The sequence below is a fragment of the Panthera leo genome, chromosome C2, assembly GCF_018350215.1.
Source record: "Panthera leo isolate Ple1 chromosome C2, P.leo_Ple1_pat1.1, whole genome shotgun sequence".
Taxonomy (NCBI): Eukaryota; Metazoa; Chordata; class Mammalia; order Carnivora; family Felidae; genus Panthera; species Panthera leo.
Genome location: NC_056687.1, coordinates 32307688 through 32379776, shown reverse-complemented (window position 1 = coordinate 32379776; position 72089 = coordinate 32307688).

The window sequence follows — 72089 nt, the reverse complement described above, 5'->3', positions numbered from 1 at the left end:
ATAGGAGAAAAGAGATAAAAAGAGAAGTTGAGGTCATAGAAACAGGATGAGTATAATGAAGAAAGGAAAGAATTTGTGAAGAAGGCAAGGGGTTATAGTACATTCATTGTGAACTAAAACTCTGTTTAAGAACTACTTCCCACACTATTGAGTGCCCCCAGAATTTTTGTAATCCTCCCTCCATTTTACAAACAAGATGTTTTTAACATAAAAGAACTGAACTTAATGTATAAAATTCTATATATTTGAACATGCGTGAGGACATTTTCTGCCCTGTGTCCTAAACTAAGATATCTTCTTATTTCCACAAAAGTATTAGTAAATTAACACCATTAGAATAATGGTAAGATCTATTCATGTTTGTTTGAATTTTTAATGAGTCCTTTTAGTTTTTCATTCCAGCTTGGGAAAGTTGCTTTAAAAATTATTAAGTAGCAATTTATTTTTCCTCCCTTCTCAAGCTCTTCTCTTTTGCTTTAGATGTAAAGTGGTATGGTGGCAAATTATTTGTTATTATTTGGAACTGAAAAAGCTATTCTTTAGTTTAATTATACTTTTTAAAAATTAAGTGAATTCATCCAGACACTAAGCTTTGAACTAGGATCGATAAAACTATGGTAATTTTTTTAAAAAGTGACTAATTTAGAATAGTTAAGCAAACTATTTGAGTATGTTAAACAGATGCATTAAATGTGACAGTATGTCCCCTTTGGATGGGCTTATTCTGAGTTAAAACTCAAAAAATTAACTGGGTCTGCTTCTCATCAGTGTCAAAATGTCATATAATTTTCTATAAAAGTGTGTTTTCTTCAATTAGTGACCCAAGTTCTCCCTTTTCCCCCATCCCAGGGGTACCCACATTCTGGGAATGATTTAAAATGGTGATGTATATAACGTTCTTGGAGCTGTGTATTACTTTTTTTTCTCTCTCTCTTTTTACTGATTATCTGGAGGACATTACTATTTGCTCTCCCTGGAAGAGAAAACATGCCTTCTCTTCCATAATTGTATGTGTTTGGGTGTGTGTTAAGAATGGGGGAGGCTGGCCTAAGTTTCTCATTTCAGAATATTAATCTGGAGTTATGGTTCTCAACTCAGGGTGATTTTGCCCCTACCTCCCCAAGGGACATTTAGTAATGTCTGGAGGCATTTTTGGGTTGTCACAACTAACAGGGTTACTACGGACATCCAGTGAGTAGAAGCCAGGAATTGAGGTACACACCCTGGAATTGGCAGGGATGGCAACAAAGAATCATCCAGCACGTAAGGTCAATAGTGCTGAGATGAAGAAATCCTGATCTACAGTGAAGGAAACCTGAGGAAGCCATTTGAAAATATTAGTCAATTATTTAGTTTTACCTAAATTTTTTCCCATAAGGAGGCAAAAGAAAACCTACATTTTATCATGATTTATTTAGCAAATAATTCAGTCTCTTTTTCTTATAAAGATAAATCATAGCCAGTCGTACTCCACAACACAAAGCTGAGCCCTTATCAATCAACTTCTCAGGGAGAACATACACACACACGCACACACACACGCACGCGCGCGCGCATGCACACACGCACACGTGCACACCATTGCAACAAGAAGTAGATCTTGTGGCCATTGGCTTAAGGACTGCTCCCACACATGGTGTCTTTGATTTCATCTCTTTATACCATCAGAAAATTCAGGTGATAAATAATTGGCTATCACAATGATTATAAGTAGAAATGAATATTTCAACTAACTCATTGGGTTTTTTTTTGTTTGTTTGTTTACTGTACTTTCGAATCTGATTTCATTCTTGAAAAAACCACAGAAACTCAAGCTGGCAAACAGACACAAGCACTAAGAAAATGAGTAAGATAGAGAGAGAGACAGGGAGAGAGATAGGAAAAATGGGAGGGAAAGAGGAAGGTGGAGGGAGAGGGAGGAAAAAAAAGACAGAAAGGAGAATTCAGTAGACAAATTCTGGGACCAAATATTTTGGGGATTATTTTTCTTCTTCATTTCCCCAGCTATTGTTCCTTTGCTTGTTCATAAAATAAATCCCTAATTGAGCATGTAGAATGAATATATATAATAGTAGATGACAATTTTTACATCAGAATAATGTCATTGCAAGATTTATGTTCTATTTATTTCTGAAACAGAAAGGCATCCACTCCCTTTTCCTTCTCTCACTTAGCACCCACATGAAATTGAAACCTTTCACTGCATTCTAGCTGAATAAATGAATATATTTGTTTCATCGTTTCTATTCTGTCTACATTAGTCTTCACTATACCATGGATATGACTAGCTTTTAAATTGCCAAATACTGTTACAGTTTTAAAGATACGGCTTACATTTGTACCTCATAAATAAGTGGGGAAGGAAATGTTTTTGTATTAGGACTTTAGGTGATCAAAAAATATTTATCACTGCTATAAGGAAATAGCTGCTGTTAACACTGTCTTTTGGATGCTTTTATGGGACTCCTATAAAAGAATCATTCGTGTCAAGATTGAAAGTAGTGTTTGATGGGAAAGTGGAAAGTGGCCATCAGACCAGTTAATGTGCAATTCTGGTCATTCCCCTAAGAATCAGCAAGGGCATATCATCATGCGATTACTAGAAAAATGAACAGCACTGTTCACAAGAGCTTGGCAATTAATTAAATGATATGCTTGTTCATCTTGCAGGTCAAGCAGATAATTGTGCTGAGAATTGCTTTGAAATCATGCATGGTTCAACTTAGCCCTTTTGAATCCCAGGAGAGATTTGCAGGTCACACTCTGTATCACACTTCTTGTGGATGGGGGACTAATACTAGCTAATCCTGTTAGCATACACAATGGAATAAGAGATAGCTAAAGATTCACATTTACATGGTACAAGTTAACATGCCTATTAAAGAGCCTTTGCATGCTTTCATTTACTTTTTTGGTATGCAACTATAATATAGTAATTATGTTAGACTTCACTTGGCATATTTTTCTATGAATGTCTGTGATGGCAACAACTTTATTTGATCTTTATATAACTTTGTATACACATCACATGGGTAAAACTTAGCACCCTTTCCCCTCCCCAAAGACTAGCAATGGAAAAACAACAGCAGATGTAGATTTGTTCCTTCATGCTGAAATACCTAGGCCTCTTTACATACAGTCTATTAAGTCAACACTGAAATATTTTCTTCAACTACTTTAAGAGAAATGTAATACCTAGATTAGTCAGAAGCTACCTAATGATTTAATGGTATACTTTTTGTCGATAATATATATTGTATCTTCTTTATTACTTTGGAGCAGAATTTTTATTTATTAAATGTTTTTTAAAGCAACTACAAACAAAAACCCAAATCTTCCTGTCTTAATCGTTTTGTATATAATGTAGAAAATTGTTAACCTTAGATAAGTTCAATTTTAGAACTGAATGATCAGAAAGTTGAAGATAAAAGAAACCTATATAGGATTATCTAATCCAGAAATCTTTGTTTTCAAATTAGGAAATAGAGGTCCAGGGAGGTTAAGCAACTTGCATAGGATCACACAGTTATTCAACAGTAGCTTTAAGAGTGAGCTTCAGGTCTTTTGACCCCTAAGGCATTTTTTATTAAGCTACAATTAGGTGCTGATACAAGTTACTTAATAACCATTTCTGAACTGAATCCAAGCCTACTTGTTCAGCTACACAGAAATCAATCCTTAACACCACCAATAAACCAATTGGAAAAAATGTAGAGTCTACTGGATGAGAGAAAAAGAAATGGCAGGGGAGAACCAACCAACACTTCTGTCAAAAAGTATTCTCAGAAAACCTGCTAAATAATTATAGTTTATGGATTATAGCTTGGGCTACTTTGTATTTGGAAAACTTACACATTATTCTATATGAATACCCTGTACAATTAGACAATTCTTGGTCTATAATGAAGAAGGGACATTTACTTATCTTGTTCCTGATAACTATAGCATCAAATGGAATGGATTTGGGCCTTTACACTGACAAATAAACAGAAGTATCTAGGTAAATCTGTACTAGTCAATAATATTCATTCATTCATTCATTCATTATTTTTTAATTTTTTTTATTTATTTTTGTTTCTTTAAGTAGACTCCATGGCCAACATGGGGTTTGAACTCACCACCTTGAGATTAAGAGTCACATGCTCTACCAACTGAACCAGCCAGGTGGCCCTCAATAGTATTCTTTTACAATCAGGGTAATACCACTTCAAGATGAAGGAGGTCCCCTTGTCTGTTACATTCTGAAAAGAAAAAGATTATTATTTAGAAAACCCATTCACTATAACACTTAAAAACTAATATAGTGTAATTAGTTTTATCCTGATCTTCTGGACTGCTCTCGTGAACAATTTATTTGCAATCATGTTAGAACATGAATATTTCATCATGTACTATAAATTTATCATATCTCTCTTTGTAATAAAAATTGCATTCAGTATAAGAAAGATACATTTTGGGGGGAAAAAAGAAAGATACATTTTGGACTCTATCCAAGAGAATTTATTTGTTATGGTTGGTACAGAGTAAAGACTTTCAAACCAACACCTACGGATCCAGGCAGGTACTATACATGCATGAAGTCTTCTGGTTATAAGAACATAAGAAGGAGTGGGGCGGTTTGGGGAGTACATGCTTCCTAAAGCAATCTTCTCCATATGGGAATACCAGCCCATTGTTGACAGAACTTCAGGTTTCTCAAAGGACAATAGTAAATAAGATTTATATTTAAAATTTCCCCATTTGTAAATACTGGATTGTATCACTCATCATGCAGAACAAATAAACATATTTGGGGACCATATGCAAGATGCAGAATGCCAGTTTACAGTCATTTGGGAAAGTTTCACAGAAGGAAATTTAAATTGTAGAAGATTTCGGTATGTAATGAGCATTTTTGTTTCTATTTGTACTATTTTGTTTATATAATCTTTACAAATAAGGAGGTTTCCTACCATTTCCCATCTCCGGTGTTTATAACTCTATTTTGTATAAAAATTTTTTTCTAGTTCAGAGTTTAAATGAGTTTTAATTGCTACCAAGGCCTACCTTGCTACCAATACAACCATAAATGGCTTACCATTAATTAGAGCTAATTTTATTTGATACCCCATAATATATGATTACTTAATAAACTGTGCAAAATAACTTTTCTTGAAATATAGAACTACAAACAACCTAAAACAGTACATTTATTTATCTGTTTGTTTATTTATTTATTTATTTATTTATTTATTTATTTAAGAAACATTTATTTTAAAGTCTAAATTTCTCAGCACAAATGAAAATAAGATCTCCTATCCCTCACCCCTCCCCGAAACCCCTCTTTTTAAGTGGACTTTATATACTTATGTTTTATCCATGTGGCTACTCCTATAATGATGATCCATGGCTCAAGCAAGAATGTACAAATGCAGAAGCATTTTAAGGGAAAAGCAATGTAATCTACCACCCAAGACGCCAGCCCAAAGGAAGTTGATGAAAATAGTGCCTGTGTTGGGCTAAACAAAGAATAATGAGGAACTCTTTAAGAACCATGAGTTAGGCAAAGCTAATCTAAGAATGTGTCAGAGGATAAATTCCTTAGAAGGAATTTGTTAAAATGGCAGGTTTGAGGTCTGACGGTCAAAGACTTGGCTGATTTTTTTTTTTTCTGAAATTGTAGGTCCTCTTACAATACAGGCATATCTGAAACCAAAGGCTAATCCTATAGTTAATTTTAGTTAATAGAAAGTTTTTTAAAAAATCAAGTGGAATCTTTAAAAAATATATTTTACCTTATATCAGCTTAGGGGATCTTGCAGCTGTTCATATTTTCACTTCAGAGCACGTGTCACTGTGACAAATGAAAAATATTTTCATCTGCCAGGATTACTGGATTGCTAAAAAGCAATAAACAAACTGTAACAAGAATTATGTATGTGACTGACAGTTAATCAGACTATTCAGAGTGGTAATGAAGAAAATGAGAAGATTGGATAAAATGTTTTCTGCTGACAAATGGTCTACATTACATTAATAATTTATTAGCTAAAATTTGTGATTATTACTAGTTAATGTGGTTAGCATTGACTTAGTTTAATGATTTCTCAAAAAATACTGGGTAAGACTATTAGATACATCTCCCTTTGAAATTCACTGTTACCTTTTTCATCTCTAAGGTGGGTTTCATGATTGCTTAAAACTCTAAAATGTCCCCATATTTTTCACCTGATTCTAGCTGAACTTAATAGGGGATTGCTTTTCATTTTTTTTCTTTCTAAAGTTAATATTAAAATGATGAACAATTATTTTGAATGCAGTTACTTCTTGAAAAGAGAGCCTTAGTGTGGTTAAAAAAAAAAAAAATCAAAGTATCATCACTCAATAGAATGAATTCAGAGTTCCAATTTATGATGTGTGTATATTAACAAATTCTAAAAAAATCTTACTCTTTGGAGATACTTGGGGGGGTTCAAATTCCTTGGTCAAATAAGTTTGGAAAATAATATGTAACCTTCCACACCATGAGAACAAATTGTTCTTGTAAAATAATGTGTTTAAATTCACCTTAGACTTCAACATCACTTCTTTAAACAAAACACATAAAAAGTCACCTAATATTTTTATGGAAATCCAAGAATAAATTATATATGCACAATTCATATTACTATAATTGAATATTAAGAATTAGAAATTTTTTAAAAACTTAAAAGATGTCCCCTTTCTGTCCTTAAAGCATATCTGTGACCTGAATTGCCTCCAAACAGATATGAATCATTCCCGTTCTGGTAATTAGCTTTCTAATTAGCTTTCTAGAATAAGTTGTCTAAGGCTTTAAAATACAAGTGGTCTTAAAACTCTATTTGATGAAAATCTTAAAAAAGAGTTCATATTATGGTCTTTCATGATCAATGCTTATTTCATTAATAATAAAAAAAAACCCATAAAATTAACAAACACCTAACACAAGATTTGTGATGCTCTAGGCCGGATAAGGTATAGGGAAAGAGAAAAAAATCAGGAAAAAAATTACTGTTTATATTCTATGGATATGTACTGGCACAAAATACTTTTTCCTGCATTTCTAGTGATATGTAGTATGGGTTTTATTTTTCCTTTGACATCCAAATTTAGTAGTTTTTCTCTTAAAAAGCATGAGGATTTCATTTCTTCACCATAATGTTCTTATACGTGGGTATATGGCATGAATAAAGATATAAGAATTATTAATGTCTGCCATTTATGGCAGTTAAGTTATGGAATTAATGCAAATCGAGCTGTCCAAGGGGGAAGATATTTTAATAAGTGTTGCCAAAACAGGAAGAAAGAATAAAGGTCTTCTGTACATACAGCAATCGTGCACACATGCTCTCCAATCAGACTTTAATTTCTCTGTATGTAAATGGCTGAACTGAGACTGTATGTCTATTATGCAAACAGTCCTTTGTCCTGTCAGGCCGTTGAGGGAAAAGACCATAATCTTTGGTGTCCCGGAGAATGTTTGCTGGTCCTCTGGGACTGACTGTCATTTAATTTAGGCAAGTTAGTGTCTGCCTTAGCTCTGTGTATTTACATATAAATTGTGTGTTGGGGGTGGGGCAGAGAGGAAAGATATATTACAAAGTGCTCTCCCCAATTATTTTATGAGTCTGCTTTCATATGGGGTCTGTCCTCAGCAAATTAGCAGTTTGGTGGGAGAAAAGGATGTTACAGATCTGTATCATCCTACGTGTAGGAAATAAGTATCAGAAAAAAGGAAACTGTTTGCATGTGATCTATTTCTACACATAACGAAAGAGAATTGATTAATATAGACACTTATTGTTGTTTTGGCATAAGAGCACAGGACCTGCAGAGCTAATATATCCTTTTGCCAAGTAGGACTCACAGATTGGTCATGGATTGTTCTGTGGTTTTGTCCTGATTCGTTAGCATCAAGTGATCCACCTATTGGTTGTCACCTGCCCAGGAAGATGCACATGCATTTTAGGAGAAGGAGTGTGTATTTATTTGGCAAGGCTTCTTACAGATACTATCATCGTTTGCTAAAATATGGGGTTTGAGGCATAGGAGTTTAAAGATTGCTGTGTTGGAGAAACAGGAAATTTTTACAGGATACGTAAACCACATGCCTTTTGTTGTAGAGGCAGGGGTTCAGGGTGATTAGGTGAGGAAAAAGACGGTTAATCTCCAAGTAAATGCTATTCTAAAAAACTGCAAAAGTCATTATATAGCCATTACTAACAGAAACTGTAGTCAAAATAAAGGCACTAGGATTGGACCTTAGTGCATCCTAGCATATATAAACCACCTCCTATATATATTTTCTTCTTTTCTCAAAGGTAACACTTAGTAAGCACTTACTGTATGTTGGGCAGTGTACTGAATACTTTATCTATGTTAGCACATTGAATTCAACTTCCAGTTTTGTAGTGTCAGTAATTTCATTTTTCCATTGTCCAGATTGGTATACAGAGGTGAAGTAACTTTTCCAAAGTCACACAGTGAAGGGGGAGAACCCAACCCAAATATGTCCACATTCCACATTTTTACTATTGTAATATAGAGCCTAACATTGCTATTGAGAAGGGAAAAACAGGAAGGTTTTCCCAAATTGGGAATTTTTACTCCTATACTTGCCTTTTATTTATTTATTTATTTTCTTCATTACTGTTATTGTACCCATGTGGGTAAATTGCAAATACTTGAACCAACAATGACTTCCAGCCGCAGCAAGGACCATTGGTGTTACCTGGAACACGCTCACCACATAATCAATGGAGCGTTGCTATTTTTTTTTCTCTTACTAAGATTTACGGGGTACGAAGGTTGAGAAACATTTCACACTCAGGAAAGCAGTTGCAATGGAGGAATGCCGAGATAGTGGTTGCTACAGAAATTGCCATCTAGAAAGATCTAAAGAGAGAGAGAGAGAGAGGTTGATTTCTTACAGAAAAAAATAAATTCCCTTAGTTTCTTGAGGGATCAGAAAAAAAATAAAACTTTCTTTGATGCCATGTCAGATCTTTGCAGCTAATTTATTGACCTAATTTTGTATCATTTGACTTATTTAGGGCTTATTTATATCATTTCTACCTTCAAAGTAGTTGGAGATAACATACAAAATTGAACATAAACAACAAAAAGTGTCATTAAAGATAAGACAATAGACGCGGAAATTATTAATTATGACAACTGAATCATGAATTTGACACTAAACCTGGTGAAAGTTGGCCTAAAAATAGAAGATGTGCTAAATATTTATACTTCACAACTCAGATACAATTTTAAATTCAAATAAAATAATTCATGAATTTGTACACTGATCTCCCATGATATCATTTGGTTTGATGCTGCCTGTAGCTTTAACACACATCTTTAAGTAATCAATTTTTTAGGGTTTAGCAAGACAGGAAATATTGGTAGCAGACCTCAAGTAAGAAAAGCACCTCCAAGTCTGTAGTCAAAATAAGCCTATTAAGAGCTGGGTCCACGTTCTCACATATGTATGACCTTGGGGAAGTTGTGAAACCATTCTGAACTTTAGGCTATTCATCCTTTGGGGCACCTGGGTGGCTCAGTCGGTTAGGCTATTCATCCAAAGTGAATTTACTATCAACTTTAGTTTTTAGTATTGTTGACCATATAACATGTGAAAGAACTATGTAGCAGTGTCCCTAACACATAATAAACCCTGAATAAGTAGTGTAGCACTTACTGTTATCAGTTGGAAAAGTTGAGAGGGGAAACGTCCATAAGAAACCACAGAAAAAAGTTGTAGAACTGATGAATACACACTAATATAACATATAATATAATATATACACATAGATATTTATATTTCTTTCCAATGTACTGTAGATGTAAAATACAGTGCAATAAGAGAACAACAATAATACTCTACAAGGCAGATGCAGGTGAGATCATTGGCTCTGGTTCAGTTACACAGAGCACAGGTAGGAAAACAGCCAAACTTTACTTTTGTGTTTTTATGTGTTGCAAGTTTAAAACTTTATTTTGTAATATAAAAGTGACTTCAGGGGCACCTGGGTGGCTCAGTTAGTTTAGTGACCGACTCTTGATTTCAGCTCAGGTCATGATCTCACGGGTCACATGCGTCCAACCCCCGCATCAGGCTCTGTGCTGATGTGCAGAGCCTGCTTGGGATTCTCTCTTTCCCTCCCTCCCTCTCTCTGCCCCTTTCCCCAGCTCGTGTCTCTATCTCTCTCACAATATAAATAAATAAACTTTAAAAAGTGAGTTCAAATTTGTTATGTCTTATCTGGCACACATATGATGGGTTAGTTGTGAATTTCAGGATAGGCTTAGATTTATTAGGAAAAGTTGAATTTAATAGCCATGTTTAAACTAGGCCTAGTTAGTTTTACTTTAATAAAACCTACTGGCAGTAGTACTTGCCCAACCTGCTTTTTCAAACTGAGTTTGGCAATACACATGCACAATATTGTAAAGGCTTCTAGAAGCACTGAATTATACTTGAACCTGGGTTTTGAAATGCTACAAAAGGCATTGTGAAATTTCTATTTGTTTAGAATGGTTTACTTATTTTTTATTATTTTTATTTATTTTTACCTTCTTCCCAAGTGAATTTGAAGCACATCACAATAAAAAGGCATATACAACAGGGATGTTAACACACACACACACACACACACACACACACACACACACACACACGAGCTCTGAGGTAGGCATAAGATACTTAAAGAAAGGAGGATGTGGAATGTGGAGAAATCCAGCTATGAGAACCAAAAATGAAGACTAAGGTGCTTGTGGCTTAGTACATAACTTGGTGAGTTTCAGGGTCATCCTTACCAGATAAAGACAAATTTCTCCCTAAACTCCATAAGGAATAAACCCATCACCATGATCCCTCTGTAAATGACTTTGAACACCTATGGACAATGTCTTCTTCAATAATGACCTTCTAAAGATGATGGATGTTTTAAGTATTATTTTTTATATATAATTGAAATCTAATTCGAAAACATCTGAAATCCCCTGTGTAATATTTACTAGCTCTCATAACATTCAGCTTTTATCAATTTGCTAGTCCTATCTTATGAATTAGTATTCCTGGGTTTTTCTTTTTCTGCATCTTCTGATATACACGTTCTTTCTGAAAACCTCCTGTACCTGCCATCATTCTCTGTACCACATTTTAGGATATTTTTCATATTCAACAGCTAAAATATTCATAAGTCTCAGAAACAGTAAATCAGTTCATTTCAGATTTGCAGAAAAGCATTTTTCCCATGACTCCTAACTCTAATCTGTACTGTCAGACTTCTGCTCAAATAGACATAGAACCCTGCTTTTGCATAAGGGAAAACACAAATGAGGCATACAGGAGGGAGGTGGGAAGCATTTTGTGCATTTGATCAGTCAAGCAAGAAAAGGAAGCAGCTGATATTGATCCAGAACCAAACTGAATAGCTCTGGAGCTTTCTGAAGCAATTCAAAAGGCCTTTGGGAAAGTGAGTTTTCAAAAGTGTCTTCCCATCTTATTTCCTCGGCTGGCACCTTGGCCCCACAGGCATCCCTCGGTCAGAGAGCTGCCGATGCCCAGATTGTGTCTACAAAGAAACAGTGTTTGCCTTCTTAACAGAATCCCAGGGAAAATGTCTCAAGTTACCCATTTGGCTGTTCAAACTCTTAGTCACCTTTCCATGCACTGAGGGAGAGCTGGGTCATGCCAATAGCTCATCTCATAACTATGAGCAGACAAAAAGGAAAGGACACGTTTTGATTTGTGGTCCCCTTCACAGAACATATATTCTAAATCATAGTTCTTTTAATTATAAAACAATTATTATATTAGGAAGAATATAGTTCTATTTTACCCAATAAATCACATAAGCTACAAATGTATTATTTAAGTCTGAAAATGGAGTTCAGAACATTGAAAACTAACAGCCACACAAAATAACAATATGGCCTTCCAGTACCACTTGGCTGACACACAGATTGGTTTTCTCATATTTTTTTTTTCAGAAATAACAACAAAAACACATTCCTTTTATACAAAGCATAGCAAAAAAGAAAATAACCTTTAATTATTAATGTTAAAATGAAGTGCTACCTCCTTTAACAAATGTTTTTTTTCCTATATTTTCTATCATTTTTAGTGTTTATTTTGAGAAAGAGAGAGAGAGAGAGGCAGAGGAAGAGGGATAGAGAGGATCTGAAGCAGTATCCACACTGTCAGCAGAGAGCCTGATGCAGGGCTCAAGCTCACGAACCCTGAGATCATGACCTGAGCTGAAGTCAGATGCTTTACCAACTGAGCCACCCAGGCGCCCCTGTTTTCTGTTATTAATCATGATATTCAATTTTCTTTCTTATAAAGATTCTCTAGTAAAACAGAGTTTGATGTATTGTTTTCTGTGCTGATATGATATGCTTTTTTTTCTCCAAGTTTTTATTTAAATCCCAGTTTGTTAACATACAGTGTAATATTATTTGCAGATGTAAATTTTAGTGATTCATCACTTATATACAACACCCAGTTATATGCTTACTTTGTAAATAGGAAAGTACAATTTAATTCCTAAGATAGTGTATTTAAAATCTTTTACTTAAAATCACAGTGACCAAAAATAAAAATAAAATTAAGATGTCTGGTTTAGACCTGATGCCTATATCTTCTTATATATTGTATGTACAAACCAAGTTATGTATATAGCTATAATTCCTTTCCAGTTATATTGTATAAATCATCTAGTATAGTATTTTGAAATAATAAAAATCACTGATAGGTCATTTTTGGTTTTCATATATCAATCCTGGACAAAACATCTTAATTCATTAATTCTCATCTAGGATTAGAAGTTGTACTTTCACTCCTACATGACTTGGTGGGTTATGTACTGTATGTTATATTTAACCTCTGAGTCTTCCTTTTTTCATATGTAAAGAGGATTGCTTCTATGAAATTATGTCTGTGAAAATTGTACTTCTTAAACTACGTTACTTAGGAAGGCTTGAAGACCTATAGATACAGGGTACCTTAAAAGAACAATTTATAAGACAGTGTGGCAATTTGAAGCCATCTCTCCCCGCATAATCAAAGAGTGAGCCAACTTTGTTATGACTCCCTTGCTGAAAACCTTTTGGTGATGTCCCCTTGCCTTCTAAGCATGGCAAAAACTTCTTTGCAAGGTTCACCAAATCCTTTGAGAGCTGGCTCTGGCTTGACTCTCAAACATCATCTCTCCCATCTCTTACCCCATCCCTAACCAACAGTAGCTCATCTACAACCATGCCCATGCCCACGCCTCCACCCACACCACCAAATTAACTTTCTTGCAAAGCATTGCTTTCTTTATGTGTTTCCTTTTGCTTGTGGGCCCTTGTATAGAGACATCTTTCTGCCATCCCACTCTCTTCCTCATTCAGGTCCAGCTAAGCATTCACCCCTTTCTACAGAAAGTCTTGTTATTCTCCTTCCTAAGTGTCCTTGCAATGAGCCAGATTGTCTTATGTTCAAGCTCATTCAACCATTAGGAATATACATTTTTGTGTATACGACTGCAAAAAAAAGCTCTTGATGGGAGTTCCCACAGCTTGTTCACCATTGTGTTCATATATACATCATGGCACAGTAAGCCTTAAATCAATAACTTATAGATTTACCAAAAAAGAAAGGGATCAAGGGAGGTGAAAGAAGAGGGCAAAATAGAATCAGGCTGTCAGTGCCAAGCAGGACAAGAAATCAAAATAAATCTTAAGAGGGGTGCCTGGGTGGCTTAGTGGGTTGAGCATCCGACTTCGGTTCAGGTCATGATCTCGCAGTTCATGAGTTCGACCCCCGCATCAGGCTCTGTGCTGACAGCTGGGAGCCTGGAGCCTGCTTTGAATTCTGTGTCTCCTTCTCTCTCTGCCCATCCTCCGCTTGTGCTCTGTCTCTCTCTTTCAAAACTAAATAAATAAATGTTAAAAAAATTAAAAAAATAAATCTTAAGAGTGGGGAGTACAGGTAACTTAGCCTCAAGCTGTACCCACAGTTTGAAGCTATATACAGTAGGAAGAAGAAGGTTGAGGGTTAGCACAGGCAGTTCTCGGAAGCTTGAAAAACTCTTCTAAGTTCCATGGATAACCACGTTCCAATTTAGAAAAGATTACTTGAGGGGCTCCTGGGTGGCTCAGTCGGTTAAGCATCAGACTCTGGCACAGGTCATGATCTCACTGTTCCTGAGTTTGAGCCCCATGTTGGGCTCTGTGCTGACAGCTCAGAGCCTGGAACCTGTTTTGCATTCTGTGTCTGTCTCTCTCTGTGCCCCTCCCCTACTTGCTCTCTATCTCAAAAATAAATAAACATTAATTTTTTTTTTAAAGATTACTTAAGCATGGAGATCTTGGGTGAGTTATAATCAATTATTGTCTAACATTAAGATAGTTTAATTTTTTATAGATAAACTTTTTGTTGGAGAATTACTTTTACTGTTGGTTCCTAAACTATATATATATATATATATATATATATATATATATATACACACACACATATATACATATATATATGTATATATGTATACATATATATGTGTGTGTGTATATGTGTATATATAACATATATATAGTATATATGATATATATGTGTATATATACATATATAGTATATATGATATATTATATACATATATATAGTATATATGATATATATAATATAAAACATATTATATGAGATATATATATATATATATATATCATGGTTTTTTTCTCTTTAATCATTAAGGGAATAGTGGATGATTTATCTGAATTAGTTGATGTCTTAAAGTATATCCAAGCCTCTGAATGCCATAAGTACATCAAATTATATCTAATTTCTACTGATTTATACACTAAAAATTAAATACGAAAATAAGTCAATATTTTTCCATTTTAAAGGTCAACAATTCAATTTGTATGAATCTTCATGTAAAAGAAGTTATGTGGATTCTTTAGGAAGGCTTAGTTATGGATTTTCTGAGCACAAGGAACACAGAACAATTCAACTTGCTCAAGTAAATATGGCTTATCATGAAAATAGAGAAGGTGGTGTTGGCTTTTCATATGTCTAACATCAGACTGGACTCTATTCAAACTAAAAACTAAGCATTCACTATCATCTGGCTGACTTGGCCTCTCCTTATCAAAATTCCAAATTTTTTGAGGGACAGAATCTGAATCAGCCAATTTAGGCAATGTACCTCACCCCAGTCCAATCAATTATGGCCAGAAAGTAGGTGAGGGTTGGTGATAATATGAGTATTGAGGAACATAAGGCTCCCCAATCAGTTCAGATTGTCTTGAAAGAATTTGTAGATTGTCAGACCGTGATAGGCCTCATTCAAAAGAGGTTGACAAATAATAAGAAGCACTGTTTTATGGACCTGCAAAAGCTCTTTCACTAATGATTTTCGAAAATGAGATTATTTTTTTCCTTTTCGAGTTGTGCAAGAAAGATAGCTTATTTCTTCTAATTAAATTAGCTGTTTACTCAGTGTTTTCCCCACCTCCCATCATCTGGCTCAGGATTTTATACTTAAAGCAAATTTGAATTTTTTTTTCTTGTGGTTCATTTGCTTTCAATGAGATTTAAATGTAATGCAATAGTGTAAAGTTTAAGTGACTCCAATTCAATATTACTGAATACCACCATGCAAATGCAGTTTACATTAATGTACTTGAAACCTCTATATGTTTTTGTAAATTGAGCTCTTGTGGGGGTGTCATTTTGAGAACTATATGACTTGATTTCTTATGACTTCAAATTATAACATATTTTATGAATCAAGTATTCTTTAATATTCAGCTAATGGGATTAAAACAGTTTTATAACATAGTTCAAATTATGTTATCTTCTCAAAACTAATTTATTTATTCAACCCTCCTAGAAAGACTCTTTTTTCTCACAGAGATCCTGATAATTTATCTCCATTGCCATTTTTTCCCCTAGAGAATCAAAGTTATTTTCACTATTTCTTAGGGGAAGTTAAATGTTACCAACTTTTTTTTTTCCTTTTACTATTGTTTTACCTAGGCTTCTTTCAGTGTCAAGTAACAGAAAACAAAAGCTAAATTAGCATAATCCAAAGGTGAATTTATTAGTTCAGGTACCTGGGAAATCATTCTTATGTCTGGCTTGGGTTGGGGTCTAAATTGAACTCAAAATTGTCACAAGGCCCCAGTTTCCCTCTTTCTAATTTCTCAAAAAAGCTCTTATTTCATGTTGGTAGAATGGCAGCTATACCCCATTTTTACATTTATTTCCCTGATAGCACCAACCGGTGTCCTAGAATTAAGTCTTATAGAGTTCACTTGGTCAAAAATGTGTATTATATTCAACTCTGAATCAGTCACTATGACAGGAGATTGCTGATTTCTCCTGGGTATAATTCATAAATTCCACTTGATCAGATAGTGCCCTACCAAAATATGTGCCCACAGTGTGAATGAGTACTAGTTGTTCAAGCAAATTTATGGCTGTAAATAGGACAGAAAAGAAAGTTATGGTCTACATAAGTGTTAACTATAATAATGCCATTATTTCACAATAAAAGTTAATATTTGTTTAGCCCCATCCTATTCAGGCCCAGTATTAGGCATTTCCCATATATTGACAAAAAGCAGATATTATTATCTACATGTTATATGGGTGATGGAATGGACTTATGGAAAAGTTAATTATGTAACCCAAGATTTTATAGTTTATAAGTGAAATTGCTAGGCTTTGGATCCTACCTCCATAATCTCTAATCACATCACATATCCTCTAAGGACTACAGTATTTTCAATTCCAAAAAGTTTAGGCCTGATGATCTCTAACTTGCTTTCCATCTTGAAATGTTGGTGATTTTGTAGTGATAAATTGTTAACAGTTGTTTCCAACAAAGAAATGGCTTTGAGCTCTGATTATGCTTTTTAGCCCTACTGCCAAACTGTAATCTCGACACTTAAGGTCTTTGGCCTTAATCTCTGAGAATCTTCGTATTTGATTGTGCTGCCCCTGGCTATTTCCTCCCGCTCATCCTCTCCATGGTTCTGAGATATTGTGCAACAGTAGCAAATTTGATGACATTCTTCTCTGTCTTCTGTTTCTTCCTATTGATCATTGGATTAAGTTTAGACTCCTTAGCTTGATATACAGATCCTTTAAGCTGACCACAACATGCAATTCACAACCATACTGTTCCCCTTCTCTGGAGACCCTTACTCACATTTAACTTTCCACTGATTCCCAAACAATCCATGTCCTTTAAAATTTTCATTCTCCGTAAGTTCTCTTTTCTGGCTAACTCCCTCTGGTCTTTCAAAGGACAGATGAAGCATAATGTATTTCTGTGTAGTTTTTCGTGACTCGCCCAGGGAAAACTAGTCAAGCATTCCTTGGTGCACCATCAGCATTTACATGGAGAAGCATAAAAACTTTGGCAAATAGGTCTGCGTTAGAAAACTTCCTGCCAGTTATTGTGAAAAACTTCAGGTAAAGTAAGCATGTTCTGTTACTTTGCTCACCTCTAAACTCACCATGAGCAGTAATGTCTGGCATCTATATCCTAGCCTGATAAAAATATCATTTGTGGAAACCAGTCACCTACTGCAGGAGCAGACAGGTGTGTTAGTAAATTGAGGTCTTCATATTTCAAGATGGAGTCTTCAACTTTTGCATTAGACCCAAATATAATTTTTAAAAACTAACTAAATAAAGTCACACGCACACAACACACAGAAACTTATGTTGTAGTTTTTAACAAGAACTTTAACTGCCAGGAGATACTGAGGAGATGCCACAATTGAGTCTTACATATCATCTTTCTGTGTGACATTTTTAGAATGACCATTGATAACCTAAAGGCTATTGGATGATGACAGAATCAGAATAAGGCCAATTATATATGTGATCTAACTGGTTAGCATAATAGGACTAGTTAGTCTAATGCTTCATGTCACCTGATACGAACAGGGTCTAAGTTGCTTCTTTTGTGAGTAGAATAAGTACACAAAGATGGGAGGAAGTTAACAGCAGCTGAGAACCTTTTTTAAAATAGAGGAATGAGGTAAGAGTCAGACTTATTACTAATGAGGACATTGGTTCCTTTATTCCAAAATATTTGCTGCTCACCATTACACTCTACACAGATTAGAGTTTATGGCCATGATAATATGACAACCGGAAAATATTAGAGGAAAAGCCTTTTTATATTATGCTGGATTTGGGAAAACATAAAACAGGAATTTAAAAGACTGAAAGTATATTGTTGTCACAATGATGTATAAATTAAGAAGCAGGCAGGACTTTGAGGGAGAGTATCACGAAGACATGATTTGAAGGCTGTTTTTTGGGGGGCCATGTTTATAAATGCTTCACAAAGTGTTGGCTCCTGATAAGATTGGACATGGTCTGTGACAGCCAGAAGTTATTGGTGAGGGAAGGACCTATTTTTCTGTGATTTATATTCATTTATAATCATATAACTTGAAGAGACAGATTGAACCACTCTGTAAATAAATGAAAATTTTAATTGAGAGTTTTTTCAGCAAGTAGACTCAAAAGCCCAACTTTCATTTAAGGCAATGGATGAGTAACCCATTCACCTGCTGAATCTCTGGGTTAGTTTTATGGAAATCTTGACTTTTAGGTTATATCGCAGCTTACTGAGTGTTAAAAATAGACTTTTGTCTTTCCTCATGAATGTATTACTCTACCTTCTTATCGGAAGTTTTTTTCTATGGTGTTTTGTTCTCCAAATACTTTTTTTAATGGGCAAAAGTGAGTGGCACAAAAATAATGTCCTTATGCTGAATTTTTATGCAGTCAAGCATTAATTTTCATTAAGTCTGATAAATTTAAATTTTCAAAATGGCATGTTTTATTGACTGTCGTAGTGATTGTGAGTGTATGTGTATATGTGTGTGTGTTTATTATCTTACTTCATCTTGAATATGTGAACAGAATTCATACCCAAAATATTTCTGAAAGTATTTTAGTTTTTATTAATTATTGAAAATATTTAATTTGTAAAGAAAGTTTTTCATATTCTCTAATTTTAGATGTACACCATAAAGATAAATATATTGATATGGAACTACATTATTTTGTATTTTAATTAATGTTCTAGCCAGTAAGCAGGACAGTTTGGCAGTCACTTCTTTTATTACCAAAAATGGCAAAAATCATCATCTCAGCCATTTTTAGGATAATTGTCAATCTGTCATACTTCCTTTTATCTCTTTAAATAATATATTCATTGTTACATGTATGTTCCAGAGAAAAGTCCTCTGCAAACATCAATATTTCCTGTATTCTTTTAGCAAATGATTCTGTTTGCTCTTTGAGAGCAATTACCATAGCCTAAACATTGTGTTCAAGGAGTGCCCATGGGAAGAGTTAAGAGACAGATGAAAGATTGTAGGAAGACACGCTAAGAAAGTACAGAAACCCACAAGAGATTTAGATCTAGAATATGAAAGAGATTTCTCCAAGTTAGAAAAAAGAAAAAGAACAAGAAAAAAGGGTGGGAGCCACAAGAAAAATATGGGCAAAGTTATAAAAAGACAGCTTACAGTGTTTAACCCAAAAGGCTAACAAATATGAAATATGCTCAAACCCATTAGGAATTAGAGGCATGCTAATTAAAACAACAATAACATATCACTTTACACTCGTGAGATTAGCACAGTTTAGAAAGCTGGATAATGCCAAGGGTTGGAAGGAGTAGCCGGAAATAGAAAACCTCCCGCACAGAGAGTAGAATCATGCAGTCATCTTGAAAAGCAATCTGTGGCAGTTTTAATCCAATTAAGTCCACATACCTTCTATAACCCCACAACTCACCACAAAACACATCCTGGAGAAATTCTCATACAGGCTGTGATGGAACATACAGAGGAATGTTCTTTGTGGTGCTCTTTGTGCTAGCAAGGTGGTGGAGATCATGTAGGTGCCTATCACTGGGGGATAGACAAGTAAAGGATGGAGCCTGTACACTATAAAATGCTACACGAGGGGCACCTGAGTGACTCAGTCGGTTGAGCTTCTGACTCTTGATTTCGGCTCAGGTCATGATCCCACAGTTTGTGAGTTTGAGCCCCGCATCCGCTTTGTGCTGACAGTAAGGAACCTGCTTAGGATTCTCTCTTTGCCCCTCTCTTTGCCCCTCCATCTCTCGCACACATGAACATGTGCACACATTCTCTCTCTCTCTCTCTCTCTCTCTCTCTCTCTCTCAATAAACAAAAGATGCTACATGAGAGTTAGAAACAACATAGTAGACATTCCTGCAGCAACAGGAACACATCTTTAAAACATAATGCTCAGTGAAAAGGAGTAAGGAAAACATTTACAGCAAATGTAATTTCTGTTCATAAAGTATATGAACACATTATCACAACATTTTATGAGATACTCATTAAAATAAACGGATACACGTTAAACACGTTAGGATAACTGTCTAAGTAGAGGGCGGCATATGACAATGAGGATAGAAACAAACCAACAAATAAACCAAATAAAAAATTAATTTCACACGACTGATGATCTATTGTGCCAGGGACTGTGATGTATGACCCAACTCTCTGCACCTGTGATCAAAAAACAAAATAAAACAAACACCCAAACAAGAATTCGTATTGTTACACACTCTGAAGTGCAAACTGAAGGGGACCACATAGTTTTGGGATCCACCCTTTTCACTGATACTCAAGTCATTTACCACATGCATTTCTATATTTGAGTTAAATTGAGTTTCTTGAAACAGTAAGTCTGCACACATCTAGAATGGAGATTTCCAGACAAAAATCCTGCTAAGATTCACTTGGGAACACTAACCCAACTTCAGTATCCCTTTCACTGAGACTTCTCAAGTTTCAAGGAATCTGTGACCCACTTGACTACAAAAAGAAGCAGTCGATGGAAGCTGGCCATTTATAATTTTGAGTTATCTGTTTAAACAGAAAGGGAAGTTCTCTTTGATTTCTAATAGAGATAAACTCTTTCCTGGGAATAGTGTTGCTTGTGGTTATAAAGTCCTAATGATTCAGGGCTGTTGCCTTCTGTTGTGCCATTTTGAGCGCTTTATGTGTCCAGACAAAATCTTTCTCAGCAAGATGGCTTTGATATAAAACCACTGATATTTAAATATCAAAATGTAACTCTTTGGCCTGGCAATAACCCTCCATGTGGGAGGCTCGGATGAGATTTCCAGACCCGCTCTCTTTGTCCTTGAAGCTGCAGCATCTGGAAATGATACTTGCGGTCATGGTAATACTTCAGTGTGTCAGAGTATATTTTATCCAAATTTTTTAGTGTGCTTGGCAATTTATTAATCCTTGCAACACCTCTAGGAGGTAGGCAGATATTTTTTTTTCCCTTGAGGGGCTGAGGCAATGGAGAGTGGAAATGAGAAGTGAACGAGGCCAGGCAGCTGGATGAGTCGGTGGAAGGAAGTCCTTTGTAGTTAGGAGAACAGCCAATCCTATTAAATGGTGAACTCATCTGACACTACCATTAAACAAGTCTTAAAGGAAATTTTATAGCTTGTGAATGAAGAACAAGGTTTTGGAAGCCAAAATAAAACTTAAGGAACTGAAAAATAAATTGTGACATTTAAAATATGCTTCTTAAAAATTCTACTGCGCATTGCAATTTATTGAGTTCAAGCAGTGGAGCTAGAAGAAAACACCAAACATTGAATTGAAAGCTTGAAAGTGTGTGGGCCATGGTAGGATCTGTGTTTGGGGGATGTGACAACTTCTTTGAAAGCATTTATCTTTGTGTGTGCGTGTGTGTGTGCGTGCGTGTGTGTGTGTGTGTGTGTGTAAATAAAGTCATTTCTGATGTGTTATCTCTTTCCTCTTTTTGATTTCTTTGTTGACCTCCACTCCATTTCTTATTTCTCATGTTTAATAGAATTTTCCTGGTGGTTCATAGACCACCTGCCCACACTCTCTGATGGCTTGTGGAAGCTATAATATAAAGGTCAAAGAATGGATTTTTTAAATTTATTGCTAATGTCTTTTGCGAATTTGTGTTTGTCTCAGATCCATTTTTTATTAGATTCCATTAGAGGATCTGTAGGTCTCATGTGCAAATACAGGAATCTATAAAGATGACCTCTACAGTGGATCATTCTAGGTCATCCATTTATTCCACATTCCACATTTATATCACAAATAAATACTAGATCTACTTCTATTTCAATCAGTGTTCAAAACTGAAGATACCAACAGTGAACAAGAAGAAATTCTACTTACAAAATGTTTAGGTACTAGGGACTCAGAAAAAACAAACAGGTGATTACAATAAAAAAGAGTAAATGTGAATAATACAGGATTCTGTTAACTTAAAAGGGCTACTGCTCCGGACTTGAGGAATCCTTGACGGTTTCATGGAAGAAGTGGTATCTACACTGAGACATGAAAAGCAAATAAGGGTGAGCCAGGCAAAAGAAGGGAAGTTGAAAGGTAAAACATTACTGGCAAGGGGAACAGCATTTGCAAAATTCCATAGATAATTATAAAGAATACTCAACCAGGGAATGGAAAGGAATAATGATGGTTACTCTAATAATAACAATACCTAGCATTTATGACTACTGATTAGGTATTGAGAACTTATTGAGAACTTATGACTTGTTGAGAACTATGACTTATACTTAAAATCAGTTCAGGAAAATGGGGACTAATAATTTTTCCAATTATCACCATCCGGTCAAGAGGATAATTTGGCATTTAAAACTTGGTCTGGCCAACCCCAAAGCCCAGAAGTGGTTGAGAGCACAAGTGTGGAGACACTGCCTGAGCCACTCTCACTGTGTGACCTTGCACAAGTTTCTCAGCCTCCGGGGGCCTCAGTTTCTGCCTCTAGTAAATGGAATTTGTGATGGCCCCTCCCCATATGGTGGTTGTGGGGATTAAATGAGTTAAGACATTGAAAGTGCTTAAAAGAATATGTGGTACACACACAACTGTAAAAGTGTGTGCCACCCTATTGTCTCTACTATCAGAGTAAAATGTGAAGGTGACAGCAGCAAGTGGTAAAGTCAGAGGCATTTGAAAGATTTACAGTTTTCTCACAAAAACAATGGAAAGCTACTGAGATTTTAAATACTGGAGTTCAAAATCAGTTAAATACTTTTAAATATCATTTTTGTCTTTAAAAAAGAAGCAGTTTTTTTTTATTTTTTATTAAAATTTTTTTAATGTTTTTTTTTAGAGAGAGAGACACACACAGACAGGGGTGAGTGGGGGGGGGGGGATTGAAAGAGAGGGAGACACAGAATCCTAAACAGGCTCCAGGCTCTGAGCTGTCAGCACAGTGCCCAACGCAGGGCTCAAACTCACAAACCGTGAGATCATGAGCTGAGCCAAAGTCAGATCTTAACCTAATGACCCACCCAGGTGTCCCTAGATGGATTTTACAAGAATCCAGGATGTCTTAGTCTCCTTGGGCCACTGTAACAAAACCCCATAGGCCAGGTGGCTTAAACTACAGGCATTGACTTTTCACAGTCCAGGATCAGGCTGCCAGCCTGATTGGGTTCTGGTGAGAGCCAGCTTCTTGGCTTGCAGAGGACAGGTGCCTTCGTTCTGTGTCCTCTCATGCCATGAAGAGGAAGTCCTGATGTCTCCTGCTCGTCTTACAAGAGCACTAATTTCACCATGGAGGCTCCACCCTCATGATCTTATCTAAACCTAGTTACTTCCCAAACACCCTACTTCCTAAATGTCATCATTTTGGGGGTTAGGACTTCAACATATGAATTTGCAGGGGATACAAACATTCAGTCCATAACACAGGACTATGATGACAATGTCCTGAGCTAGGGTATTAACAATGGGATGGAGAGAACAAATATAGGATAGTTTTGGTAGGTAGAGAATAGAAATTCATAAGTGACTGGATTTGGAGAATGCACAAAGAAAGGAATCTGTGATGGTGTCTTAACGGCATGAGAAAAACTAGTTGAGAAGATAGATATGTATTCAGTGTAGGATAGGTTTAACTTGAGATGCCTGCTTCATTATTCAAGTAGAACTGTGCATTAGACAACAAGATATGTCTATTTAAATTTCAAAAATTGGTCTGGGTTTAATCTGTAAGGCAACACACTGACAGTAATTAAAAGCTGGGGTTATATGAGATTGTTCAAGCACTGTGTGGCATGAGAGAGAAAAGCTGAGGTGAGAACATTGAAGAGTCATTTACAACATGAGCCATGAAAGAGAAACTTCAAAGCTGTGGCTAGAGAAGAAAGGAGAAAGTCATGGTACCATTGACAGAATCGTGGAAAGGGAAAGGGCTTAGTAACATCAAATATTTCCATGAAAACAAATTAGATTAGAATGAAAATACTAGATTGAGCATTAGGTAGATAATTGGCAATATTGAGAATGTAATTGAGGGGCAGACGTGACAGCAAAGTTTGATAGCAGATTACTCAAATATTATACAGTTTTTATGTTCGATTTAAAATAAATATCTTGATTTTTTTAAACTTCTCCTTTGGCTTCTACAACATATACCAATGCACTAGAATCTGACTATTCTATTACTCATCCATTCATTCCCACATTCAGTCTAACCTTCTTTCTATTTCGTAATCTATCAAACTCATCTTATGTCAGGATATTTGTATATTCTTCCCCATCTTCCTGAAGATACATAAGACAGAGTGAATACTTGAGATTGTTTTAGTGGTTAAAATAATTCATAATGGTGGCTCACAAAGGGGCTCTGTTTAATTATGAAGATAATGCAGAAGAAGGAATGCAAACGAATTCCTTCAAATGTATATGTGACTAGATATCTACCTTATGGGAGTTACAAAAGAGCACCTGTTTACTAATAATATTACTGTCTTTCTTTGCAGTACATGCAGGCAGGCCATTATATTAAAATAGTAGATAATATGCCCTTTATAGAGTGTAGTTTTCTTCTCATTACTATTTTAAAATTTAGGGGAAAAACATACATTTACAAATACATTGCTCTTATATTTAATGCTCTTTCATTCAAGGTAATAATATAAATAGACTTTTCTCAGTGATTATCATATTTGCAGGGAATGCCAAACCTTTTACATAATGTAATAGACTCACCTTTTTAATATTAGATTGCTTTATTATTAATGTTAGTGTAATATTATTATAATATTGACATTAATATTAATGCTGTAGTCATATATGGCAGTTGCATATGTTACTGTTTTTTAAATGTTAAGGATTTTCTTAAAACAGACTATGTTTTATTTCAATGTGTAAGTCTTTAAAATTTCTATCATGTTCCTTATAAGCACTTGCAAGTGACCCTTCTAGAAAAAATGATGACATTCTGTTTCACCCATTTACATTCAGTTTAGCTCCCACAGACTCCAGATATGGTGACATAACACAGTTCTGTCAAATGTCTTTCCTGATGTTAAACGGGCCTATCGTACGTATATCCTTTGTGGCCATGCAGATAACGTAGGAATCAGACAAATATTCAATGCAAAGTATTTCCGACAGGATCCAGAATTTGCTGTTTTCATTTATAAGAAAATTTCAGCTATCTCGAAACTTTAGCATATGAATTCTTTTCTGTAACAAAAGCATAATTTAACAAAAAATGTACGTAAAAGTGCTTCATAAAGTGCAAAGCCTCATTTTCCTGAGATCTAAGGATTTAACTTTACAAACCAAAGTTTCTTTTTTAACTGTTTTGGAAGTAACCCTTTCAAAATGCATTTTCCTCTTTGTTTTACACATAGAAGAATATGATGAACATAGTTACTGAGTTAGGTTGTGGTTAATGGACTTTTCATGCTGCATTAAACTACTTGCCATTCCGTAGCCAAGCACTGCACATTCAAACTCTGTGCTTTTTTTTAAGTTTATTTATTTATTTGAGAGAGAGAGAGAGAGAGGACGAGTGGAGGAGGGGCAAAGAATCCCAAGCAGGCTCCTCACCATCAGCACGGAGCCCGATGCAGGGCTGAACTCAAGAACCATGAAATCATGACCTGAGCTGAGATCAAGGGTCAGATGCTTCACTGATGGAGCCACCCAGGCTCAGGTTCCCCTCAAGCTCTGTGTTTTGCTCTCACTGTTCTTTCAGGAAAACTCTGCTCACTTTGACCTGTTCTCAGAGTTTCAACTTAATTGGTACATTTTTTTTGTCACACTGTCTAGGGTATGTTTTCTTATTGCAATGTATATCATTTAATCTTTTACCCCACTGTATAATGCATCTAGACTTTTGTGGTAAGAGTTAGCAAAATTAGGATACCAAGAAACACACAACTGTATTTTTCATCTTAGATGGAATTCTCTAATGTCACTATCAAAAACAGAAACAAATATCTCTTTTCGATAAACATGTTGTTACATAGTAATCAATGTGTGTCAAGAGCAGTCCTTTAATACAGAAGTAGGTCGTTCAGAGCTTTACCGACCCTTCCTCATCTTCCTCAACACACGCACAAAATCACTAACCACAAGACTGCCCTGAATTCACACGACAGTGCTTTTCACTCCTTTACTCCACCTGCTTGACCCTTTGTGTGATTGTTTCTCTGCTTTCCTTCATACGAAGGGATCTGCTTTTTGTCTTGCTGCAGTTACAACTTTGACTGTCCTCCTTAGTTTTTCTCTTTCGTTTGATACTTGTGTTCACTCTCTACTTCTGGTTTGGTCCCATCCTTACAAGAGAATAACCATTCATTCACATTTAATAAAACGTTCTTGGAGCTGAAGGAAATGTCATTCTTTATGCACAAATGGACAAACGTCTTTTCCTATTGCCATTAAAAGTGTACATAAGTAAAACAAGTGGCTGAGTTTTAGCTAAAATTTCTTAACAACTGTGACAAAAAAGCATTTAAATTGCATCCTTAAGCCACAAAGAAAATGTGTCCTTAGATTATAGTCACATCCTAAAATGTATATGTCATGGCAATATGATTTCAACTACTTTGACATCTGAGGAAAAAAAAGGACAAAAACTTCTTTAAATGGTAATTCAGTTTTAAAGGTATATAACTCTTGATCCAAATAAACATCAAAGATTAAACCACTCAGGCTGAGATAAAGTCCCGGTGAATACACTGAGGAAGGTAAAGTACATTTATCTGAATGAGAGATAATTTGTGAAATTATACTTTGAGCCACCTTATCACTAAAGAGTAGGAGTCAGTTTTCTCAGACATCACAGTAAACATATTGATTAAAAATTACTACTGGTTTTAAGTGGCTGATTTAGCCATTTCTCTCTTAGAAGTGTCTCAAGTCTTCTGCTCAGTAAAGACTTTAAAATAGTAAACTACAAGTTACCAACATTTGGGGATGTTTAAATATTAAATTTAGTGTTTTAAATCTAAGAAGCAAGAGTAACTGACAACAACCTGAATTCATGCATAGATTTTCTCACAAGCCACTCACAGATTACTTCATTCATTCACTCATTCATTCATTTATTCATTCACTCCCATTCTTCATGATTATCATAACATCTCTATGAAAAACATAAGTATATATTGACTAGGTTATCATATGGAAATATGGAAAAGAAGCACAATTTGAATAAACTACAGTCACACCACTGAAAAACCACACATCAAAATAAAGATATTTAAAAGCATGGTATTATCTGATTACTTCAAACTCAGAGAAAGAAAAAGCCCTATCTGAAGCATTGAAATGTGAGAAATAGACTGAAATGTTTCCTAGATCTGGATATCACGTATTTTATATTCAGTATGCTTCAGAAAGTTAACCTGTAGAAACTAATAAATTGCCATGAGTGTTGCCAATGGATGGTCTCAAGGACACCGGATTTAAAACTATAGAGAGACAAGTTAAAAGCAAGTTATTTATTATAGCAAATCCCAGACATTTCTCCTATAAACTCACTCATTTGCATTGTGCATCTTAGAAGTCTTTCTACCCCATTTGATCTTAATAATCCATATAACTAAAAATTGGATAACTGTTGTGATTGCTTTAAGTATAGGAAAGAACCCTGTATGACCTCCTGCAGTTAACGTCCTTCATTCCATGCCTCTCATTCCTTTCTTCCTTTGTTTCCATGTAATTTATTTTGTGTGTGTGTGTGTGTGTGTGTGTGTGTGTGTGTGTGTGTGTGTGTGTGTTGGATTCATCTTGCAGGGATAACCTTCCTTTCACCCCACCGTTTTCTTCCCTTTTCTCCAGTTGCATAAAATCCTCCTCATCCTTCTAGCACTAGCTAAATGCCACCTTTTCTGAAAAAAAAAAAAAAAAAAAAAAAAAAAAAAAAAACTTAGGTTCTGCTGGAAGGATTTAATCACCTTTTTCACAGTATATTCTTACCCTGCTGTTTGTGCTTATTGCATTCTGGATTATACTGTGGTTTGCAAATGTATATTGATTGGTATACATGCATATGTAATATAGATATGCTACATACACACATATTGTATACTTACATACATACACATTGTGTGTTTGCCTGTATATGGAGAAACCCTTGCAGGTAGAGGCTATGACTTTTCCCTTTAAGTCTTTAAGTCCATTATGGTTTATTCAATGTCTGGCATAAAGTAGGTGCTCAACAAGCTTTTGATTAGTGAAAAGCTAATTGAATGTGCATGTTAATTAATTAACATGCTTAACATTCTGGAGATGAAAAATGCTTAATGATATTCCTCTCTCTGATATTTGGTGTTCACAATAAATATGAAGAACACAAATTAATAAATAAATTATAATGAAAGATAACCTGAGTTTCTTATAAAAGAGACTTTGGCATCTAATTTGCTGTATAACTTTTCTGAGTAAGCCTTTGGATTTTCTGAAAAACCGAGGAGCAAATTCTAAATGTCACTGGATCAGTCAATTACTCAAGTGTTTATGTAGGAACTATAAGCAATTTTATGAACTGAATTTCTGTTTACATTTTGTTGCCAGGGCATAATTGTACTTGATTTCAATATATCATTTATTGAAAACAGTTTTTATTTTACAAGCCTTTATTTTAAGAGAGAAACAAATACACCAAATATCTTTTTTAATAAGATAACTTACAAAAAATCTGATAAAAATGAAAGAACAGTGTGGCAAAGATGTCAGTCAGTGTTTCCTAGCTTTTCACATCAGTCCATATCAAGTTCCAATCTGTAATATATAATATATTTGATTAGTGTCATTTACATAGCCTATCCCTCACTCTTCACAGCATGACACTGTGATGTTGGGACAACCCTAACAATAACAATAGTAAAATGGTAATAAAAAAAGCTATCAATAACTGAGAACTTCCTATACGCCCAACACTGTATTTAGAATTTTCTGTACAATCTTTTGTTTACATCCCTCAGCAAGCCTATGAGACTTATTAAGGCAGAACCACTGTCCACATCAGAATAAAAATGGTCCCCTTCCAATTTTATTAGGTCACATAATTTGCCCTTATGTAATTGGATGGCAACAAATCCATCACATATCTGTAAAGAATAAGATGATTTTGGGGGGTGCCTGGGTGGCTCAGTTGATTGAGCAACCAACTCTTGATTTTAGCTCAGGCCATGCTCTCGTGGTTCATGAGTTCAAGCCCCACATTGGGCTCCATGCTGACAGTGCATAGCCTGCTTGAGATTCTCTCTCTCTCTCCCTCTCTCCCTCTCTCTCTCTGCCCCCCCTTTCCCTCTCAAAATAAATAAAAAAGGATGATGTTTTGCTTTTATTATACCAGTATTTTGGCAAAAGAGTAAGGGCAGATTTCATGAAGACAGAAGGATATAATTAAATGTGAATGCCATTTAGAATTGTGGATAAGTACACATTGTCCAGCAAATGCAAGTTTACATGTTTACACACATGCCAATGTCAAACCCACAAATACATGAGGAACTTACCAAACTGAACAACTTTTGAAGGGTGAGAGCCAGACACTTGAGAACCTTCTAAGCTCCCCTGGGTATAAATATTTTTTTGTGTTGATGGTAGAGACTGTACATTAGGGTAAAAAGAAAGTAATGTTCCATGCAGAAATTTGAAACTATTCTATCATGATCTAATGTTCATGTAACTTCCACCACCAATAAAAAAGACATTTTGCACGACATGTGTACAAGCTGATCTCCCATACTGGGAGTGTGTGTCACTCCAAGTCATTTGTGAATGTGAACAAAATAAACATTTGCTCAGGAAAAGACCTTTTAACAACAACAACAACAAATAATTATTGTAAAATATAGATAAACTGTAAATAAGAAAACAGCAGGTGGGGAGAGGAAGGACTCCTACATACTAGTTGGTCCATATTTATTTTATAGGTTAGGATTCTGAAATCTAGAGAGATTAGGGGACCTGCCCCACGTTACTCATCTACGAAATGTCAGAACTAGGATTAGAGTAAGATTTTAACTGTCCATAGCTATTCCAACATTCCTTCCTTCAAATTAGCATGTATTTATGAGGGCCTTCTATTTTATAATAAATTTAACTAGATGTTTTAGCAGCAGTGGACACAGGTGACTTCTTCCTCCCTTTTGAAGTTCTTTTTACTTGGCTCCTTGCTTGTATGATTGACATTCCTGGTTTTCTTCTTATGTGTCTGGCTAACCTTTCAATCTCATGGCCAACTCATGCTGTCAAGCAAACTATAGTTTGGAATTGTCCCAGGGATCAGTTCTGGGGTGTCTTCTCTTACTTTGCACTTTATTGGAATCAATTCTGCATTGATTATCATGACATGTAAACACGAGGACTGAGATTAATCTCATATTCTAAAGTCAGAAAAGGATAGAGAATAACTCCTACTTTTCATAATTTTCTGAACACCTAATCTTTCTGTAATGGAAAATTATAGCTATACTTTGATATAAAGGACATGGTGAATTTATCTAGGGTTTTTTTGTGTGTTTGGTTTTGGTTTTTTGGTTTGTTTGTTTTAAGAACATCAGAGCAGAGTAGACCGGAGTATGGAATCTGGATCCAGACTGCCATAGTTCTAAACTTTGTTCTGCACTTCCTAGCCAGTGATTATCAAGCCTCAGTTTTTCCGCCTTTAAAATGAAGATAATGGGGCGCCTGGGTGGTGCAGTCGGTTAAGCGTCCGACTTCAGCCAGGTCACGATCTCGCGGTCCATGAGTTCGAGCCCCGCGTCAGGCTCTGGGCTGATGGCTCGGAGCCTGGAGCCTGTTTCCGATTCTTTGTCTCCCTCTCTGTCTGCCCCTCCCCCGTTCATGCTCTGTCTCTCTCTGTCCCAAAAATAAATTAAAAATGTTGAAAAAAAAATTTAAAAAAAAATAAATAAAATGAAGATAATAGTAGCTAATTCATAACATCATTTCAAGCATTAAATGAGACATTATAAAGTTCTTCAAATAGTGATTGAAAAAAATATGTTCTGTGTTTATGTTCTGGAAAAATATGGAAATATGTTCTGGAAATATGTTCTGGAAAATTATAGCTATACTTTGATATAAAGGACATGGTGAATTTATCTAGGGTTTTTTTGTGTGTTTGGTTTTGGTTTTTTGGTTTGTTTGTTTTAAGAACATCAGAGCAGAGTAGACCGGAGTATGGAATCTGGATCCAGACTGCCATAGTTCTAAACTTTGTTCTGCACTTCCTAGCCAGTGATTATCAAGCCTCAGTTTTTCCGCCTTTAAAATGAAGATAATAGTAGCTACTTCATAACATCATTTCAAGCATTAAATGAGACATTATAAAGTTCTTCAAATAGTGATTGAAAAAAATATGTTCTGTGTTTATTCTCCTCATTCTTGGACTCCTCATCACCATCCATATTTGAAGACTCACAGTTTTTTAATTATTGTTATTATTCAACCCAGACTGTCATCTGAACTTCAGACTTTCATATGCAGCTATGTACTCGAGGGACCTACTTTTGTGTTTCACAGATATCTCAAACTTAGCATGTCCCAAATTTTTGCTATACCTATTTAGTTCTAAACAACTTCTACAAACCTGCGACTCACTGTTGTTGTTTCTTTTTTCTATTTTTATAAGTGTCACTTCCCACCACCACCATGTACAGCCAGAACAGTAGTAATCATCCTTAAAACTTCCTTCTCCTAGGGGCATCTGGGTGGCTCAGTCGGTTCAGCATCTGACTCTTGATTTTGGCTCATGTTATGATCTCACAGTTGGTGACATCGAGTCCTGAATGGGGCTCTGTGCTGACAGTGCAAAGCCTGCTTGGGATTCTCCCTCTCTCCCTCTCTCTCTCTTCCCCTCCCTTACTTGCACAAGCTCTCTCTCCCTCTCGCAAAATAACTAAACTAAACGAAAACAAACAAAAAACTTCCTTTTCCTCATCCCTCACATACTGCACCACGGGTGTCTTGAATCCATCTATTTTTTATTCCATCTCCACTGCCACTACTCTAGTTCATGACAGTATTGTCCTCACCTGTGTTAAGTAATTTTCTCAATTCTAGGTGCTCTCTTGCCTACACATAACCCCTCTTCCACTAAATAAGCAGAATGTTCATTTTCAGAAATATGGAGAACTTGGTTTAAAACTCTCAGGTGGCGTTCTCTCACTCTGAAGTCAAAGATCAAATTCTTTCCCATGGCCTACATGATCTTCATTGTCTGGTAGATTCCCTCTTCTAACTCATCTAGTCATTCATTATATTCCAGCCACTGGCCTCTGAGACTTCCTCCCACATGAGAATATTTGTCACAATTACAGTGCTTTAGACTTGACATACCTTCTGCTGTTCTTTCACACCTACCATACAACATACATCACTCTTGGTCTCCACAGATACTTCCTATGAATGGTTCCTCCTAATTCTTTGTATCTCAGCTAATACATCGTTTCCTTAGAGCAGCCTTCCCTGATAAACCTTGCATCAATGTAAATTACCCCTGTCTTTATTTTCTTATCACGTATTGCAGTTATTAATTACACATTACCTGCGTGTTGATTTAATGTCAGTTACTTCCCTTAGAATGTAATATCAACGAGAGCAAGAAGAACTGTGCACCCACACGTAGTGTTGTTTCTGGTGCATAGTAGAGATGCAGTTAATAGCTGTTAAAGAAATGAGCATAATTAGTGAGCCATAGAGTATTTTTTTAATTGGTTGATCAGAATAATACATGTAATCTAAACCCATATAGAAGGATAAAGTTTACTAATAGAATTGAGAAAATTGATTTTGGCAAGCCACGAGGACATGTTCCCCGACCTAACTTCTGTACAAATATTTTTTCAAGAGTCAAATCAACTCCAGAAAGAGTACAATATCAACCTATTGACATGAAAATAGGGAAGAGGGAAAATATTAAATATTATTTGTTCTGCTATATGTATCGACACCATTCTTTAATTTTCTTTATTAAAGGAAAATTTCTACAGAATAAAATATTACTGAAGCCTCTTTAAAAATAAAGTCATTATTGGGGCGCCTGGGTGGCTCAGTCGGTTAAGCGACGACTTCGGCTCAGGTCATGATCTCGCGGTCTGTGAGTTCGAACCCCGCGTCGGGCTCTGTGCTGACAGCTCAGAGCCTGGAGCCTGTTTCAGATTCTGTGTCTCCCTCTCTCTGACCCTCTCCCATTCATGCTCTGTCTCTCTCTGTCTCAAAAATAAATAAACGTTAAAAAAAATTTTTTTTAAAAATAAAATAAAGTCATTATCAACTAGTGAAGTTTTATTCAAGTATAAATTCATCTCCTGGGTTATATTTACAGAAATTTTTGCACCAAGAAATGTCAAAACTAAAAGAATGTGACATTTCAGTGAATATAATCGTTTTATTGTTGAATGTGCAAAAAGAGATTCTCTTTTATTTTTTTTAGAAAAATTAAAGTACATTAATCAAAGCATAATACCTCTCATAACTGTTCCCATTAATCACATTCCTCCCAGGAGGCGGGTCTATGTGAAGCAAGGTTAGAGGGGGTTGCTCTTTTGCACATTAATTTCCAAGGGAAATTAATAAATACATATCCTTATGCTCAGAATTCACTCACACAATATGTGTGGCATATTAATAATTTATATTTTATGTTAATATTTTATTATCTGAATCTTTAATGTGGGTTTCACATAGTTAATTACCTACTGCAAACCTGTTCTCATAAGTGAAATATACTCTAAATAACAAAGAGTGTTAGAAGCTTGTAAACTCTCTTGTAATGGGTGATCACATTTCCCCCTTAGGAACTCATTCTTGTGTACATTCTAACCTTGATGTCATAGTGCATCTGATATTGCAATAGTAAGTACTCATGTCTTCCCTGCTCCCCAGGTAATTAGTATCTACTCAGTCTGATGCTATGTCCTATGTAATGATTAATTCAATAAATCACATTAAATTTCAGAACAATTAATAGTCTAAAACTAGAAAAGAATGAAAGTATGCCAAGTCAAACAAAATTTTTTTGGGGGGGAGACAGTAAATCTTTAGGCCAGCTAGGTAAAAAATAATATGATTTCCCTATAAATCCAGTTGTAAGTCAAAAAGAAGAATTAACCAACATTTAGTTAGTATTTTCTACATATTTTAAATTATTCACAGCAGGTAGAGTTTCTAATGCCTTCTTGCAGGGTTCTGTACTGTAGCTCACTTTATGATCTTCAGAATATGTCCTAAAAATATCTGTGACCAGATCACAGAGAAAATAGGGAAACATATTCATGTCTGTGTCTGTCTCTATTATGAACTCTTTGAGGGAAAATTCTAAGGATGATACTTTCATTCATTCATTCAATCATTCATTCATTCATTCATTCAGATAGTCATTAATCACTTGTTACACTAGAAATGATGGTAACGTTGAAGAATAAAATCTACCTGAGATAAAGTCGGTTTGACAAACATCTTTTCAAAAAGGTTACATATGTGAGACATTCTATGACACAGGTTTTAATTTTTCTATATGCAAAGGACATAGTAACTGAGTCAAGTGGAACATTAGAAAGGAAACAGTCGAGTTGGGTCTTGAGAATAGTAGATCTTCTCCAGATCTGGGAAAAAGAGAAAGCAAAAAGGGAAATTGGTTTGAGAGTGCCAATTTGTTTGTAGACAGCCAGTATGTAAGATGCCTAAGCCATACTATACTGTCCCACCATCATGGTTAACAAATGAGGGTGATCTACTCCTCACCCTACTCTCCAAAATACAGTTTGTAACAAAGGGCCTTAGAAAGAGTACTTAGACGTGCTGTCCAATAAGGTAACCACCAGCCACATGTGGCTATTATATTAAATGAATAATTCTGCTTTACTAGCCTCATTTGAAGTGTTCAACAACCAGACACATGTGGGTCTTGTAGAATATTTCCATCAACACAGAAAGTTCTACTAGACAGCATTGCATTAGCACATACTCATTTCTCTTGCCTGAAGAGAGAGAGGCATTACTAGAATTTTGTGTAGAATTTACAATGCGTTCTTCAACAATGTATAAATGGGGAGTTAATTTTAGTCAAAATAGATTATATTACTAATAGTGTTGTTTTATATTAGAAGTCTTTCTGACTCTTTGGGAAGAGAGTCATTATTCAAAACATACCTTTATGCAAAATGCATTCCAGGTAAAACAGTCAATGAATACATAAAATTCTGTAGCATAATTTATTTATAAATAGGAGATATCTAGTAGAAAAACATGTTCTAATAATTGTTCCATTATTATTAGGTTGTAAAGGACCGTATATATTCCTTTAGTGTATTTTCTGAACACATTTTTCCTTAACATTCTCATGTACCTGTTTATTTCACCAATTTCGACATCATGTATTTGCTCTTCTGAAAAAAAAAAGTTGTGGGGCGTGTGAGTGACTTGGTCAGTTAAGCATCCAGCTTCAGCTTAGCTCCTGATCTTGCAGTTTGTGGGTTCAGGCCCTGCATTGGACTCTGTGCTGACAGTTCAGAGTCTGCTTCAGATTCTGTGTCTTCCTCTCTCTCTGCCCCTCTCTCTCTGTCAAAAATAAACATTAATTTTCTTTAAGTTGCTGTATTTAGGTTCCTTTAAGATTATTCATCTTAAACTAAGATCTCAAATTGAGTTTAACACTCAGATTTCAAGTTCAAATAGTAGTAAATGCATTATGTTACTTTTCTTATTCTCCTGAAGCAATACAGTCAGCTATTTAGTACATCAAACTGCCACTTATTCTGAGAGCATTTCATGTTAAAATATTTTTTCACTGAAGTATGGATTTTTTGGCATAACAGACTTGCTTTTCTTTTGAAAACATGGGTAAATATTCCTTAAATTGAAGACTCAAGTTTTTTATTTTAAAGTTTAGGTTTTATAGCTATGCCAAAATACACACATGTAAATACCCCCCCCCCACACACACACACACAAATTATTATATTTCTTGGGAGCGGTTGCATAAACTTACATAACATGGCCTTAGTGCTCATTTTCTCATTCTTTTTTTCCTACTTATATCCATTCCTTTTTAATATTTACATTTTTTTTGTTATTTTTATTCAAAGAAAGTTGGTGGGTCTCTATTCTTTATTATCTTATGTATTTAACACATTGATATGAGTCTTATCAATCAAAAATCAATTGAGATATTTAAGTAGCTTTAAAGCATTTCTGTGCAACTGTATTCCTAATTTTAACAAATATCTGCATAAGTACACTTTCCAAATTCTTCCTTCCACGTACTTATTCAGTAATTATTTAGTAAATAAATGATTGTAGACTCTACTGAGCTTAAGAAATACAGTGGAGAACAAGATAGAAAACATTTCTGCTCTCATAGAGCATATGACTTGAAAACATTAGCAAAAAAATATACTCAGCTCCTATGAAATTTGTTGGCTCAATAAAAGCATATTAAAAGAAAAGCCATGTCTAAAAATGAATAAAAACAAATTCCACTTTTACCAACAGAAAGATGGATGTGAGTGTGTATGTGTATACAAAATATATACCCAACACAGTAGGGATGCACATACATGCACAGTATACATGCATATCTTAAAGAGTCCAGGCAAATATATACAAAGATGCCAACAAAATGCTTTTATTTTCTGTGATCTCTTATTTTTCTGTGATGATATCTTACTATTGTAGTAACCCCAAAAAATCCTATGTCCTCTAAGTTAATTTATTTAACTTGACACTAATTTTTGGGTATATGCAGTAAATTGGAGAACCAACAGCCTGCCTTGTCTACGTTAAGGATTCAAATATATACCTAAGTGTATTTACATACAAAAGTATTGTAAATATAGTTGTAAAAACAGTAAAAATGTTTCTAAGAAGCTAAACACAATTTCTTTTTTTTTAATTAAGATTTTAAAATTTTTAATTCCAGTATAGTTAACATACAGTGTTATATTAGTTTCAGGTACACAGTGTAGTGATTCAACAGTCTCATACAATACTCAGTGGTCATTATGATGTGTACTCCTTACTCCCCATCACCTATGTCACACCTGCCTCTGCTCATCTCCCCTCTGGTTACCATCAGTTTGCTCTCCATAGTTAGGAGTCTGTTTCTTGTTTCTCTCTCTCTCTCTGTCTCTCTTTCCCCATTTTTCATTTGTTGCTTAAATTCTGCACATGAGTGAAATCATATGGTGTTTATCTTTCTCTGACTGACTTATTTCACTTAGCATTATACTCTCTATCTCCATCTCACGTTGTTGCAAATGACAAGATTTCATTCTTTTTTATGGAACCACTATAACCCAGGAATTGCACTACTGGGAATTTACCCTCAAAATACAAAAACACTACTTCAAGAGGACTCAGCACCCCTAAGTTTACTGTAAGATTGTATACAATAGCCACATTATGGAAGCATCCCAGTGTCCATCAATAGATTAATGGATAAAGAAGATGTGGTGTATATATACAATGGAATATTAAACACAATTTCTTAACACTTGTTTAAGGATTCACACTTTATTACCATTTACCCATCACACCTGTTACTGAACAGCAGCAATTTAGGACTTTTTTCCATTTCAATCTGTAAGCATTTTCACTCAGAATTAAATTATAAAGACTATACAAGTTTCCCTTTTTTTCCTAAGAAATAGTGCATTTACATAACGTTAACATTTGATGGACATTTTAGCTCAGAGAGGATCAGTGACTTGCTTGAGATCACACAGGAACTAGTGGCAGAACTAAAGTTATAAACTGGACTCCCTGACTTCTTAGTTTTCTTTTTACTCCATCACATAAATAGCATGAACTAAATTGAGTTGAATATTGTGCATGAGAATAGCTTAAAATAAATGCAGGTTTGTTTCTGCAGCTATGCTAGAATGAGTTTTAATTATTTTCATGGAATCTACCTATACCTGAGCCTGAAACTCAACTTCATTTTATGGACCAGATTAGATTCTATCCAGATTTAAATGTATCCCAGAAATCTCCACAGAGCAAGCTAATCCCAGGACCATCTGTTTTCTGGATCACTTTCGGAACTTTTATTGAAATCAGTTCTGCCAACACTGTGAATTTCAGTGTCTCTTCTTCAAGTGACTGAATTATTCAGTGTGGGACAAAAATTATTCTCAGCACCGGGTTTAAAATTTCACAATCATTTATTGAGAAAAAAAATATTCCATTAGGGATGGTCATGCTTTAGAGAGTGAATCTCAATATCAAATCATATTCATGAAATGCTCATATCAAGTTTATAAATCAATTGTCACCCTAACAATATTGAGTCTTCCGATTCATGGACCTGGGGTGTCTTTTCGTCTATTTAGATCTTCTTTAATGTGTCCCATCTGTATATTGTCATTTTTAGTGTATGTCTTCCACCTTTAAATTAAATGTATTGCTACATTTAAAAAAAAAGAAAAGAAAAAGAAAGAAAGCTCATATCAGTGTGATCCATACAGCTCCAGAGAAAACCTAGACTAATGTAGGGTAGAGAGAGAAGATGACAGAATCTTGACATTTAAAGGTAATTTAGAGACCCTCTAGGAAGTCTTCTTTAGTATCTCTTCCAGACGGTCATCTGGCCCTATACAAAAGAGCCAATTCCATCTGGAGATGGCTCTACTCATCAGAAAGTTCTTCCCTATATTAGATCTTCTTCTGACCTCTCTGGAGTACAGCATTTCATTCTTTCTGATGAATTTTGGTAATTGATATAGATAAAAGAAAAAAGCATATTTATATAATAACTCAACACCTTTGGAGCTCTTCTACAATGAAGGGAATTCATTGTTTTCAAGGTTGAAGGATGCTGAGGAGAATCTCCATCTTTCCACTCAGAGAAGGCCTCATGCTTTATATTTTTCCCTTTTTACATGTATGGCAGAGCCCAGTTGATAATCCACTTCATAGTGAAGCTTTCCCAGAGAAATCATGGCTCTCTCTTCTCTCTGCCATGATGTTGGCAGAGAAAGATCTCTCCACTTATTATCTTTTATTATCATATTTACTACCATGCAATAAAATATCCCAATACAAGGCAACAGAGGGCAGTTTATTTCATACTTGTCCTACCTGAGATTAGAAAGGGGTTCTGTTCATTGTTGCCACTCAAAAACCCAGAATGAGGGAGACCTCATTTCACAAATGTCCATGACTACTGCAAGTAGTGAGAAGGGACAATGATGAATCATACACGAGCTCTTAAATTCTCCACTCACATTTCATTGAATACAAGTCAGCTGTCCACATGTGGCTTAAAAGAAGAGTGGGATTGTCCAGTCCTATCATGTATCCATAATGCAGCTAACAGGATATGAATAGCAGCAGTGATTAGCAAAGTGGGCATAAGGATGAGGGCAGTAGAGCTGAGAGGCTTATGACCTAAGTAGCAGGTGTGTATAACAGAAAAGATGAACATGTTGATAAGAATGTGGAAAAGAGGCTTGGACAAAAACACAGGATATATCATAGAAGTGTCAGGTTCATTCAGAAGAGAAGAGTTGAACATCAAATATGTGTAATGAAAAATGCATATGCCCATGTATGTGAATGAGCAAATAACATTATCTTGGGTAGTATTCTCCAACCCAAGATTTGTATTAGGACAGAATACAGGGCTTGGGTCGCAGAATAATGGTACAAAAACTCTCAGTAACTGTCTGGGTCACATTGAATCAATCTCTTTGGTCCTAGTATTCCTTATCTTTAAAATAGAGGGCTTGAGGGGTGCCTGGGTGGTTCAGTTGGTTAAGTGCCCAACTTCACTTAGGTCATGATTTCACAGTTTGTGGGCTCAAACCCCACGTCAGGCTCTGGGGTGACAGCTCGGAGCCTGGAGCCTGCTTCGGATTCTGTGTCTCCCTCTCTCTCTGCCCCTCCCTGCTCGCTCTCTCTCTTTCTCTCTCAAATATAAATAAACATTAATTTTGTTTTAAATAAAGGCTTGGGGCAGCTAAATTCTAATATTTCTTGTCTAATACTAATGTTTTAAGATTCTCTATCTTTAGTCTGTTCCTTATCCTAAGAAATATTTGGTAAAATTTGAGACTCAGGTGAAAAGTATTTACAATCTCTGGTGACATAGAATTCAAATATTTTATATATGTTATATAGAAATATGAAAATAGGATAGACATAAAAAGTTTACATATAATGTTGGGTTTATGTTTTATTCATAAGACAGGGCATAAAAAGATAGGTATATACAATTATACGTGTGTGTATATATATATATATATATATATATGTGTGTGTGTGTGTGTGTGTGTGTGTCTCAATAATTATGAATTCTATAATCTGAAATCCATTTTGAGAAGATTCATTTGTAATGGATCATTTGGGGTCTTCTATGCTTTTTCAACTCTAGCCAGCACTGGTACAGCCACTCTGGAGAACAGTATGGAGGTTCCTCAAAAAATTAAAAAATAGAGCTACACTGTGACCCAACAATTGCACTACTCGGTATTTATCAAAAGTATACAAAAATGCTGATTCAAAGTGGCACATGTACCTCAGGGTTTATAACAGCGCTATGAACAATAGCCAAATGATGGAAAGAGCCCAAATGTTCAATGACTGATGAATAAAGAAGATGTGATACATATATACAATGGAATATTACTCAGTCATCAAAAAGAATGAATCTTGCCATTTGAAACAACGTGGCTAGAACTAGAATGTATTATATTAAGCAAAATAAATCAGTCAGAGAAAGATATCATATGATTTCACTGGAATATGAGATTTAAGAAACAAAACAAATGAACATAGGGGGAGGAAAGGAAAAATAAGATAAAAACAGAGAGGGAGAGTGGCTCAGTTAAGTGTATGACTCTTGATTTTGGCTCAGGTCACGATCTCATGGTTTGTGGGTTCGAGCCCTGCATCCTATTCTGCACTGACAGCGTAGAGTCTGCTTGAGATTCCCTGTCTCCCTCTCTGCACCTCCCCTGCTCATGTTCTCTCCCCGCCTCTCTCTCTCTCAAAATAAATAAACCTAAAAAAAACAGAGAGTGAGGAAACCATAAAAGACTTAAATACAGAGAACAAACTAAGAGTTGATGGAGGGAGGTGGGTGGGGGGATGGGCTAAATGGGTCATGCAGGTTAAGGAGGGCACTTGTTGGGATGAGCACTGTGTGTCATGTAAGTGATGAATCACTAAATCCTACTCCTGAAACCATTATTACACTATATATTAAATAAATTTGATTTAATTTTAAAAAAAATATAAAATATTAAAACAAAACAAAACAAAAAGAAACACATGAAGATATATAGTTGGAAATAATTAAGTATTAAATCTCTATTATTAATTGTATTATCCATAAGGAAATTGGGTTAGAAGCCTTCTAGTAAAAAATATAAAAGAAAGATTAAATAGTTGATAATAGAATAATAAAAAGTTTTAAATTTAATACTAGAAAAGTAAAAGAGAGAAGATTCATTTGAGAAAAAACCAGCTGTCCTCATCATAAGCTGAGGCTTCCCCAAGATGAGCAACCAAAATTACAAGATGGTTTTAAATGGAACTAGATCCTGAACTATGGCAGCAAATTAATGTCCAGTTTTCCAATCCTGCATCATAGGCATATACTGACTTCCTGTCATCACTGATCTAGCAGGACTTAAACAGTATTCTGAAGACAGAAATCTCCCTTGACTGTTTCCAATCTCCTCAATTGTTTTACCTGGTTCTTATCTAGTGTATATACATAACAACATTTTCAGAATGATGAGTAAAGATTCTGATTAGGGAGTATTATTAAACATTAAATGTGTGAACTGAGATACCACCTCATGCCAGTCAGAGTGGCTAACATGAACAAATCAGGAGCCCCTAGATGCTGGAGAGGATGTGGAGAAATGGGAACCCTCTTGCACTATTGGGGGGAATTCAAACTGGTGCAGGTGCTCTGGAAAACAGTGTAGAAGTTCCTCAAAAAATTAAAAATAGATCTACCCTATGACCCAGCAATAGCACTACTAGGAATTTAGCCAAGGGATATAGGAGTGCTGATGCATAGGGCACTTGCACCCCAGTGTTTATAGCAGCACTTTCAACAATAGCCAAATTATAGAAAGAGCCTAAATGTCCATCAACTGATGAATGGATAAAGAAGATGTGGTTTATATACGCAATGGAATACTACGTGGCAATGAGAAAGAATGAAATCTGGCCATTTGTAGCAACGTGGATGGAACTGGAGAGTATTATGCTAAGTGAAATAAGTCAGGCAGAGAAAGACAGATACCATATGTTTTTACCCTTATGTGGATCCTGAGAAGTTTAATAGAAGAGCAGGGGGGGGAGGGGAAGGGGGAAAGTTACAGAGAGGGAAGGAGGTAAACCATAAGAGACTCTTAACAAAGAGAACAAACTGAGGGTTGATGAGGAGTGGGGGAGAGGGGAAAGTAGGTGATGGGCATTGAGGAGGGCACCTGTTGGGGTGAGCACTGGGTGTTGTATGGAAACTAATTTGACAATAAATTATATATATATAGATATATATATATATATATATCTATATATATATATAATTGAATATATATATAATTGAATATATATATATAATTGAATATATATATATAATTGAATATATATATATATATATATATATATATATATATATACACACACATATATGATTGAATGTGTGAGAGTCATCTGACGATTTAAATCTCATCTCTATGTATTAGTGCAAGGAGACACTTATGAGTAAAAGGGTAGAAATAAAACTCTTTTGTCCTAAGTCTCTCCACTGACTACTGCCTGAAATTCCATCATGAGAATAATCCCCTTGGCTATATTGATAGCTTCTACAATTATCTCCTTATAAAAATAAATGGTCCTAGAAAAAAATAATTATTATAAATCAGCACAAAGCCCCAAGACGCTGGAGAGATAGAGACAAGCAAGAGAGCACAGCCCCAAGAGGTCTTTCCCTTCTCAGAGTGTTGCCTGAATTATTCTTAAGGTTAGGAGTTCAGGTGAATAGTTATTTTTACAACTTAAGTTGTCTAATTAGCACTGTTTTATGAGTGCTTCTTTTGGTAGGTCCTGTGGTTCTTGCGGCAACACTATGAAACAGAAGTCATCATTAACCACATTCTACAAAGAAACGGATTTGCTGAAGCTGAGTAGTTTACCCAAATGTACACAGCTAGAATGTGGTGAAATGCAAATCCGGCTGACTCAAATCTGTGCTCAGTCCATTAGGAAAGAGGGAGAGAGGACTCTACTTTTTACTCTGGGTAAATTGGAAGATGCTGTGGATTGTACTGATAAATGGTCTTGATCTCGGAAGCCATTCATTGAAGGAGAGTGTAGAGGGAAACTCTTAAAAGGAAAAGTTAGAAACTAAAGGCCCCAGCAATTCCCTACACCTTTCAGGGATCCTTTCCAGTGCTTTGAGTCTGTGTGGGAACTTTTACAAAAACAGAAAGAGCCTGTCCCTTAAAGCACCAGCTTTGGCACAAAACCCCTTTCTCAGTAATTCAGCCTGACTCCAGCATGGGTCATTTTGGAGACAAGACCCAAGCTGACTCACCTACCATAAATCCAGGCCCTGACCCCACTCCAGAGTTACACTGGTCAAGAGAAGTAGACATTGCTTCACCCAGATGTAATCGCTCTCTCCAAACAATGCCTTCTTCTCTAAAGCGCAAGCGACTGTAGGTTGTGTGACAACTCTCTATAAAATTCTCAGAACGTTTCACATGGCAGCTTGTCGGTGTTTGCTGCACTGGAAATCCATACATCTTCTTAAGTGAGAACAGAGCTCTTTCCCAAGCCCAGAAAGACCTACATTTCATGTTTCTGTTGATAGGATTATTGTCTTTAGAAAAGAGGACTGATTAAGGGAACTAATGTGAGCAAACAGCAGAGCATTAAGGATCCCAGAATATCCTTTCAATAATGTGCAGCCTAATCCTTTCTCATTTGAGGCATTTAAAAGTCATACATTTATTCTGTTCCCTGCATCCTGCCAGTACACTATTTTTTTCCCCCTTGACATGACTAGCAATTGGGTAAAACCGGCAAATGTTAAAGGGCCAAACTCAGGAGGAAACAGTTACAGAATTTAAACAATGCATTTTATTAAACTTGAAGCATAGTCAAGCATTAACTGTCATATTAATAATAATTGAATAACAAGTTTGTGTTGGCTGAAGCACCCAAAACGCTTGTATTTATTGAGAGCAGATGTTTTAATATCCCATCAAGTCAACCTCTCTAGGAACTGCCTTAGGTTCTGATGTGTTTTTCCTACAAATCTGATTATATCCTAGTCAGGAACAAAGGAGGATGACAACTAACTAGCAATCTTTTAGGAATATTTTACCATAAAATGCATAAAAAGCCAAAGCGACAGCAGTGACAACAAAAGGAATTATTAGATGATCACACAATCTGTTTTCGAGGATCGTGTTAGTGAGCCTCAGATTTATGTGGTGAAGACAATATTCACATCTTTTAACAGTTTTAAGTCATTGTCCAGATAATGAACTCGTAGCATAGACAGACTTGAAAACATATCCCACCTCTAGTGACATCAACCAGAGTTTTTCTTTTGTCATAAATCTGGGCTGAGCTACTTTGTATAGTTTGCAAGGATTTTTAACATTTAAAGTTTTTCCTTTATCATCCCACTTAACCCTCTTAGAAGAGATGTGATGTTACATTGTATTTCAAAGTAAAATCCCATTGGAAAAGATGTTCATAAAACCCCCACAAAATCATGAGTGTCCCTTGCACCAATGTTACATCAAGTTCCACTATATGGGAGTTTTTCCTTTGATGGACCTATCTGTTCTTCTCTCTGTTTCAATAATATCAGCTACAGGTATTTTCAAGTAGTATTCATGGAGCATACATGATACAAAAATGTCAAACATCAGTCCTGTCTTTTCTCCCTAGCGTTGTTATCAGGTGACTGAAGATATGGCTCTTGTTCTCTTTAGACTGTCAAGATTTTCTTACCTATTTGAGTATATGAAGGAAATGCTAGTTTTCCAGCACAATCTTAAAGAGGAAATTAAATGGCACTTGATATTTCTAGTAGTTCTTTCTGCCAAAAAAATACTATATTATATAATATATATATATATATATATATATATATATATATATATATTCCCTTTTGTATGCACAGAAGCAATGATTAGATCTCTCTTGCTTTCTCTCTCTCTCTGTCTCTCTCTCTCTCACTGTGTGTGTATGTGTATGTGTGTGTGTGTGTGTGCGTGCTGTAAAATCCTGGTAGAATAAACTTTTATGTGCTTAGGTCTTTGTCAGCTAAAGATGAAAGATCATTCCTATTTTTTAGGCTATAACACCACTTGAAATGTTTAAGGGGTGTGGTTGAACATTAAAGTTATTAAAGCTAATGGGATTTTTCAGAAGCCTTCAGCAAATATCCAGACATCACTGATGCTCGAAAGACCCTTCACCAGTGGGAATAAACTGAGTTTTGCTAAGCTGAATTAATGTAAGCACAATATCCAACAACTTTCCATATTGATAATAATAAAATAAATTGTCATTTGCAAGATATGGGTTTAGTTTACTAAAAGTCAGTCTTCTTTGTTATTGACACAGTTATATGTCCATTATCAATTCAACATAGGTGCCTAGAAATTGTACAGATTCTTTTAAAGAAAGAGAACATTCTTAATAATCCTAGGTTAGAAGAAAAGAATAAACCACTGCCACCCTGTATAGAAATACAGAACTGGACCCCTATAAGTCTGACATATTCTATTTGACCCCATTTTCATGGTAGATATAGTTTTTGTTGGACAGGAAGCCTATAAAATTTGTAGGACTTTAAGATAAAGAAATATAAATAATAACATAAAATGTGCTTTAATGGATGAAAGTAAAAGAAAAAAAACATACTTCGGCATATGTACGAAGTGTATGACCATGTGATGGTATTGCTAGAGTCCCTTCCCTGACCTTGGCAGACGTCTGTGCAAGTGAAGACCCTGAGCTTAGCTTCCTTGCCTTCACAGCCCAGCCCTTGTCGCCCAGAGTTCACTAAGACCCACAATTCTAAGGCAGCCATTGTAAATAATGAATGAACTTCTCCTTTGTTTCTGTAATGAATTAACTGCTCTCCTATGTATCTAAATATATCCTTGGGAGAATGGAGATAATAGACACTTCAAACTTTTGTTTCTCTTTTAGGACTTAATATTTCTTGTTTAACCTGTATTGGGAATGGCTGCTTCTGCTTTCATCTTCTTTAGGATTTAGCTCCTTTACATCTCTGAACCTGAAAACCTCACATTCTCAGCCTTATCTCCTACCCCGTCCCTCACCAGTGTATGTGTATGTGTACACACACACACACACACACACACACACACACACACCTGTGCTCCGCCACTGATAAAGGTAGATTTACATAATTATGTGTCATAGACCAAACTTTTTCTCTACTGAGGGGAGTATAAATATTCTGTTTGTGTTTGTAGGCTAGAATAACTGATTTATTTATTTATGTATTTACTTGATTGATTTTATTATTATTTTTTTCACCACAGTCCTCTGCACTTAAGCTCACAAGACAGATGCAAACAGGATAAAGGGCATGTCCAGTCTCAGAGCCTGGCAGTCAGTCAGTGGTAATCTCTGTGCAATCTCTGGCCATGCAAGCAGCATTTGGCCCCAGACAGAAAAGAAGATGGGAGGAAAGTGGAGGGAAGGAGATGCTAGAGCAATTTACCATCTCAGTTCCAGGTTACACAATTCATTGCTGTGTCTGCTTTTAGCTTGTGATATTAATAATGAATGTCAGGGGTGCCTGGGTGGCTCAGTTGGTTAAGCGGCCGACTTCGGCTCAGGTCATGATCTCGCGGTCCGTGAGTTCGAGCCCCGCATCAGGCTCTGTGCTGACAGCTCAGAGCCTGGAGCCTGTTTCAGATTCTGTGTCTCCCTCTCTTTGACCCTCCCCTGTTCATGCTCTGTCTCTCCCTGTCTCAAAAATAAAAAAAAAGTTAAAAAAAATTTTTGAAGAAGAAAAAAAAAAAAAGAAAATAATGAATGTCAGCTGCCAGTTAGCATTTGAAGGCTAGAAGGAAGGAGAAAGTGAAGGTAAATGCAAACCAAAAACTTTAACACATCTCTGCATATAGGAAGAAAAGATGCAGTTAATTTTTATTTTCAAAAAGTTGTCTTTCAAAAATGAATATAATCAGTTCTAAATTTTTATTTCAATCCATGTTGGTTTACTGAGTAGGATGAGTGACTGTGGAGTAAAAAAAAAAATGAAATTTGATGAAGATTTCTTATATTTATCTTAAATTTAAAGTAAAAGAGTTAGTGCAAGAATTGATAATGAGCGTTACACTATATATACCAAGGAAATCCTTGATTTCACAGGACAAGTAATTTTCAATGCATCCCTCCCTGAATTGTTGGTCATCTAATAATGTTCATTTGCTATCTGGGCTGTACAGTTTTGACATTTAGGGTGTGCTCTAAGGATATGTATTTAAACTCTGCTTACTCACTTGACAAACATTTATACTTGGACGCATGTTCTATGCAAGAGGCCCTTCTCTGTGCCGGGCCAGTGTGATTCCAAAGACAGATACGGCAGAAGCCCCGTGATCAGGGAACTCCCGGTCCAGTAGCACATGAGCAGAATACAGAGCAGGGAATGCCCTGGTGTGGGTTACTCCTGATCCAGCACAGGGAAGGGAAGGGGCACTGGGCAAGTGAGCTCTGGGCGAGGTTTCCTGAACAAAATTCCATATGTGCATCCTGAAGAATGAGTAGGCATTGGAGAAGATTGTGACAGAGGGCCTGCGGATCCTAGAGTCAAGAGACTATAGAAATAATAGAAAATATGGCACTTCCGCAAATATATATTAGAGCAGCAGACATCACACTTGCCTCTGTTGCTACAGCCTCACTAGGTTTCTCTCAGGCCAGAAGACACTCCAGGCTGCTGGAGCCCTCAGGATCTCCACAGGAAAGTTCCTTCTTGATGGAAAATACTTAGCCTCACCTGCACCCCTTCAACTGCACATCCTCAGAAATCAGCTTGATACTGACTTCTTCATAGAAGCCTCTGTTCGCTCCCCAGACCAGATTAGACCCCCATCCAGTCACAGGCTCTCCTAACCCCAACTCCCCCTTTATAGTACTACTGAACTGCCGATAATAATAACTACAGTATTATGTGCCAGGCTGTATTTATTTATTGAATCCTCACCACAGCCTTTTGAGATATGCACGTGCGGTGGGTAACTTGCCTAAATTCACATGGTCACTATGCGGTGGGGCTGGGATTTAATCGAAGATCCAGAAACTATGCTTTTTAGCCACTATGTGAAACCACCTCTCTGCCTGCAGCTGGATCCTGAAAAACTGCATGCACACGTGTGTGTGCTTGTGCTGGTGTACAGAGGCAAGAAAGAGAGAGAAATGTAGTTTTAAATTTATGTCTCAGCCGCTAAACTGTAACCTCTGTTAGGTATTTATCCCCAGTGGCTATTTCAGTACCTGAAACATAGGTGTTCAAAAAATATTTATAGGGAGAAAGGAAGAAAGAAGGGGGCAGGAGGGAGGTGATGGAGCAGGGAGAGAGGAAGGAAGGAGAAGAGAGAGGGTTAACCGGAAATGCACATTGAGAGGTAGATGTGGACAGTGGTAATGCCCTTGGATGCTGTGCTGAGGAATTTGGTCTTCATTCTGAAAGCTAGTGTTGAAGGAGGGAAGTTAAACAGCATGAACATATTTGTGTTCCAAATCACTCTGAAGAATAGGTTAGTGAGAGGTAAGGCTGGAGGGAGTAGAAAAATTAAAATAGAAGGACACTGCCTGGGTAAAAGAAGGGAGGCAAACTGAAGCTTTGGTTAAAAGTTTTGGTTAACAGTAAAGTCATTGAAGCATATAAGAGAGCACATCAAAAAATGTTTCCATGTGTTAACTAATGAAATTAAAGTATGCCTGGTTTTACAAGCTCTCGAAGCAACTATTGTAAACTGAAAGTGTAAATGCTTTACTTTAATTCAGGATCAACCCATTCCTAAATATATTTCCAAATGCTTGTACTGATTAAAAATACTCTTTTCCATCATCCCATTTAACTGTTTTTAATCCTTTATTCAGTGTCAAAAATGAGCTTTGAAAAATACTCATTAATGAATAACTTTATTACCTATGAAGATAATGTCAACTTTCATGATTACATTTTTTTCTGAAAAAAAATTTATGCTTTAGTGATAATCTAACTGCATGTAGGCTAGACAACATAGGGAAGTAACCATTCTACCTGCTGATATTGCTTTTCCAAATAATTTAAGAAAGCTAAAGATTAAGCGAACAGTATTATAGTCCAAACCAATTTACTCCTATTAATACTGATGTCCATAAGAGAAGAGAGAAGATATTTAGCAAATTATTGTATCTTTATCCTTATCAGAAACTAAGCTAACTAAATTCTAAATTCTACAGAACTATTATTTAAGCCAGTGCAGTAAGTTAGAATGCATTCACATTTTTATCAATTCGAAAGGTGAAGGTAGGCAGAAGGTACAAACTTCAGGTTATGAAAGGATTAAGTCCTGGGGTTATAATGTACACAGTAGTGACTTCATACTTAATGATACTGTATTGGATATTTGAAAGTTGCAAGGAGAGTAGATCTTAAAAGTTCTTATCACAAGAGAAAACAGTGTAACTGTGTGTGATAATGGATATTAAGTAGAATTACTGTGGTGATCATTTCACAATAATTTTGCATTGTACACCTGAAATTAATATGATATATATCCATTATATCTCAATAAAAAATTAAAAATATCAATTCTGTACATAAGCATTTTATAATTCAGATTTTTTAAACTAAAGAATTCCACATTTTTAATGGAGTTTCCCATGCAGAGTAAACTTTAAATTTACCTAAACTAGCTTTTATAATACTGAACAACTCTTTCCTTCAACTTCATTTTACGCTGAGTGGTTATGATTCCTGCTTCTAAGAGGATGGGGCCTCTTTTGTTTGTTTGTTTATTTTTAGTGGGCTTTGAAATATCATGTGAGGGAAAAGCCCATCTGATGTCAGTGCTTTCTTTGTTGAAGTTCCACTGAGTCAGCCTGAGATAAATGGAATTTTCTTCTTCAATCCAAGGCTTAATTATGGTAATTAGTCTGTGCAATTTGTAAAGTTTGGCAGCCAATTCAGGTCCTAATATGCATAAGCCTCTTTCTGCTACAAATTGAGTAGGTTTTAATCAGTTTTTAAAAGACAGTGTCTTACTATGCCTGCGTGCCATACTCCTAGATTTTGAGATTGAATGTTATTTCAAACTCTGCTACATCATTAGCAGTTTTGATATTTTTAATATTCATGAAGCTTTCATCTTAGCATTAATCCCCCAGCATCTGTGATTATGATGGGCACTTTGGGGATCTGTCTATTGTGTGTCTGTAGAGAATGAAAAGCCCAGCAGCTCCTGGCAGTAAATTAACCCTCACAATGCCAGTTGGTGCCAAATGCCTTTTGAAATGTTGCCTTCTGCTCCGTGCCTTTCTGTTCAGATTTCACACCCATGTTTGATTCCCTCAACAGACTCATGCTTCATTTTATTCTGACAGCCATCTGTGACACTATGGATTTTTTTCCCCTCTTTTTCATTCAAAAGCCATATCTTTCACCAGTGTTTTTTTTTTCCTTTCCCAAAAATGGGCATGGTAATCAAATGAGGAAAAAGAGCCCAGGGTACTAATTCTTACTTCATTATGTGGATGTTTATGCACATTGGGGGAATTTATAGAAACATATACAAGTTTTTGGACAATGCTTCTTCAGAATAAATCCTTAAATCACTAAGAATCTCTTCACTTACTACTATTTTTAAACATGCATCAGATGGTCTAAAATATATTACTGCTTTAAGAATTAGTTTCATTCATTAGATTTTCATATTCTAAATAGATAAATTGGAATTCTTGAAAAAGAAGAATGAATAGAATGTGTGCAGTTCTATTAAGTACACATCTTTCGCCCTCCAATATTTGTCTTTAAGTATACAGTTACACAGATCGATAAGTAACCAAATTCAAACCACCAAAAATTGAGGTAAAAACTGATAGTTCCTTTCTAATTTCTAGCAATAATTTATCTTTCTACTCTACAATATTTCTGACCCTTGCAAGGTTTTACTTCTAATTAGCCACATGACCTGTATACAGTAGGATAGATGTATTTTACTTCACAGTTTTTTTTTTTTTTAAGGGGGAAAAAACTTATTTCTGGGAAAAAAATCAGAGATGCTATCTCTTAAATTAGAAGTGATAACAGAACTGAAATAAAAAAGGAGTCACCATGTTTAAATATAATTTTAAAGAATAAGCATCATATTGTGAAGATTGAAAAAGAAGAGTAATTCAGAGAGAATCTTAGGCAGCAGAAGCCAGTGATCCTTTAAAGAAAACCAAGAAGGGCAAGGGTGAGGAAGAAGTCCCTGGGTAAATTGGGGAGTGCTCTCAGGAAGCCATGTTCAATTTATGTGAAAGAAATAGCCTGAGCAATCAAAGCCATTCTTACTTTCTGAAATCTCTTGGATTTCTTTTAAATGTAAGATAAGATAGCTCTGTAATGTGTCCTGAGTCCATGTGAGGAAATCATTCTCTGTAGCCTTCCAAAGTGGGGGAGGTGTGGAATGGGACCCCTTGAGTGACAGGAGGGAACGGTGGCAGGGGAAAGGTTGGCGTAGGAGGGTCCGCCCATCCTATATAGCCTACCTAGCCCCTTGACCTTGTAGGGAGGAGAAGGTTATTAGAAAGGAAAGTGGTCTGTGCTAGAAGAATGTTCCATTTGAGGCAATACACTTGTCAGGAAAGCACTAAGAATTCTGGCTCCAAAATTCCAGCAGCTAATAAAGATCAATTATGGCAGCCCTAAAAATATCAGGAAGTGTTAATGTGTATCTGACCTTTGAAAAGTATAAAATGTAGCAGACACAACTTTGTATTTTTACTATCATTGAGATCTAAGCTTATTATTCTGGTGGACAGAAAAAAAATCTCAGCTTTCCTTTGAGGCCAGTCCCCTACCTAGAGATGCTGGGAGTGGCTAGGGTAGTAATAGGGAAATGGAAAATTCTGTAAAAAAACAAAATTTTGTAGAACTATTTATTTTTTTTTAATGGAAACTCTATAAAATATCTAATTCAAGCTTTTCCAGTTTCTCCCCTTTAATAATGCAATAAAATCAATAATAATATTATCATATTTATAATATTATTTATAGTATTCTCTCCATAATAATAATATAATAAAACCAATATTTTCTCCCAAAATATAGGTTCTTTTCCTTAATTCTGTGAAGCCTAGAGATACTTAAATTCGTATTAACTAGATGAGTAGTAGGCCACATTTTAAACAAATGTGTTTTATAGAATTTGAGGTTTATATTTACTAATGCCAAGACTTTAAATTATATTCATGGAAAATAAAATATTATTTGTAGGTGAATCCTAAAGCAGATATTATAACACTATGAATAAGGAGGAATAAAATGCTGGTTAAAATAATAGCCTTTAAATATGCTTAAGTCTACAAATTGTTTTAAATAAATTATTGGAGGAAACCACTAGGGTGAATGATTTTGATGCCAGAACATTACGCACTGCCTATTTCCTAATATTATTTAGAAAGTTTAGCAAAATGGATGACTTTTCTTTTAGGTCATGATCTTAACCAGAAACCAGACATCTTCTGTAGCTTTATCTCTGGACATAAGGAATGATATAAATATGCACTGGAGAACATTCAGACAAAAGATATGTGTTCTTTGCAAAAGAAGTTATTTGAACACACCCTTAAACTTCAAGAACTTCCTTGACAACCCATAGCCTGGAAGACTTTAGGCAACCAGAGTTCCTATGGGCTTAAAGATCTGGCTCAGTTCCGTTTTTTCTTTTCACTGTTCTGTTAGATATAAACCAGAATGACCCCAACCCCATGGTAGCCAACGGATTAACCTTGCCTTCAAGGGGTTGAGGATGGAGGTATAGGAAAGGAAGAGAAGAGAACCAGAACATTGCCAAACATCCCTTTGTTTATTATTTTATAAAATCATAATTTTCATCTTTTAAATGAAATTATATAATTCATATAACATGTATATAGCATTGCAACATTTCATTTGTGGTTTTCAGGAGCAAATAGGACAGGAATAAGTTAGTGATTATGTTCTTCATCATTGCGGCTTCTTAATCAAAATGATGCTTGGCTCATGGGTAGATATAAAGAATATGTCTTAGAAAAATATCTGCAGTCACCCAGAAGAAAGTCATTGGCACAATTTCTATAATTTTTTTTCCTGAGTATTCAAGTAAGAATTGTAACAGTAAAACATTCTAGGCAGTGTTAGCTTATGTTTGTGAGCCTAGGTGAACTCAAGAGAAGTTTTCCATTATTTGGAAAGATGGAAGAACAATGAAGAAAGGAAGGAGTGATGGAGGGATGGAGGGAAGGAAGGAAGGAAGGAAGGAAGGAAGGTAGGAAGGAGAACAATAATATAGGTAGATTTGGTAATTTGCTCCAACCATATTACATAAATTTGATTTATGTAAATCAGTAACTGAATCAGGATTACTAGAACTAGATGTTAGATTGATTAATGTAAAAAATGAGTATAAAAACTGTTAGCAAATAGTATAGTGGTTTTATTTTGTATTTTAAAAATAAGGATGCCCAAACAGAAGACCATGAGGGAAGGGAAGTGGAAAAAAGTAGTTACAAACAGAGAGGGAGGGAAGCAAACCATAAGAGACTCTTAAATACAGAGAATAAACTGAGGGTTGATGGGAGGGGGTGAGGGCGAGGAAGAGGGGAAAATGGGTGATAGGCATTGAGGAGGGCACTTGTTGGGATGAGCACTGGGTGTTGTATGTAAGTGATGAATCATGGGAATCTACCCCCAAAACCAAGAGCACACTGTATACACTGTATGTTAGCCAATTCGACAATAAATTATATTAAGAAAATAATAATAAGGATGCCCAAATCCATTGGTGTTCCTGTTGGAGATGAAAGAGAAGCCTAGAATAAAGCATCCAGTTAATGGCAAATTAGCATTACCCAAAATATGTTTTCCCTTTAAAAATGAATATTTATATTATATTATATTATATTATATTATATTATATTATACATATATAAATATATTATATTATATAATATATATTAATTCCTAATTAATGATAAATACTACAAAGTTAAATGAAAAGAATACAAATGAAAAAATTGTTTTTTTTTCTTTTTTAATGCTTAAATAATCCTTCTCTCCCTGGTTTTAATAATCTGAACATTAATATCTGGCCTTATGTGAGCAGTAAAACATTTTATAGAAACATCAGTTTTGTCCTAAATTGGGAAATAAGCTTTATTAAACTCTGGTTCTGACAAGTGTATTCACAAACATCATTCTGAGGAAGATGTACCCAAGTATTGCTGTCTGTGTCATTATAGTTGACTCTTAATTACAGGCTCTGAAATCATCTTCTAATCATAATTTTAAAGGTAATGATTTTCTTCACTGGTCATTGTTCATGGCATTCATTTGTGAGTATCTACTCCATTTAAAGCACCTCTTCTACTTTTAGTGTTTATCACCAAGACACAAACCTCACCTCCAAGAGTCTTCAGTTTCACAAAGGCAGATATGAAAACAGTTAAATTACTGAGAACAGATACCTGAAAAATATATTTTAGGAACAGAGAAGAAAAAGCTATTAACTCTTCTTGGCAGAATCAAGAGTTCGCATGTAGGCATAAGTCTTGAAGGGTAAACAGAATTTCTTCATTCCTAAATAAGAAGCATTTCAGACTGAAAGAGGAAATTTCATAAGCAAAATAAAGTTAATGGCATAACCTATAAATAATGATCATTTCAATATAATCAATGACAATTCACTGGTAGGTATATTGGGAAGGATAGCTGGAAAGGTATAGTTTAGGATTAAATCAATGAAAATAAAGAGACACACATTTATAATTAGGAGCAATGCCATTTTGTACTTCTTTTTAATACAACTGTATGTCAAGTCTGGGATTGCTTGAAATTAACAAAGATGTATGCAGTCTGTGATAACCCCACTTTCAGAGCACTGTGTAATCATGTTGCGCATGCTGGATCTCTTAGAGGGTAGATAAAGGAAAAGCACTTTTTAAAGGGTGCTGTTCTGAGAAAACCATTAGATACAGAATTTGGAGACATTTTAGTTAATGGAATGAGGATGTTTTAGTTAATAGAATGAAGAGATTTAGTTAAAGAGTAAGGATATTTTTTTCCCCGTTTAAAGATAAAAGGTGATTGTATGTTTGGTTCATTTATTTGTTTGGATGCTTTTGTAGTCATTCACAATAACCTGCAATGATCACAATTTGACCCTAGCTCCTATAAACACATGTAGGATCAAAAATAGTTAATCCTAAGTAACTGATATTCTTTTATTTAATAAGTATTATGAATTAGTAGTCCAATGGGTCTTGTTTTTCACAGCAACTACTAGGAAATTTGGAGCAAATTTTGGCTACCCACGGAAACTTAGTAGGCTTGAGTAATTTTTGTTATTGTTCTTGTCATTGTTACAAGTCTTGCTTCTGGCTCCATTTTCATGCCTATTCATTTGTTTACTTTAGCACATCCTGCTGAAGTAATTTATATATTGCCTTGTTGTACTTTATATATTCATATAAGCATTTATATGGTTATAAATATTTTAACAATGGACTCTCCAGAGAGAAGGGATGTATCTATGTATTAGTATAATGTTATTATAATAATGTATAGTACATAATTTGTAAGTGATACTATAATACTATATATATATATCATATTTTTATTGTAGATTTCATATAGAGTCAGTTGATTCTCAGAGAACATTTTAATTGATTTTTCCCTAGCTTTTGTATATTTAGCCAGCCTATGGTTGTGTTTTTAGTTCTGATATGAATATTGGTTGATATTTTCATTTACACTAATGAATTCAGCAAAGTGTAACAGTAACATATATGCCAGAACGTCACTTGTTCATCAGTAATGTGAATGACTTCTTTGCTGAAACAGTTAGTAGTTTTTAAATAATGGAAGAATACTTTCTCTTTTCTTCTGCGGGTTATTTACAATATGGTGGCTACCAACATGCCATAATTAGTTCAAGCTGCATTATTAATATTTTCTTCATCATTTCCTTTAGACAACCGACAAGACAATAAATCAAGCCCTGATGTGTAGTTTGTTTGTTTGTTTGTTTGTTTGTTTGTTTAATTTCTGCTGAACAAATACTTGAATCATGTCCAGTGTGAAACTACTAATGTGATGTCCCTGAATATAAAATTAGAAAGAGATGCTCACCAACACACTATTTTGTAGTATTTTGACCACACAGATAAAATACATGTAAATAACATCAAGGTCATGATCATAGTAAAAATGTAGAAAATTAGGAAAGAATGAGTTTTTTAGTTTCTATCAGCTTTGTTTTAACATAGTCAAATGTAAATTTGTATAACCTAATTTTTAATAATAAATTTGTTAAATAATGCATTTTTTTAACTGGCTTATAAAATCCCTGAAAATGTATCGATTGGCTCTTGTGAACTTGTACATCTGGATCCAACATACAACGGCTGGATGTAAACCACATAAAATCTTTCTAAATGAAGGGAAGTTATATATAAATTATTTGTTAAGGAAATGAGCACAAGTATCAAAAATAACTTATTTCAAATGCATGCAAGTGCCCAACATGAAAATCAAACTGATGAAAAATCAACTCTGTTTACTTCCTAACTTATTTATCCGTTAGCCTTCTTTGACTTTACTGGTAGGCTTGTTTAATATGTATTTAAATTCTGGAGAGAGAAAGGATAACTTGATAAATTCACTGGTAATAATAACATTTGTGTCCAAAAGTACATGTAAGGCAACATTTTTTTCCTTCTAAAATAGATTTGCAGCAAATCAACAAAAATTTGCATTTCCTTAGTTCAGACATGGAAAGGAGATGGGATTTAGGTTGCTGTACCAAAAGGATAATAATTTTCAGTTTGGGGACAAAGCCCTCTGAATATTTCAGATCTTTTCCTGGTTAAAATGCAAAATATTTGTAAATACAATTCTTAGGCACCGAAGTAATGGGCCCTGTTGGCGGATTACGTGGATTGATGTTGGTGTGTTTACTTTACTTGGATTGTTTTAAAAAGAGAAGAGTGACCTTTGATTGTTAACTAAGCTGGAAACACATTTAAATTTTCTGATAAAGAGCATCCTAAATAGAACACCATGGCCCCTCACAGCATTCATGTGTTAACAGAAATGAGTGGTATTTAACTGATGGAGGCCTATCATGATTTCATCAGTAATTAGTAGGTAAATGAAGCCCTAGGATGAATACTTGAAGGTTCCATTTGCCCCTTTGCTCTTGATTGGCACAATGGCCTTGAACTCTAATCTAGTGAGAATATTTTATGAAAGAGCTGTACTCTAGGATATGCAGAGAGCTAAGGGACTTGTACTTATTATTTTCTTTGTTATTAAAGATCACTTTCTCTCTTTCTCTCTGAACACTTCCATTTTAGAGTTTTTAAACCTCTTATTTGTATTTTTATAAGTTAAATCTATGACAAATATTAATGTTCAGTTTTTTTATAATTTTTCTCTAAGCCTTAAGTTGAGAGTTTTGTAGGCCCTATAATTATGTTTGTATACTCTATAAATCTAAGATACTCTCCTTGCTTATTATTCTAAGACATTAAGACTTATAAAAGTTGAGAAATTTGAATTGAGGTAACAAAATGACATTGAGGTTGCTTATTTCTCATCACTTTTTCCTAACATTTACTCTGGTCCCAGAATGGTAATGCCAGAACTAAATCATTTTTATGCGGTTTCATTGCACGGCTAGGTACTTAGAAAATTTTCCAACCCTAAAGAGTCTGGCTGCCATGCCTACATCACAGGATTTTTTTTCCAGGTTTCAATCACTTAGAATCTTTTGTCATAGAGGAGGGTTACCTTTTAGATGATTAAAATCAAGCAGTCCAATTAATTATTCTGGCTTTTGGATTCTATTTTGAAAATTTGCTATCCATACAATATTAAAAACCTGTGTGTGTGAATGTATAGGTGTGTCTTTTTTTTTTCTACAAGCAAAAAGGTGAAGATGAATAGGATGAAAATGGTATCCTGTAATCTCAAGTATTTATTGTCTGCAGAGTATCTATGGGGCAAAAACAGAAATAAATGACAGGCTCCCTACACGTCTACCTTAGAGTCTTGTATGAAATCTTTATATGGACTGTATGGAGAAAAATAAAACTAACGCATTATAGTAGCATAATATAATGAATGTTTATCTGTTATATAGCACAGTGCTGAATTCAAATACTTAGCACTAATAAGTACTCGTCAGGTGATCCAGATCATCAATAGCCCAATATCCATCACACATCCAATATCCAATATCCAATATCCACATCACTGTTCTGATGGTTATCTAGGCTACTGCTATGCTGACCTCCCTACAGTTTTTCATTAGGTCCATTCTCCTCATTCTGCAATCTTCAGTTCTTCCCGCCCCCACCCCTATCATTCTTTTTGGAGCCACCAATGCCCTCTTCTTCATCCATTAGGCTTTGCTTAAATAAATCATCTTTATTGTTTAAATCTCAGCTTTAAATGTTACTTCCTCTTTGAAGCTTCCCCAAACAACACTCTTTATTTAATGTTCTCCTAGCATACTTTCATAACGACTATAATTAATTATTTGTGTAAATAATGAAAATACAATTTTTTTCGTAATGTAAGCTCCTTTGAGAACCAGAATCCTTGTCATCTTATATACTCTTATATTTTCAGCTCCTATCACAGTGCCTGAAACATATTGGCTAAACAAATGAATGAATGAATGCTCATGAATAAAGAGTTGGATGGTGGCTAGAGATATTGAAGAATTTTGGACACACAGAACTTGAACCTGACCTCCAAACATTATAAAGAGAAAGATTTCTACAAAGGGGGAGCATACATGAGTAAAATAGTAGTGGCAGAAATTAACCTAGGAGGTTTGGAGATAGTAAAATGAACTGGCCAGAGCAGTAGTCCTGAGGATTAATGGAAGAGAGATAAAATGGGTATGTGCTTTACTGCTTTGGGATGAAGGCCATTTTCAGAAAGCAAAGGAATTCCTTCTCAAATTTACTTTTAGCTTCATGGTATTTCCATCTCTCTCTCCCTCTCTCTGTCTCTCTGTCTCTCTGTCTCTCTCTCTCTCTCTGTCTCTCTCTCTCTCTCTCTCTCTCTCTCTCTCTGTCTCTCTCTCTCTTTTCCTTTGAACCCCCTTAAGGATTTCTGAGAATAGAATCTCCCTAAAAGAAACAATATGTGTTATATTGCATAAAACAAAAGGTCATGACTCAGCATCAAAGTATTTTTAGTAGGGTGATGATTAATGCTGACTGTTACCTCTGAGGAGGTAAACTCTCTCTTTTGGCTCTTCTCTCGATGTTCTTTTAACCAAATCACAAATAGGCTGGATGGTTGTGTCAGCAAAGCTGTGGGGGGATGCTTCTAAATCCAGTTTCTCTAAGTTCCTAGCTGTGCAAATTGCCTCCATTTATATTAAAATATGCATTTCCCCCAAATAGTAGGTTCTGCTTGACCAACATGTGGTACCAGTTATAATTATTATAACACTGATGATGATGATAGCTAACATGTATTCAGGAGTTACCATTTGACAGGACAATTCTAAATTCTTTCCATGTATTAATTCATTGAATCCTCTTAACTGCTTCATAAAGTAGATACTATTACTTATCTTCATTTCATAGATGAGGGAGATGAAGTACAACGTATTTAAGTAATTTAACTGAATCATACAATTACTAAACAGCAAAACTGAAATTCAAACACAGGCACTCTGACATCAGAGCTTGTGTTTTTAAAAGGTTTTGCATGTCAGATCAGAATTTTAAGATTGCTTTGGTGGAAAATGAGGGGTCATTGTGAGATCTGGAAAGAAGGTGTGAGATGATGAAAGTGGTTTTTGTTTTTTTTTTTTTTTCTTTTTAAGAAAAAAATTGATAAAGCAGTGACGTGAAGGAAAGTTACTACCAGTCAGGACTGATGAAAGGCAACAAACCCTAATAGAAGGCTCTGCATAGTTTCATAATTGATTTCAAGAGGGTTTCCCAAAATGATAACAGTCACTTATTATTTATCAACAGTCAACTGATGTTGTGAAGACAAAAGTCATTAGGAACTTAGAAGAACAGAATCATGTCATTGATTTCTTAATGAAGATACAGTGTGTGGATGTATACAAGCAATTTAATAGAGCACACAACGGGTTCAATTCTACATGTTGCTCTTGCTAAGGAATAAACTGGTGTCTTGTACTTTCTGGAGTTGTATTGGCATAAGCAACCAGAAGTAGTTAAGAATAAGCAAATAAAAACAAAAGTTTTAACTTGGAAGAAATTTCCAGCATGAGTTTAGATGCTCTGGATGGATCAGGAAATACTTTTGTGCTATCGATTTTATGCCTAAAAAAACTTTATTCAGTTCGATGGGATCATCAGTGAAGTCAGCATTCGCCTCGACCAGCAGAAAATGATGTGGTTCAGCACTGGTTGTTTCTGTTAGAACACATGATTTGAAAATGATTAGAAATTGAGTATCTGGAATTTTGACAGTGTTTGCACTTCACACTGGAAACTCATGGATATGTTAATATCATCTCAGGCAGAATGAATACCAGCAGCATTAATTTAGAAGCCTAAGATATCCCTGGAAGATTTTGTTTTTATTCAGTAGAGTGCAAACAACTCATTCACATAACAAATACTTACTATTGACTGATTTGGCACTGAGGATATGTTAATGAACAAAGTTTTTTTCTGGGTCTTCATATTCTTTTATTTTTTTAAATAATTTTTGTTCTTTACAACATGTTATTACACACACACACACACACACACACAGGGCCTGTGAGAAACAAGGATAGTCTCCAAACATAAGCCTGTTTATTTATTTGTTGCTAGAAGCTAGTTTTATTATTAATTCATATAATGCAAAAGACAGAATATTCAAAGGGAACTTAGTAAATTACTACTTTGACCCAAAGGGATGGGAGAAAGGCTAAGACATGATGGATGCTTAGGAAACAGGTGAAAGAGGATGAGGAGTGAAAATAATTGTGTACACACACACACACACACATTAAAACTCTGCCTTGCATCATGCAACTTACATTGTAGAGGGAGATTTCATGAAAATTACTTATGTCATGATAGAGATATGGTATATATAATTTCATAGGCCTAAAATCACTTAAAAAAGAGAGTTTCCTGAATATAAATAAAATGGAGTAAAATACAATGAGGAATAAAATAAAATGGGGAATAAAAATTCCAAATGAAGGCACTTGATGGATAATGAATATTCAGCCTCTGCAATGCCTTCATAAACAATCAACTGTAAACAATTTACTCAGTGGCAAGTTTGTAAAGATTCTCCAATTTCTACTTATTTCTAACAGCAGTGAACAGCCATAGGCACTTCACAAAATGTGCAATGGCTGTGCCCTTGTGATCTCCAGCAAGTCTTATGTCATCTTAAGGCATTAGTAGTTCTGTCAGTCAGGGTTCAAAGAGGCAGAACCAATGGAAGATGTACATTCAGAAATTTATCTATTGCAAGGAATTTATTTGCATAATTTCAGGGTCTGCCTAGGTAAGTCTGCAATCTGCAAAGCAGGCCATCAGGAGAGCAGGCCAGCACTCACGTGTGGGCTGAAACTGCTGTCCACAGGTGGAATTTCTTGTACCCCCAGCTCCGTTTGTAAGGTCTTTCAACTGATTGAAACAGGCTCATCCAGATTAATATTCAGGATAATCGCCTTTAATTAAAATCAACTGACTGTGGACTTTAATCACATTCACAAAATCTCTTCACAGCAACCCCTAGAATTGTGTTTGGCTGAATAATGGCGTGGTAATCTTGCCAAGACGACCCATCAAAAGGACTTTCCCAGGATGCAACTGGTTTAATGCACATTGTTCAATTATAAATACCCAAATTCAGCAGCCAATTTGGGGGGGTTAATGTTTGAATTTTTGCTATTGATAGATTCAGGAGGAATGCTACTCCTTCAAGCTTTGGAATGTGGGAACCCTGAGGTAGGTAACCTAGAACTACCTATTATTTGAAAATAACAAGAATGTTTTGACACTAACTCCTAGTCATTTGAGTTGGCTCATTCCCAAAAGACTTTGTAGACCATCTCCTTATGATGAGGAATTGAAAATTCTCTGGGAGGATATTCTGAGTTCATTCATCACATTACCAACAACCTCAAATGGATGATTTGTTCTATCTGAAAGAAGTCAATAACTTTACAAAATGCTTCATAAGTACATACTCATATTGTTGAGGTGCTTCAACGAATCATTGATAATGCCATAACACCTAATAGCTACATGTACTATGTACGTGTAGCAGTACTAACATTACTGCTACAAGTACTACAGCAGAATAAGGTCTCCGGCCAAATCATCTATCATAAAGTTACTGAGCTTTGTTGCTGCGTGAATTTTGATGTTACATGAGTACTTACTGAGCATCTTCTTATGTTCCCAGCATTATTCTAGGCTCTGGGGAAGCGTTAGTTTAAAAAGTAATTCAGAATCCTTGTCCTTATGGAGCTTACATTCCAGTAATGTGGAGAGATAGTGGCATAAAATAAGCAGTACATACACAAATTAACTTTAAAGCAACTTAGGATGTGAGAAGCATTGTGAAAATGTGACAGGGTGTGTTGCAATTCTAAATGAGGTGTCAGATTTGTGGTCATAGCTGAGCAAAATTTTGACAGATTTAAGAAAGTAAGCCATGTGTCTTTCTGGGGCAAGTGTTCTAGCAGAGGGAGCTTGCAGGATGTTTGAGAAGCAATAAGACCAGTAGGTATTCTCAGAAAGAGGGGTAGAGTGACATCGGAGAACTAATAGGAGGCCAGATTGTGAATATCCTTGTAGGCCACTATAAGAACTATGTCTTTAATTCTGAATTTAAGAAGCAGCCATTGAACAGTTCTGAGAAGAACGGAATCATGATCTGACTTATAGTTTAATGGAATCCTTGAAGATGTTGTTTTGAAAGAAAACTGTAAGGAAGCAAGAGTGTAAGTGGGAAAAATAGTTGAAGCTATTTGTAACAATGCAGGCAAGCGATAATGGTGGGCTGGATCAGGAAGGCAGCAGTGGTGGAGAGGAGAGAGGTACTTGTATTCTGCTTGCACTATAGAAATGGTGACAATTCAATTTTGTGTTCTCATCATGTACCAGATGTCAGATGACATGAGTCTCTGCTCTAAATGTCTTTCAAATATACATTCTTCTGATGGGTTTCCTACTAAAGAGACTATACAATGTTCCTTTGAAACCACCATGCAAAGATTCTTGCTGAATTTGTTAAAGGATTTGGACCACATTTATATTAACAGCTGCTTCTTTAATCATCAATACCATGTAGTATTGATGACTCATTGGTTCTCTCGACCCTTGGACCACTGTACATATCAAATGTGGTATAACCCAGAGATACAATTGGAGAATTTTACTTTGATCTTCCCTTATACACAAAACCATACAGTGTCTTCTAAGTTTTGTTTGTTTGTTTTTTTAAATCGCAGGGATTTATCTTACTGGTATACTTCTACATTATAATCAGGAATGTCATTTGCCCAGTGACCAACGTTATTTGTAAAATATGAATCTCTAAAAATTGTGTATTCTATATTCCTTTAGAATTTAGTCAGGGAATTCAGGAAGAATAAGCCTTATAATGGCATTCATTCATGTGTTTGAACTTCACAAATAAGTATGTGCCCTCCTGCTCTATGTAGGATTCTTTTCTTTGTTTCACAACAATGAAAGCCTCTTAAAATAGGAGTGCCAGGATGCAAAATGACTAAAAATGCTTTAACAATGCTTGGAATCATCTATTTAAGTATATTATTTATATATTTGGTCTAGAAATTAATTTTTTTTTACCAGTGATTCATGATGTTCATGGTCTGCAGTACCTAGCTCTTTTTATTTTATTTATTTTTTTATTTTTTTATTTATTTTTTAGAATCTCATGCTTGCTTTTGAGCATATATGTCTGATCACATTAAAATAAGTGAAATATGAATAGACTGAAAAGTAAGACAATGTTTCACTGATACTAAGATCATTCTGGGCTAATCCCATTTTGAACGAATCACGTATAGATCTTACTCAACTTCCAATAGGGTTATATCCAAATAAACCCATCATAAATTGAAAATATGAAAGTTAAAACTGCATTTAATACACCTAGCCTACCAGACATCATGGATTAACCTAACCTACCTTAAATGTGCTGGGAACACTTGCATTAGAGTGCAAATGAGCAAAGTGATCTAACACAAAGCCTATTTTGTAGTAAAGCGTTGAGTGATCTTGTGTAATTTGTTGAATGTGAAAAACAGAATGGCTGTAAGTGTATTCGTTGTTTACCTGTGCGATCACAGGGCTGACTGAGGGCTGCGGCTCACCGCCACTGCCCTGCATCACCAACAAGGACCAGGCTGCCATATCACTGGTCTGGGCAAGATCTGAATTCAGAATTCAAAGTAGTTTTTACTGAATGTGTATCACTCTTGCAACATCATAAAGTTGAAAAATCGTGAGTCAAACCATCATAAATTGGAGGCCATCTGTATTTTACTACAGAAATTTCTAAAACCCTAACACATTATTAATGTGAACTCTGGGATTTAGGATTTACAGAGAGGATAGATGATGGGCTGATGTTTGATACATAACAGCACCCCTCAAGGAAGCAAAACACACATATTTTTTTTTCATTTCACCAGTGATAGTGCTATTTTAAGTAGAGAGTATTTTATGAATATACAAAAATTAAGGAAAAATTGTCAGTGAAAGACATCCCTCATTTTCTACTAGAGGATCTACCTTAATTTAGTTTCCAGTTTAATTCCTTTTCTTAATGTTTATTTATTTATTTATTTTGAGAGAGAGAGAGAGAGAGAGAGAGAGAGAGAGAGAGAGAGAGAGAGACTGTGAGCAGGGAGGGGCAGAGAGAGAGGGAGAGAGAGAATCCCAAGGAGCCTCTGTGCTGTCAGTGCAGAGCCCAACGTGAGGCTCAATCTCACGAACCGTGAGATCATGACCTGAGCAGAAATCAAGACTCGGACGCTTAATTCACTGGGCCATCCAGGTGCCTCAGTTTATAATTTAATTCTAAATCACTGCTACCACATATTCCTGTCCCTTGTTCTTAATTTTCCCTATTCAAGTCTTGGTAACTTTTTGTATGCTGTATCTTCCAACCTGTTCAGGAATTTTCCCTGACCTATTAAAATACATTTTTTTTTTACCAGAACCCCATGTAGAGTCTCAAACTCTGGCAAATGTTCAGGGAACTCCTTTCAAATTTTGCTATTTCAGAAGCAGGGAATGATTTTAGTGCCTGTTACAAACTAGAATACACTAGTATTCTAATTTACTAGTGAGGTAAATTTCACTGGCAAGATGCTAAAACATGCCACTACTCTACTTCATTCAAAACAGTAGTAAGTGGGGCGCCTGGGTGGCTCAGTCGGTTAAGCATCCACCTTGGGCTCTGATCATGGTCTTGCAGTTCTGTGAGTTTGAGCCCCACATAGGGCTCTCTGCTGTCAGCATGGAGCCCACTGTGGATCCTCTGTCCCTCCCTCTGCCCTTCCCCTTCTCATGGGTGTGTTCTTGCTCACATGCTCTCTGGCTCTCAAAAATAAACATAAAAATAAATAAATAAATAAACAAAACAGTAGTGAAGTAAATAAATTTTGAGGAAAGGAATGAAATCATTCAAATAAATTTATTTTGCCTCCCTTAAATGAATATATTGGAAAATATATCTAAGATATGTCTATAGCTTCATCAGAGGCCAAATTTACCAGTTTTCAAAGTTGTGGGATTCTTGGATCCTGCACAGATATTCTCCATTATGTCAGGAGAGCAGCAGGTACCTGTGGGTGCTAGGTTAAGAACGGAAGGTCTGGGAGCAATGAGGAACTTGAAGGCATTTTATATCAGAAACCAAGAAGAGAGCAATGTTTCTAGAGGCTAGCGCTAGCTTACAGACGTCCCAATGCAAGCTCATGAATAAATTAATTTTAAAGTGGTTGTTTACAAAGAGTATTTTAAAATGTACACAAAATCATGGTTGAAAAAATGAAGCATAGAAATAACCAATTTCCTATATAGTTTGTTTATCTACAGTATTAAAAGACAACTCATATTTACTTTTTAAAGATTTTTTTCTTGCCAAAAGCTTTGTCTCATGTATAAAGGTTATTTTCACAAACGTGCAGCAAACTTATCCTCCACACAAATGTATACACTACTTATTATTTGGGTTTCTTCTGGTGTATTTAAACCTTTGATTAAAAAAAGTTAATAATGTGGGTTTGAAAAAAAATTCTGTTAATGATGCTGTTGGAGATAGTCATCATTCACACCAAAAACATAAATTTAACTTGTTTTAGTAAATCAACAGATTTCTTTCTTCCACAAAAATATCTTGGCAATGTGGAAGGGGATGCATCAGTCAGGATCACAGAGTGAGCTCCTTCCTGCATTTCTGCCAGCGTGTTGGCTTGGCAGGCAGCCTTGGTCAAGAAATACAACCGGCCTTCTGCCATTTGTTACATTTGCATAATTAAGGACCAATTATACATGGTATTGTTTCGTAGCAGGCTCCTCAGCTGGCTTTCCCTTATTACGGCTTCATGCTACTTTCTCATTTTGATTACCAAAAATTACTTTGACTTTTTGTTATTCTAATGAGGAGGTTACAGGAAAGCATACCTATCAGAATGATACATAATTATTGAACTTGAAGCATGATCTCATGAGTGAAATATATTTAATGGGTGTTTTCATTTAATTCCAGTGATATGCCCAGTAAAAGTGGCTTAGAGTAACATTAGATGTTACCTAGCAGGGGTGCGTGTGTGTGTGTATGTGTGTGTGTGTGTGTGTGTGTGTGTGAGAGAGAGAGAGAGAGAGAGAGAGAGAGAGAGAGACGTCTAATGAGCTGCTTTTAATTAAAAGTAGGAAGCTTCTTAGAAATTTTGGTATTATCACTTGCTCCTAGTATTTCTTTTGTTTCAAGTATTATGTGATTGTTCTTTTAATATTTCCCCCTGATCATTCTGTCAATCTACATTGTGATTACAGTGTGATCACATGAAGTTTCTGAACGTAGTTTATCTGGACAACTAGTTGCATGACATAATAGACTAGTCAATCATGTAAAAATTAGCAAGATACTAGGGTGTCAACTTTAAACTTTTGAAGTTTCTATCTCAATACATTGACAATTAGAGTCGGTCAGCAGTTCCTTCACAAGCTGCTCCTGACAATGTTTCTGAAATGTTTATAGAATCTACAATATGCCTCTAGCTAGTATTGAGCTTCTGAGCTGTTTTATGTGAAGACACTAGCATATACTAACGAGAAATTTATGAGCTAATAATCATTGGCTTCCAATGAAAATCTTTGAAATAATAAAAATCCTTAAGATTTTTTTAAAGCCTCACATACAATTAAAATTGGCATTGATAAATTGTATCTTAATTAAGAGACCTTATTGGGGAAAAAAAAGTTTAATGCTTGGTTGATATTCAGGCTGCAGATTATATACATATATATATTTTTTTTAATTTGCAAAAGAGAAATACAGAGAATAATATTGTGAATGTGAATACTTGAGTGAACAATTATCATGGTGGGACGCCTGGGTGGTTCAGTCAGTTAAGGTCTCACTGTTGATTTTGGCTCAGGTCATGATGTCACAGTTCATGGGATCGAGCCCTGTGTTGGGCTGTGTGCTGATAGCATGGAGTCTGCTTGGGACTCTCTCTCTCCCTATCTCTCACTGCTTCTCCTCTATTTGCATGTACTCTTTCTCTCTCTCAAAAATAAATAAATAAACTTGAAAAACAAGTTATCATGGTGTAATTTACAGTATTGCTAAGTAACCCTTAATTCTTCAGAGAATTTTATAAATGAAAATGGCCTTAACTGATCTCAGCTAAAAAGGGAATATTTTGCATTACATATGGCTAGATTCTAGGCTAAAAAAAAAGTCTTTAGGAAAGGTATTCCTATTTCTTGACATTTCTGTGTGCTGTCTTTTTTCTTAGACATTATAGAGTTGCTGAGTAGGTCTATAATTTATATCCACTCATATTCAAGTATTACAAGAAATAGTTTCTTTTCCAGAAAAGTCAATAAAAGCCTCATCATGCTTCATTGGCTTTGATTGGTGACATACCCATCTGTGAACTACTCACTGTGGTCAAGAAACACAGAGCTGATGGCCAGATCTGAATCAAGTGCCCACCCCTGGACTTAAGAAAATGAAAATAATTATAATATGGAGGAGGCATGAATAGTACAAATGATCAGGTTAGGATGAATTTTCTCAAGTTGATTGAAGGGCTTGACCTAGATTGAAAATAAAGGATATTGATTTGCAAGTTGGCAATTGGCACAGTAGTAAAACTTATAAGGTTAGTAGACCCAGTCATTTACACAACTTCTCCAGTCACTAAACGGTAGCTTCCTTCAAATATTATATCTGAATTTAGACATTTATAATCAGATCAGCTTATCTAGTGGACACCTATCCTATTTTAGACAACTGGTGAAAGTAAAAGTAGCCCTTGATACCTAAATTCCTCCAGACCACAATTAAACCTGGATAATAATTTTTAAATAAAGATTCTCATGTAAGATTCTTATTGATGTTGCATAATTAATTGGATAGACCACACAATTTAGAATAACGGTAAGAGCAATTGAAATGATTCCAGTGGTAATTTACCCTTTGAAAATTAAAGCCACATTATTACCTATGGTTCTGTCAGCAATAGAGTTCGGTCAGCTTAGAGTAGGGATTGCACTTCTGAGAAATTGAGAATATTTTTTTTATATTCAATAGTAAACTAGGGTTCTTAGAGGCCAAATGGCTTATTGGGGTTGTATAGTTATGTTGTGTTCGATCTTGGACAATAAACTACATCTTCTGATATTAAATTAAGTATTTTGATACTCTATTTTGTCTTTCACGATACTAACAGTTTAGTGAACGATGTGAGGGAATAGTATCTATTCCAAAAATATTTCTTATTTTCAAGTCCAATTTAGTCATCCTTTGATGTCTTATCTTCATTCCTAAGAAGCGATGGCACATCTAGATTTAAGACCTATTTTTGAATAGATATGTGAATGCAAAATTTTTAAATATGGAGACTTTCTGTACAGTCTTCACAATCATCAATGATAGCCTCACATGGTAGAATAACAGAATAAGTTGGTATTTGTAAATAAACATTAGCAGCGAAAATACATATTAAACATAATATAAGCATAGGGTAGAATTGGTTCATGACAAAACAGAATAATAAAATAAAATAGAAAGATGGCCCTTAAAACATGGGGAAAGAAGATTATACATAAAATCATATTGGTACAAATTGGTTTAATACCTTGAAAAAATAAAGCTGACCCTTACTACACTCCTTATTACAAAACATATTTCAGGTGGATCAAGCTTTTAAATAATAGCAATGAAGAGAGGAGAATGTCTAGAAGAAATATAACACCATGGTTAATAGCTTAGAGTAGGGACTGCTCTTCTGAGAAACATAGAAAACTCAGATATATTAAAGGAAATTACTAAGATATGTTACAATATAAGAAAATAAAAAATATCTACATAAAATCAGGAAAATACAGAAGACAAATTTTCTAATTCTTCTAATGTGTGTAGCATATATCACATAAAATACATGTTACTATTATATGTAAATATTGTAACATTATATGATATATTTTGTCATTAACATATAAATGAATAACGTGGAAATTCGGTGGACCATTTTGCCAACTTCATGAACAGGAAGATCATGGGAAAACATGAAACAATGCTTAATTTTACATAATCAAAAAAAATTTACTCTATCAATGAAATTACAGGATCCATGGAATTCCATTTTTCAGCTGTAATGTGACTAAAATTTTAGAGTTGTTAGCAAGAGTTTTTACGTTCTCATCAAGTATTTTTAGGAATATAAAAGACAGGGAGGGGGCACCTGGTGGCTCAGTCAGTTAACTGTCCGACTTCAGCTCAGGTCATGACCTCAGGGCTCAGGTCGTGATCTCATGGCTCAGGTCATGATCTTCGGGTTCGTAGGTTCAAGCCCTGTGCTGACAGCTCAGAGCCTGGAGCCTGCTTCAGATTCCCTGTGTCCCTCTCTCTCTGCTTCTCCCCTGCTCTCTCTCTGTCTCTCAGAAATAAACATTTAAAAAATATATAAAACACATATAGTATTTGCCTTAAACTTTTTTTTGGAATTAAACTGAAAATATACTCACATATTTGCCAAACTTATGTGCAAATATGTTCATTCTAGCATTGTCTATTAGCTGTAAACAAGAATCCATTAAGTAATCTGTGGTATACCCATTTAATGAGCCACTGTGAAAACAAATGAAGTAAACTTATGTAAGCTGATACAAAACATCATTCATATATAGTTAAAGGAAAAACAAGTGAAATTTAGAAAACGTGCTTAAAAAGTAAATAAACATGGGGGCACCTGGGTGGCTCAGTTGGTTAAGCCTCCAACTCTTGATTTTGGCTCAGGTCATGATCTCACCGTTCCTGAGATGGAGCCCCGTGTAGCCCTCTGCACTGACAGCATGGAGCCTGCTTGGGATTGTCTCTCTCCCTCTCTCTCTCTCAAAATATATAAATCTCATGGTTGTGAGATCAAGCTCCATGTCAGGCTGCATGCTGAGTGTGGAGCCTGCTTGGCATTCTCCCTCTCTCCCTCTGTTCTTCCCCCACTCACGCATGAGTGTGTGCATATATGCACTCTGTCTTTCTAAATACATACATACATACAAATAAACATGGAGTATATCTGAAAGGAGCTTCAACAACGTTTATTAAATATGTGGTTACCCAGATTCTTCATTCATAATGTTATCTTTAAATTTTTTACCACATGTATATATTACTTTATCAAATAAGTAAAGCTATTTTAAAATAAATTATTCTGGCAAAAATAGATTCATATTTATTTCATTATACACTTACAATTCTTAGATAAGAACCTAGTTTACTCTTAGTTTCATCCCAAAACTTTCTCTTGAGGGACTCTAAAAATGTGATAAAGAAATGATGCGTGGTTTGAGCTGCTGATGGCATAAGCTACTTGAACTGTATGGTCGTTTGATTTTTTTTTCCTTTCAATTCATCCTCAGACAGATCTTTGGCCTGAGCCGAGTTCTGCAAACAAGACCACATGGTCTCATTACTGAATGCCCAGTTGGTTTCTAAACAAGGATCTGTAACTGGTGTGCCAGCTTCCACCACTCTGCTTTAGTTCCCACTGCTCATCAATAAACCATGATGTGCTACACAGGACCCTGTGCCTGGGGGCCAGCCTGTCAATGATGGTGGACCATAAAAAATTATATGTGTTTGCCAGATCATTGCAGAGAAAATCCAGAGACAAAGCTAAAAAGAAAAAAAAAAAGCCCCAGAGGACTATTCCTAACCTAAAAGCAGCAACAAAATAAACAAAGAGAGAAAACAA